The sequence below is a fragment of the Emys orbicularis genome, chromosome 22 (genome assembly GCF_028017835.1).
Source record: "Emys orbicularis isolate rEmyOrb1 chromosome 22, rEmyOrb1.hap1, whole genome shotgun sequence".
In the NCBI taxonomy this organism is placed as follows: Eukaryota; Metazoa; Chordata; order Testudines; family Emydidae; genus Emys; species Emys orbicularis.
This window is the reverse complement of record NC_088704.1, coordinates 10,829,916-10,890,863: the sequence shown is the minus strand read 5'-3', so window position 1 is coordinate 10,890,863 and position 60,948 is coordinate 10,829,916. Positions and strand designations below refer to the sequence as shown.

Genomic DNA, 60,948 nt, shown 5'->3' with positions numbered 1-60,948 from the left:
GGCATTTCCATGGGCTTCTTGAATTTGGCAATGGGACAAAATTGTGTCTGTGAGTCTTGCACGGCTCCGTAGGGTACCTCCCTCTGGACAACGGCCAGAGCTGTTGGTAGCCATTTTTTCCCAGGCTGAAAGAACCTGGAACTAACTGGGGGATCGAACTCTGCATACGGCTGGTTGGGAGTCATGCAGAAAGCTCTGAGGCATCTGAGGGCAACTACTGACCTTGCCTCAGCATTCTGGATTTGTTCCAGCTACCACTTGCGAAGTGGTAATCTCTCTTGTTGTACTTCAGGGACTTGTGATGTGATCTTTATTCTTTTCTGCAGTGTCTGGCAGGAGCCAAGATTGTAAATCTACTTTTCCAATGAGTCTCTGAATAGCCTCAGCTTTCCATAAAGTTTCCCACTGTAGCACTAAAAGAACTGGGAACACATTTGCCTGAGCATCTGGTCTCAATAACAAAGGCCCCATGTACCTGCATGAAACAAATTTGTGTCCCAATAACTTTTTCAGGGAAAACTCTTTAGTCTATGTGGTTTTTAGACTGAGAGGGATCCTTCTTGCAATACCATCCATCTATATGAGCATTGCATGTGAAAGCACGTGGAGGGTGTCCAGTGACATGTAATGCTTTTATTTTTATTTATTTCTGTTGTTAGGCTATGCTGCCTGAGAGCTTTCATGCCCTGGCTGCCTGAAAAGGGTCTGTACAGTGAGGAGGACAATCTTTCAGGTAAAGTAGTTCTCCCAGTTAGAAATGTGGAGTCCCTGACTATCACGGAAGATAGCCAGGGTCATCTTTGGGAGTCATGCCAGGTTGAATTTGGACTAGTTTACTGAGGCACCATACGGCCTTATGAAATGGAGACCAGGGAGATCAAGAAGCCCCCTACTTCCTGCTTGTTCTTCCACATCACACCACAGCCATCTGCTGCAGGAAGGAGGTGGAGGTGGCGTCGAGACACAGCAACCTGCAGCTGGGAACAGTAAACTGACCATTAGGACGTGGTGGCCCACAGTGGTCGTCGGAGGTAACAGGCTGATCTTTAGGGGAAGGTGACCCCCAGCAGTGGATGAGGGTGACAGCAAAGACTTTCCTGGTCTTTAGGTGTGGCGGGAGATCGTTTATCATGATGTCATCCCAGGAAACACGAAGGAGGATAAATAGTTATAGCTTGTCCAGGGCTGCAGCAAACCGCGTAAGCCTAGTTTCACAGTACTGACTAATCTGCTTGAAAGAGTACATCATCGGTTATGTCTGTTTTTTAAATTATATATATTATGTGATCCCCTAACTCTAATTCGGACAGCTGGCCTTCCACCCCGGAGGAGGGATTCCCTTTTTGTGTGTGAGAGCATATGCACACAGAGAAATCAGCACAGATCATGCTGCACTCAGTGGAGTAGGGGAAACCAGCGATGATTTTCTTTATTTAGCTCTCCTTTGGGAGTTTGTCCCTCTGATCCTGCTTCCATGCTGGGGGCTCATCGGGAGCTCAGACACTGCTCCAAAGATACTGCCAAGCGACTAGTGATCGCTTTGCCTCAGAAGAGGCTGGGCTTCCTGTCTTGTCTTCCCAACAGGGGCCCTCTCTTCGTCTCTCAGGGAAGGACTGTGAGGTTCAAGAAAGGCTGTGCCCCAGGCTCTATCCCCTTCTATTGTATGGGGTCCATATGGGCCAGATAGAGCTGTGTTTTCCCTGGAGGTCGCAGGCCGGGATATGAACAGGGATTGCGTTGGGAGGGGCTTGTTATAGAGGGGGAAGCAGGAGGAGAGAGCAGGCCCCAAAGGCCCCTTCCTGCACTGTCTGCTGTTGACGGCATCTGGGCCGTGTCCAGACAGGAGAGACAGATCTTTCCTTGTGCCTTTCTCGGCCTACCTCGCTCCCCGAAGCCTGCAGGGGTGCCAGTTAAAGGGGAAGCGGAGCTCGGGTTGCCACCTGTCCAGGTTTTCCTAGGATCATCCCTTTTTTGAAGTAGCTCTCCCGGATGAAACGGTTCAGATGTCCTGGGTTTTTGTACCTCAGAGGTGACAACCCTATGCGGCGCTGAGGGGACAATCCCCCTCAAAAGGCACAGGCAGTTCTGGGAGTTAGACGGACACATTATAGCGCTGAATTATGAGTCCGGAATTGGATAAAGTGGAGAGAGCTTCCCTGCAGCAGGGAGGACCCGGGGAACAGCTCGACGCTGGGGAGGCAGATAAAACTGCAGGGAACTTCAGGGGGGCAGGGCATTTCCTGCTGCCAGTGACTTACAGTGCTGGCTCTAACCTGAAATACTCAGATCTGTGGGTCTTAGCACAATGGAGAAAGTGGCTGTAAAGAGATCACTTTCGACACTGCTGTTTGCTTGGTGACGCTGGCAGCCGAAAGTGCAAGAGGTTACCCTCATCAGCAGCTTGCCAGACGCCAAAAGCTTACGACAGGCTCAGCCAAAGAGTGACAATATTTATCACCTTGAATCAGTTTATTAAAGCCAGTGCTGGCATGCAAGGAAACCAGAAAATACAAAGTGGCTGATCCGAGGCTGCCCTGTTATCCTTTTTTCAGGCAGAAAAGCAGCTTGATATCAATGAAAGAAAAATAACCTTGGGCCAAATTCCCACAGGTGTGTCCCCACTACAGACGAAGCACCCGCTTATGCTGAGTCTGAATTTGGCCTGTTGCTTTCTGAGATTTGGCAAGCGTAGCACTATCTGTTAGTATCCGAACGCGGGCGGGGGAGTAGTGGGAGCAGTCTGAAAGGCTTGTAAACCTAGATCTAATCACTCCCACCCACACGGATTAACACATGACAGAAAAGTATAAAAGATTTTCTTTGCAAATGCTGCAGTCACTCGCCCAGGTGGGCGCTACAGTCCCAGGAGGGCTATGTGTGGATAGTCTCCATCACCGCTTAACTGGAAGAAAGAAATGGGGGCGCAGGACTTCATTGCATTGAGGGGAGCTCTTGCTCTTCTCTGGATTCTTCTAAACCAAAGGATACGGCTGAAGAGGGCAATTTTTATTTTTGCTTCTAAGTGCACCAGGTTGCACTAAGTGGCATGGCTTTTCATTAAAAAATGTGAAGTGTAGAGGACCCCTGGCCTCACTTGCAAGGGAGTGCTCCCATCCCCCATCCACCCGCTCTGCAAATTATCCCGTGCAAATACCAGCCTCTGACAACACACAGCATTGCCATATGCCCCCACTTAAACCCCAGGCACTCTGCAGGCATTAAGTCAGGACAGAACAAGTCCAACAACATGTTAAGTTTTCCTAGCAATCTAGTTCTAAGAGGGGCAGCAGCAGCCTCCTGCACAGGGGGAAAAAAATGCACCGTGGGTACTTTTCTATTGGGTCACAAGTTGGACCAAGCAGAGAAAACCTGAAAAGCTTTGCTAATGTCACGGGAGACCTCGACGGCCTGTTCCTGCAGCCTCATCTCGACTCCTTCTCCGACAGGCTAATAAATATATACCTCTGTCTTAGATTTATTCCAGACCCTCTGTTTGACATCTGGCTACAAGATGGTGGCACTGAAATGTGCAATAATGATATAGGGATTAAAAAAAAAAGGGTGGAGAGAGCAGGGAAAACCAAAATTAAAATAAGTGGAAGGGCGGAAATTCTTTTGCAAAAGCCTGACGGCTTCTACAAAGCATGCCTGCATGAGCCGTGCCTCCAGCTTACCCGATGTCAACCTTATGTCTGAGGGGACAGAAGACCTTACCAAGCATTCCAGAGGCGTCTCTCAGGGAACCAACGTCTTCAGAATGTATCCAGCCAAACAAGAAACTGGTTCATAAAGGCGCAAAACATTCCTTCTCTTAGCACCAGAGGGAGGGATCTTGTCCAACTCGAATTCTAAAGCGAAGCACCAATGTTTTCCTTGTTATGTTCTGTTTGCTGCATACCTCTCCCCCACTGTGACTGCTATTTGACCTGCTGTCCGCTCAGAGACCCTGAGGGGAGGGGTGTGTGTGTGTGTGCGGGGAGGGGAAGGGTGAGTCTCGGGTGGTATTTGACTTGTTCATAGGCCTTAGACAGAAACAGACAGCACTGAGTGTGCAGGGAAGGAGCAGGTCCATCGACTGGCAGGGATGGGGGGATCGGCATAGTCTGTGGGAATGCCTCTTTTACCACCTCCTTGGAATGGGCATGTTACTAATGGAACCGCAAAACAAAGTTTTAATTTAAGGGTAGACACCCAGCAGGGAAGCCCCCGTCCACCAATTCTGTTTGTTCTTATAGCAGCAAGGCTGGCATGCCTGATCGTGGATAATGAGAAAATACACAGGATTAGATGGGGAGAGGAGGAGGAGGGCAGCAGTCCCCCTCACCCCAAATGGGTCTCAATACAGATGATACCTTTGTATTCCTGGCAGATCCCTGGAACGGCTCTCCCATGAACTAACTAGAGCTCTTGACAAATTCCCCTGCTTCTCAGAAAATAAATAAACTTCCAAGAGCCCACTAGGGGAGCAACCTCTCCACAGAGCCGCAGCTATCTAGGGAATCAATACAAACCCCCACGGTAGGAAGCCGTTTCAAAGCAGCTGCCATAATCAAGCTTGTAGATCCTGACCTCAGGAGGAAAGCAGAGTTACAGGTAAATCTCCAATAGCTAGGGAAGTTGGATACCATCATGGCAATAATGATCCCCAAGACCCTGAGCCTGCAAAGGGATCTACTCTGGTGGAATCCTGTTTACTTCTCTGGGACTCTATGTAGGCAAAAAAGTCTGCATGGATCGATTTCTTTGCAGAATCGGCCTCTCGAGCCCGATCAACACTCAATTTAAAGTTAAGTCGACCCAGTTACGTCACGCAGGGGTGTGAAAAATCCAGTGTCGCAGTGTAGTTCAGTCAACGTAACCCCCATTGTAGACAGTGCTAGATCGATGGAAGAATTCTAGCTCCTGCCTCTTGGGGAGGTGGATTATCTATCCCAACAGGAGAACCCTTCCTGTCAACATAGGCAGTGTCTACATTGAAGCGCTACAGTGGTGCAGCTGTGCCACTGTAGAATTCAAGTGTAGACAAGCCCTTAGGTCAGTGGGGGTTCCCGCAGCTCCCATTGGCCGGGAACAGTGAACCGCAGCCACTGGGAGCTGCGGTGGCTTGTGCCTGCAGACGGTCAACGTGAGCAAAATGTCTCGCGGTCTGCCATCAGATTACCCTGATGGGCCGCATGCGGCCGACGGACTGCCCACCACTGCCGAAGGTTGTGCAATTGGCAAAATCCATTCATTGATGAATCTACACAGATGTACACCAGCCAAGGAAGACCCTCAGATTTTAAGAGTATGACCAAATCTAGTTCTTTGCTCTCCATGCTACACAATAGAACAACGAGAGCATCCAAATGCAAGGATCCACTTCCAGCTTTTCCAACGAAACACTGATCTCCTCTAGAAACAGATGTTTTATTATGTGGATTCTTCCTCTTGTCTCTACATTTTTGCAAGTAACCTCTCAGTCTGTAAGCAAATAACACTTTGCTCCCACCATTTTGAGGACTGCAAAGCACTTGACAAACATTAAGGAACAGAGCCTCACAACAGTGAGATCAGGAAATATTGGTATCCCTGCTTTGCTGATCGAGAAGCTGAAGCACAGAGAGTGAAGTGGCTTGCCCCGGGGTCACACACAAAGGCCTGGTCCACACTAACCCCCCACTTCGAACTAAGATACGCAACTTAAGCTATGTTAATAACGTAGCTGAAGTCGAAGTACCTTAGTTCGAACTTACCGCGGGTCCAGACGCGGCAGGCAGGCTCCCCCGTCGACTCCGCATACTCCTCTCGTGGAGCAGGAGTACCGGCGTCGACGGCGAGCACTTCCGGGATCGATCCCAGAAAATCGATTGCTTACCGCCGGACCCGGAGGTAAGTATAGACGTATCCTAAATCTGAGGCAGAGTTGCAAACAGAAGGCAGGAATCCTAACTCACACTCCTGTGCTTTAGCCACAAGACTGTCCTTAAAGCACTTTTCTTGAGGCGCTCGTATATCACACCTGCGGCCAATCTTTGCTGTAGTTAAGATTAATTCCTCCCTCGGTTGTGTTCTCTTATGTTTAATACACGGTAATACGCCCAGAGCTGCACATTGGATCGGTCATGGGGATGTGTTGCTGCACTACACTGGTTGTTAAAGCAACTGTATTGTACAAAAAAACCCCCCCAAGAATAATAAAAAATGAATGTCTAGTTGGGAATTCTACCTCACGGCTTCCTCCCTTTTTCGGCTCATTTAGGGCTTGAGCCAGCTGTCACATAAGACATTGGAAAGATCCCCATTGATTTCAATGGGTGTTAGAGGCCCTTCCCACCTTCACGTTTCATGTCCATCCGTTACATCCCTTCTGCTTTTTGGAACATATTCCATTTACTTCTCCGTGCGGGTTGACCAATGGGATTTCTCGGCGTAAGGACTGCTTGGGTGAATAAGGGTGTGCTGAGGAAGGCCCTAAGGTTAGTTTGTTTCCAAGCCAACACTGGCTAAATGAGTGGAAATCTAGGGATTATTGCTAAAAGGAAATTATATTTCACCCTAAATGAACAAAAATAGTCCGAAAGACCATTACTTTCTGTACATGATTTCAGCGGCAAGTGGGACCTTCCATTATTCACTGTTCTTTCTGAGCCTCCCAGTTCAGCCATAAAGACTTGCTATGGCTAGCGTTGTCCTTCCACATACAGGCTTCTTGAGTGGCCCCTGAGCGGACCAGCTATTTGCTCCTTTCCAGAGATGCCAAAGGAATCAGAGGAACAATTGGCTTCAATGGTTGTAAAGTACAGCCACCCAATGCAGTGAGGGGGGGAAAAGTGGGATCCCAATAAACACCCTTAGCTAGTAACCCTGCAAAGCCATTTTTAAAATTCTCATTCAATAAGCTGATCTGAAATCAACACCAGTTGCTCTTCCTGTTAGCAGAGTGGGGAGGGATGTGCTGCGCCCTGATTGGAGCAGCCTAAGGGTACAATTAAATCTTAAAACTATGAGCAGATTTAACAATCAGACTCTAAAGAATTAAACATTGTACAAACATCTCAACATTTTTGTTGTTCCTCCCAAAAGTCCAGTCTAGCCATGCGGTCCTGTGCAAAGGTCATGTTGCTATGGATATGACCTGCAAGAAATTTGTTGCCTGAGAGCAGCACAAGTCACGCGAGCAAGGCAGGCTAAAAGCCAAGACCGTTGATTCACAATCTTGTCAGGATTTTGCTGCTTGTGTTGGCTTCACTTTAGAATGAGTCTAAGTACGGCCAGGTCTATGTTCGCCCTTTAAACGTGTTCATACAGGTGTAGCTTCCAGAAAACTTGTGGATTTCTTCAAGTGCTGACCGAGGGAGAATGCTGCAGAGGAAGCAAAGGGAAAGGAAATAAACACACTGTGCAAGCTTTTCATCTGTTCTAATGAGAAGACGTGCAAACACACACACACACACACACACAAACAAACACACAAAAGATGGGGTGACTACTGTGGCATGAGGCAGTAATTTTGCAGTCAGAAATACCAAGTGTCCAGTCTTGCAAGTTGCTATGTTTCCAACAACTTCGGTGGGGTCTGAAGTTGATCCGAACCTGGCATGACTGGCCCTAAGGGAGAAAGTGCTACAGAGTCTCCTCCTACTAAGAGAGAGCTTACTAAACAGGACCTGGTAGAACAATGTGACCTGTAAAAAGGCATCATTCCTAGCTTCTGTTTCCCAGAAGCTGGGAATGGGCAACAGAGGATGGATCACTTGATTACCTGTTCTGTTCATTCCCTCTGGTGCAACTGGCATTGGCCAGTGTCAGAAGACAAGATACTGGTCTAGATGGACCCTGGTCCTACCCAGTACGGCCATTCTTATGTTCTTATCTACGTCTCTTAAATTGCAAGATTCTGTTCAATGTTATAAATCTTGAGAATTTATATTGAGAATCAATCTATATATTTATCTTGAATATCCATCTATCTGTTTAGGTATTTACCTTTTTCATCACATGGTCCTGGTATGAATGAAGTGCTATTTTCCTGTTGTCTATTGCGCTGACAAGCTAAGTGAATAATTCATAACAAATAATATATTTGACAGGTGCCCCTTCTTTTTCTGGTTGTAATGTGTCCATGAACTGATCAAGATTTTCTCAGATTTATTTGGTATTCAAAGTTATTTAACATATGTTGAGAATTTGGTTCACTTTTGTTTCCTATCTGAAATCTGGGATGTGTCATTTAGTTGTGATTGGTGACATAAGTCACATGGCATTGTTTCAGTTCTGTGATTGGATGAGCTCGATTTTTAGATGGTTTCTGGTCTCAATGCTCACAGAAAATAAATTTAAAATGTGCTGTCCTCAATTATTTCAGTGAGCGAGACTAGGATTCCCTTTCTGCACACAGTTTCAAGTTCCCTTAAAAAAGTGATGACATAAAAATAATTTTGGTTTACATTTTTATGTTCTCATAGCTTTACAGAAAGAGAGGTCTCTAAATAGAAATGAGAAGGTGTATATTTTGTACGTTTTGTATAGTTCCTGGAGCCTGGAGAGGGGCTTACTAAATAAAAATCAAATCGATAAATGGGTTAAGAAGTAAAATAAGTAAGACATTTCCTGGAAATGGATTGTCAGTACAGATCTCAGGGATCTGTGAGTTTTGAGGGCTGAAACTGCTTCCTCATTGGGGGGGAGGGAGGGGCGCATACTCAGATGTAACAAGCTTAAGACAACTCTATAAACGGAACCTTGCAAAGTTTTCTCCCCATCCTTGATGCCCTCTGGCTTCTGTGGGAGGGGACAATCTGGTCCTAGGTAATTATTGTATCGTGCAACTGCCAAACTGAGATTTGGCTTAGCAGACAGAAAATGAGACTGCCTCCCATCCCTGCCCAAAGGGTGAAATGAGTGGGTATGGCAGCCACACACAAGTGAAATATTTACCTTTTCAAGATGACAAGTACGTGCATTGTCCACGGAAGGAGGAGGAAGGCTTGGTTCAGCTGAACAGCTTCTACTGTTCTCCTGGCCACTGTCTCTGGCTTCAGTGGGGGGAAAAGATTGGGGAACCTGAGTGAAGAAATTAAGAAGTAAACTCATTACCTAATTAGGGTGCAGTACAATCCCAGTCCTTGGGCTCTCTGAGCTGCTGCCGGCATTCAACTACCCCACAAAACTGTCAGGGAGGAGCAGAGAGAGGATGAGACCCTGACCCTCTCACTCGCTACCCAAACCAGCAAAGCTGGGCTGGCACCAAGGCTGAGGGGAGCATATGCTGCATCCTATAAGAGGGCATAACAGGGGCCACTCCCTCCTCTTCCTCTCTCCTGCCTTTTTCTTGGATTAAATTACTGGCAGTGAAAGACAAAAAACAGATGCGCCCCACGCCTCTTAATACCAGGAACATGGATTTCCAGCTGCCAACGGCGACGTCACATTGCACCATTCACCAAGGCGGAGGGTGCACAAACCGTGTTAGCGGTTCATATCAAGAGATACAGATCCACCACTGGCAAAGGGTTAATTTGGCTAGTCATTAGCCCCTTGAATATGGTTAACGTTCATAGGAACAGGCATGGGTCCAGTGCTCGCCTCACCGCTGTCAGTGGAACTTTTTGTCATTCATTTCAGTGGGGGAGGATTGAGCCCCTCAATAGGAATAAAGAAGGAACTAGGAACTTGTCGTGTGGATTCCCAATTTGTAGGACTATTCGCCCCTTTGATCAACCTCAGACATCAGTTTGGTTGCTCTGCTCTGATGTCCACAGCTGGCTCCCAGTTCAAAGTCACTTCTAATTTTCTCTCTAGAAACAACTGCCTGGAAGACACCCTCACAGAGGAAAGGCAAGTTGAAGTGTACACGTTGGGGGTGTACCAGCAAATCAGAAGAACCAGCCTGATGGTTTCAGGAGGCACAGAGTGACCCCTCTGATCACAGCCAGATCAGACATCAAATTCTCTTTAAAAAAGATCCAGGCGTTAACGAACATGTTTAGTTGATTAATTTCAGTGAGATGTTTTACCCAGTCTCTCTTGGACTGACCTTATTCTCATGCCCTGAAACATCTCTGTGCTGGTGTGGAACGGCAGGACTGTTGTAGCGTTCACTCCAGGACAGTCCAGCAAGCCCAAGGTCAGGCTCTCCATAAAGGCAAAGGAAGAGGCTTTGGAGGTGCAGTAGTCAATGGCACCAGGGATGGCTGACAAGGCCAAGACAGAGTTCAAGCAAACAATGTGCCCATTCTGCAGCTCCAGCATGCGTGGCAGGAAGGCCTTGGTGGTCTGTAAAGGAACAGAGAGAGAGAGAGAGAGAGAGAGAAAAAAACTTCATTAAGCAGAGACACAACAGAAATGGTAGCCACTAAGAAAACAAGCCTAGTGATGCAGGGCCCAATTGTGCTTTCAGTTGTGCAGGGGTATGCGGAGGAATTCCATTCAAACTTCATGATTCATGCCCAGTTTCATAGTGAAGGGAGCCTCACTGCTCTGTGAGGGGTTCCAAAAAGCCTCAGTTAACCTGATTTCATGTGAACCAAACCAAACCTGCGCTATCACAAGACTAAGCCGCGCGCAAAATAAAAGGCAATGAAGATCATGCCCTGGTCTGCTCAGATGCACATTATTTAGGATAAAGACTTCAACATGGAGAGGAACACCACAAATATATTATTTGTTAACTGATCTAATTAGAAACGGAATGAGTTTAATGCAAGCTCTCTTCCATGAACAATGCAGCCATGCATCTGGTCATGTTTCTCTCATGTTCCAGATGTGCATCAAACCGAGAAACTCTCCTTTGTGCCCCTGGGATTTCTCAAAGGAAATCAGAGTTTTTCTTGTAAGTCACAGGGTGGGTTTAAAAGAGCATCAGAGGCTTTATAATTACTGGAAGCCTTTAATATGATATTTTAGCAGAAGTAACTGAAATCAATTTGAGGGAATCTGTCAAACTCAATTTTTTCCTCAGACTTCTCTCCTCTGGCCTTTGCCTTTCACATTGTTTTTCCTGGCTCGTTTTCATGTCAGGCTGATCTTACCAAGCATTGTTTGGAAAAGTCTAGCAGCAGCCAAGTGTTTACTGGCTGTAATTTGTCACTCTCATTTCCAAGTCTGAATAAGCTGGATACAGGAGCTTATCTTACCCAGAACTGTCCCAGGGTATTTATGTGTTGTGATTTGAGTAGAGCATCGTCATCGCTGTCCATCAAGCTCTTACCATGAACGACAGCAGCATTGTTCACTAGGATGGTGATATCACCAACCTGCAAAAAGAAAAAGGGGGGCAGCTGATTGGTTACAGTGAACATCTCTTTTCACAAATACAGCGGTCACTTTGGTCCTTCTACTGAAGTGTGAATCCATGGCCTCTTCTGAGGCTACGTCTACACTACCCGCCTGAATCGGCGGGTAGAAATCGATCTCTCAGGGATCGAATTGTCGCGTCTCGTCGGGATACGACAATCGATCCCCGAATCGATGCTTGTACTCCACCAGCGGAGGTAGGAGTAAGCGCCGTTGATGGGGGCGCCGCGGCGGTCGATTTGCTGCCGTCCTCACAGCGGGGTAAGTCGGCTCCGATACGTCGAATTCAGCTACGCTATTCTTAAATTGACCCCTCCCCCCCCCCGTAGTGAGGACATAGCCTGAGTTCCTGCCATAAGGGGCTTTGTAATGGTTACTGCAATGTACCCCCAGGTAGCTTAAAGTAGCTGAAGCACAGATACTTAACATTTGCACAAATGAGTTCTCCATGGTTCTTCTTTCTAGGCAGTTTCCTAGCATGTTGTTTGGCTACTAATGAAATTCTACACAGTTTTAAAACAAAGACAAAGTGGTGTAAAACATTTATCCCTACAAAGAGATACTCAAAAGAAGAAAGGCAGCTGGACAGACGGCCAGGAGCATGAGAAGGACTAGCGACAGATATATAGTTAAAAGAAGCTCCCCGATAATCAACAGCCAACTGCCTTTGTTGGGCTATTATTAGGATTCTCTTATATATTATTATAACTTGCATTTTATAATTCAGTCTCAGTCCTATAATATCACCTAGATCAGGGGTTCTCAAACTGGGGGTCGTGACCCCTCCAGGGGTTGCGAGGTTATTACATGGGGGGGGTCGCAAGCTGTCAGCCTCCAATCCAAACCCCTCTTCGCCTCCAGCATTAATAATAGTGTTAAATGTAAAAAAAGGTTTTTTTAATTGATAAAGGGGGTCACACTCAAAGGCTTGCTGTGTGAAAGGGGTCACCAATGCTAAAGTTTGAGAACCACTGACCTAGATATTTCAAGCAAAGAGGCTGGCTCCGTGATGGGATATTTGCTCTTTCACAGCTATTTAGCTCTGCTCCTTCCATACTCAGCTTCTTGATACAGTGTCAGGATCCAGCATAAAACCTACCAGGACTGATTCTCTGCTGTCTTTACACTTTATACAAATATTTCCTCTGTACAAAATTGGTGTCAAATGGACACCCGGTGTGAGTGGGTAGAGAATTCTGATTTGGTAGCACTCCATAACTTCTTTGCCTAGATATAAATGTCAAAGGAAGGTCGCATGGCATTGGAGAATCAGGCCCTTTATTCCCTACCATAAAAGCAAGAAACAGACAGGGCCAGGGCTTTGAGACATAGCCAGAGGCAGAATGTATAGCTTCCCTTCTTCCTAGGTTGCCAGAGAATGTTTCCTACTTGCCACTGGTTAGGGGATTTTCTAAGCTCTGCCCATCACTGGATCCACCACACAGACCAACCTTTTCCCGGACAGCTTTGGCTTGCTGATAGACTTCCTCTCGATTTCCCACATCACAAATGAAGTAATGGCACTCTGTTCCCATCATTCTAATCTCCTCTGTGGTTTCCTTAAGGCACTTCTCGGTTCGACCCCACAGGATGATCTGCAGCAAGAAACATTTGCTCAAGTAAAATTGTTCCTGTTTTGAATCTACCGTAATTAAAATCTGTTTCTAACTTGAACAATTCGACATGGATCATTAATTGCATTTGCAGTGCCAGTTCTGTCACATTGTTTCATTTAGGGCCGCGCTGATTTTTAAACGAAAATATTTATGTAACACATGGGTCTAGGGAACTACAGTGGTGGTGGTGGCCAGAGTGAAGTGACTCCATTGTGATGGTGACTGATGCACAACGTCCAGGTGAAGGCTTTTTATTTGCAACCTGTGTAACAGCCGACACTGGAAATCTGAACTCTGGGCCGAATGATTGGCCAGTGGCATAAGGCGATCATTAAATAAGCCAGGCACATGGGCAATTAAAACAAACAAACCATCAAAACAAACACAGTTTCTCTGATCGAATCCTAATTTTGTCATGCAGACATGGGGTGGAACTCAGGAAAGTGGGTTAGGTTTAACCCTAAAAATATTGACCCTATATATACACACTGCATATTATTGCTTGTTACATTGACACTACACTTTGTTAGAGCTTCTGCTCCCTAGTAAGGTAAAATACAGTTTAGTCAACACATGGAAAGTAACAGTTTAGAATGCTGACATTATAAGCTATTATTCCAGGTCAGTGGTTTTCAAACTGGGGTATGTCAGCTCTCGTCAGGGGATACATGAGAAAAATTCTGAAATGGCGGACAATGCATTTTATTTAGTAAGACTTGGCAATCTAATCATAGGTATATTATGACTCTATCTCAGATGGGGGTACGCAGTAGACTACATTATTTGGAAAGAGGTATCCAGCCTAAAAAGTTTGAAAACCACTATTCTAGGTGAATTCCCAATTCAAGAGAATGAAGGAGGAGAAGCCAAAACTATACTAAAGAGGAGGAAATTAAGCAAGAAGCTCATTATAAAACAATGTTGTGGTTTTCAGTTAAACCCACAAGAGCAAGGACACTCACCATTTAGTGAGTTCAATAGGCTTTTTGTCTAAGTAAGGCCACAGATTCAAGCCCTAAGATTCCTAAACCAACTTTGTCTCAGACTTGCTGTCCTGGGGACATTGCAGCACCTATGACATATGCTCAGAATAATGGGTCAGCGTCTGCAATGGGGCTGTGGGAACTCTAAATACACATCAACAAGGACATTTTAAGTCAGAAACCGCAATTGTTACCTTGATTTGTTTTGCAATCAATACATGCAAGCTCTCATTCAGCATTTATTTAACAAGCTGAGAACAACACTCAGGATAGAAAGCTTCTTGTAACAAGAATTAGAACAATTCTTAATGGCCACCTGAACAAGAAATTCAGCTTGTCCAGCACAGAATTGGTTTATAATGAAGACGTAAGTGGAACCACCATGTTCTACATTTTAGTGGCCCACAGAAGTTAGAGATGGAAAGGTCCTCAAGGTTCATCTTCTTCCAGCTAGAATGTACTCTGCAGCACGTTTTCTTGTGACTCACACAGTCTAGTTTTAAAATGTCTTGAGTGAACAATGAAGCTTTCAGCACTTCCCATGGTGCATTAAGTCTACGGTCTAATAGATTTAACTGACAGGCAGATTCCCCCCCCGCCCCCCGAAACACACCATCAATTTCCCCTTTCTGTAAAGCCCTTAAGAAGTATTTCTACTTCCCCAAATACTAAGACTCTTGCCCATGAACCAATCCACCTCCTCTGCTCTCTAACAGTTACAAAAAAACTTTTCAGCCTCCATATCCAGGGCTGTCCCTAGGAGGGTGCAGGGCCCGGGACAAATCAGCCCCTCCAGCTTGGGGGCCCTGCTCTGCATCGGTGGCTGGGCTGGCGGGATGAATCCGGTCTGGTGCTAGGCTGCCTGCTGCTGCTGGCAGTTGCCGGCGCCCACCACGGGGCTACTGTTGGCCATAGCGCCATGGCGGAGGGGGCAGGGGACTCGCACCGAAACGTGGGTGGCCGAGCCGGGCGTGGGGTGGCTCGGGGCGGCAGCCGGGACCCCGGGCGCAATGGTCTGGCAGCCCGGACCCCAGGGGTGCTGCAGCATCCTGTGCACCCCTAGTTCCCGCACCTATGTCTTCTGGGACCAATGGCACCAGCCCCCGGGGCCCCCCAAAGTGCGGGGCCCGGAGCAGTCGCCCTGATTCACCCTACCCAAGGGACGCTCTGTCCATATCACCGCAAGCCATCAGAAACGTGTCATTTTACAAAAGTGAAATTACAGGACAACGTGTATCCCTACAGACTTTAATTGCACGGACCTCCCCATGAGCCAGTAGGCAAAGCAAGAAAAAGAAGAGAAAAATCTGTAGGTTGCTTACGCTCAGAAGTACAGTTCTCACCACACAGAAATCCCCACAGAAGATAACATTCTTAATTCAAATTATTATTCAGGATTAAGGGATCAACACAGCTAAAACAACATGGCATAACCAGGATTAAACCATAGAAGAGAGAAGAAATTCTCAGGGCCAAATGCTCCTCCTAAGCGGGTTATTCTGCATAGGCGATTGGAAAACTGGGCTCATAACAGGAAAGGCTTTTAGCTTTAATGATGGTGTCATTTCTGAGCAATTTGCTAATGCTGGTAGAAAAATCTTCTGAAATACAGACCTTACGTGACTGTGTGACTCAACACTGCACTCACTGTGATAATTAGTGTGAACTGATTGGTATACTGTTTTTTTTTTTTTAAAGGATTAAAGAAGTAGTACATTTCATCTTTAGAATTTTAGCGATCTTTGACTTTTGGGTAACCGAGTGCTGAAAGACAAAAAGGTCCAGAGACCGAATTACATAACTGCCTGTAACGCAACCCCCGGAGTCAACTGGATGACAGCACAAGACGACAGGGCATTCAGCATTCCCTGACCACAATAAAGCTCTTGAGGAAAGTTTCCTCGCTAGACAAGATGAGCCACTTCATTATCAGCACAGGGCTTGATTCTTATTTACGCTGCTCCGGCAGCACAAAGGACACTTGAAGTGCAGTCGAACATGGATAAAAATGGAGTGTACCTGGGTTCCAGCCAACTTCCTTAATGGGTTAAATTTAAAACGAATGCTGTTCTTTAAACCACTGGAGTCTTTCTGTAGCTCTATTTAGACACAAACCCAGAAACGCATGTACATCTAGAGATGTAAAGGAGCTTCTGAAGAGACCATTGTCTCTTCAGAGGTTTGTTGACTGTGCTCCATTTGGCTTCACAATCAAACAAAGAGCTGGTTCGAAGGCAGTTCAATCACAGAGTCTGCCTGTCTCTCTTTCACACCCATTTGTTCCAAAGGCGTAACCAGAAGATGCAAAAATGCAAATCTCTCTAGTTAACCCTATTTCGAAGCTGCTCTGAGAAGAAACATACGTACGGTCTTGCTGTGATATGCAATGATAAAGCTAAGTGGGCTGACACTCACATTTCACTGGGGTTGTCTCAGGACAACACTCGGGAGGAAAGAAAAGAAGCAGAACTTCAGTACTATGCACGGGGGATAGGATGCATCGAGCTTTTAGAGCAAGCGACATTGGGCCAGAGTCATTTTGCTGGAAACCTTGGCTCACAGAGGAGGTTGTGGGCAAGGAGAAATAGGTCTGCAACTTTAAAATTCTTCAAGAAAATATCCACTACGGCCAAAAGTCTGAACAAATAAATGGCAGAGTGTAGAATACTCTCCTAGCCAGCCCAGCAGCCCCCTGCTTAAAAGCCATCCTTTTAAAAGCTAGGCTTGACAAACCTGTGCTTGCAGGTCTCTATGCTTCACCCTATCCCAATAATCCCTACCGCCTTCACCAAGCTGGCAAAACTGAAGTTAGCCTGTGTTCAGTGTCATCTTGTATTCATAGCTTGACTGGGCGTCACTTCCAATGTCTGCGCTGTAGACTCGAAGAGAAAGTCAGAATGTGTGAAATTTCACAAGATTTTAAGTTACTGTTGAAGATGTATTTTTAAAAGGGTGGAGGAGGAGGAACAGTGTGACCACAGAGGGCGTGATGAAATATAAAAGGGATGATATAAAATCCTCTGGGCCTCTCTCACTTATGTATAAAGAGGGAAACAAAAGACAACACTGGCGGCTGCTTATGAAGGCATCAGGCAAACATCTATGGAATTATGCATTTACAGTCATGGGGAGGTTAGCCTGTTGTTTGCATGGGGACTGCCAGGTTCATGCCCATCGATGCAACTGGTGAAAAAATACGGTAAATCAACAAACAAGGTGGAGAGAGTGAGCCAGCCAGACAGGGGGAACCAGACAAGGCAAGAAAATGACGTATCCTCCCCAGCTGTCTGGGCTATCACACAACCGATAGATAACAGGAAACAGATTTCTCTCTCCGTTTCCATTCTGCTTGTCAGCATTGCCATCTGTATGAGTCAAATGGGGACAAACTTACCCATGATGATGTCAGGAAATACATGGTGAAGAACTGTACGAGCAGGGGACGAGCGTGCCATCGCATTGTGGGGCACGTGTGGGAGATGGTAACATTTTGTAAGCCAATAATGGCTAGTTTGGCACCTTAAATAGCTTGTGGCTAGTCTTGCAAGGTGACTCCATCAAAATGTGGGCTGTTCTGGAGGTATTGGGGGGGGGGGTGCGGTACCCCTGCCACAGCTCCATCTCCTCCTCCTTTCATTTTCCCAGTCCATGGCACTGCCCAGACTCAGAGTGTGTTATAGCCTTTGTGGAGGAGAAAAGTAATGGCTACAAGACCAACCTTCCTACTGCCATTTTTGCTGGTTTTAGTGATGGGCAAAACTCAAAAGGCTTCGCTTCTATGTCTAGCCAAAACGTCTTTGGTCTAGAAACCAGGCTGAATACTCTCACAAGACCAGGCTCACATGTGAGGCTTTCAGTCTCTGTCTGACGTTTGGCCAGAAGGCTGAGTTGGCACATCCCTATTTGTCCTGCGTCTCTGCCTCTTTAGAGCTCAAATCCTGACAGGGTTTTGAACAGGGGCTGAGAAGGGACAGAAACCTTTTCCCGAGCCAAAGCACCAGCAGACTTTCGACTGCTGTTGCAACCTGAGGCCTGCAGTACTATCCATTGCTCCTGAACTCCATCACCACGGTGGGTTGTGGCCAGTAGATGCCTGGCCAGTAGATGTCATTACTTCTTTCTCCTCCTCTCCTCTGGTGTAATAGTTTCAGTCCCATTATTGTCTTTTTCCTGGTGGCTTCTCCATTGTCCTTTCCCAAGGAGTGTTTGCACCACCCTGCTCATAGGAGCCGGACTCTTCTGAATTCAAGCCACCTTAACGCATTTGCAGCTTGACGTTTTCTGTTGACCGCCCTGGTGAGGTTGCATCATATCATATCACGACTAGCCACAGAGGGATTGAGAGTCACAGGTGGTCTTGGGTGCCCCAACTGCTTCCAAATAAGCCCTTTCCTGGGCTCTCACTGTTAAGTGTCAGAACCCCTGCCTGTGTTTTGCAGATGGTCTGTAGATGAGCAAACATGGTGCTCTCTGCACTACTCTGACACTCCTTCAGATGTGGCCCTCTAAGCAACTCATCGTACCTTATGCTTAAAGTCAGCCTTAAGAGAGTTCAGTCAGCTTTAGCTTATTGCAAAGAGCATGTACACCTCTACCTCGATATAACGCGACCCGATATAACACGAATTCAGATATAACGCGGTAAAGCAGTGCTCCGGGGGGGGGGGGGGCTGCGCACTCTGGTGGATCAAAGCAAGTTTGATATAACGCGGTTTCACCTATAACGCGTTAAGATTTTTTGGCTCCAGAGGACAGCGTTATATCGAGGTAGAGGTGTATGTAGCTTTTTAACACCCTAAACTTGAAAGGGGTCTGGCTCTGGAGTTCAGGGAACGGCCCATTTTAAAGATAGGAGGCATTTGCAAAATGCAGAGGGGGGATTTGGACTTTGAATGCTCCAAAGTTCTGAGGTTTTTGGAGCTGGGATTCCAGTTTGGGCGCCAGTATTAAAATTTAAGCCTTTTGTCCCAAACTGGTTACTACGTTGGCAGCTAAAAGCTAGAGAGAGGAAACCTCGCGGTGCCAGGAATTCCTGCCTTAGAAAGAGAGACGTAGTGGTGAAGGAGACAGAGAGACACTGTTCCTTATTACATGGCATGTCAGGATGTTGCATAGCCATCCATTCATGGGTTTGGAGGTGGAGAGGGGAGGGAAGGAAAATTTAATCTCTCTCATGAAGAAGTTATTGGACAGATGGTTTCCCAACCTGGAAAGAATCCAGCCACCGTGTCTTCTCTCCCCGCCCCCTCCCTATGGCACAAGACACGCTCTCCTTTCAAAAAGTTACTGACCAGAAAATTGTTGAGGGCAGCGGCCCAGTGAGGCGGTTAATCCCCGCTGTGGCAGGGCTGTTCACAGAGGCTTCCTGCCCTGTGGTTACCTCTGGGTGACCCCAGTGGTTGGCAGTCAGGGAGGCAGGTGGAATGTGAAAGCAATCGCTTTGACTACCAGCTGGTGGTGGTGGAAGGATTCTTCCTGCTAGCGGACACATGAAATATGGGGAGATTTATGATGGCACAGGAACTTTAAAAGTAGCTAATGGCAGCGGCCTCTCAGATCACTGCACATTTCCCCAGGATTGATGCTCAGGTTTGGTTTGCAAAACAAGCCCTATCACTTTATCTTCCCCTCCCTGGCAAATCACCGAGCTCCTTATCTGGCCTTAGGAGAATCATTCTAGCCAGAGCGGCAGGCTCAGCAGACAGCGTTGGACTCTTAGGAATCTTTAACTCTGAACTTTAGGGTGCTAACGAGACATGCCCCCGGGGTGCAAGAAGGCGCTAGCTGCCATTATTCTAAGGCAAGAATGTCCCATAGAGGCCTGTGCTGGCTATTTGCCAGGACCTTAACGCCCCCCAGGCTTAAATCCTAACCTTCCCCCATCAAACAAGTCAATGGGAGTTATGCTGTTGGCTTCCCTAGCATGAGGGATTTGTATAAACTGGTGCAGATTATCAGCTGCCACCGTCCTGAACACAGATAGGAGACCCATGTAGGCCCCAGCCCGACCTGCTCCAAGCAGGTTTTGATTGCATCTCTGTATCAAAGAGAAAGGCAGCTGGAGATTGGTGTAACACACTGCAGAACAATGTGAGCTATATTTGGTCCATCAGGAGTGGGGAGGACCCTTTGGCCAGTGATGTCATAAAGGTGTCCTATGGCTTATTCACAGCTTTCAGGTGGCCTCCAGGGAGATGTCACGTAGCCGAAAGCAGAGCAAGAATAGCATGAGATTTTACAGGAGTGAAGAAGAGAGCCTGAAAAAGGTGTATTTTAAAAAGAAGTAGAGAGACAGCACGGGAAAGATAAATTTCTGCAGGGGAGATCTATAACCCCAGACCTTTAGATATCGATGACAGGGTTTTTACAGTCATAGGACAGCATTGGCAAAGCTATTTAATCTACGGCCCAGATGCATTGCTGGCACAAATTGGGACAACACCAGAGAACGGTCACCCTTTTATTATGTCATCGGTGATGAATTTGGCCCTAATATTTAGGGAAGCTACCAGTTCACTAAATAAGGGCAGGAAAAGAGTCTATAGCTGAAATAGTTTTGAGAGAGAACGTCTCCCACTCCATGCTACTCACTCTATATTAGTCAGGGCGTGTTTTAATGGATCAGAGCAACTCAATTCTCTGCAATGGTTAACAGACGCAGAGTTCCATCCCGAAAGTGGGTAGCGGTTCAGGATGGATGAAGCAATCTTGTTCGTAGATCAGTTTGAAGACACTCTGGGAATAAAGGTGTTTATATAAAGATATCAGAGCCCTTCCCACCTTGATCTCATGACTGCTATCTTCACAAATCAAAAGAAATCACAGCATCTCCTAGCCACAGATTACTAGAGATATTCCGGGGGGGGGGGGGGGGGTAGGGTAACACATTTTGGCCCCTCTCAACCTCCTTCCTCTGTCAGAGAAACAAAAGTCGCTCTGTTTGAGCTGGCATTTCCAATTGCCCAGGCTGTTACTCATGTTTAAACAGAGAGCCTTTGTGTTCCCAGTACTGAAAGCTGCTGCGTGGTTTTAGGAAGGACAACGTGCAGATAATCCAGAGAAGTATTTCAGCCTTATCCCAGTATATCTGCAGAGCCCTGGCACTCACCCCTCAGAATTAGCCTCCCAAAGACACACATTTCAGTATGTCCTGGGAGAGTTTTTGGCATCCTGGACGCAGGGTGCAGTAGGCCCCCACAGCCTGAAAAAGATTAACGTATTTTGGTTTTGATGTTGTATGGAGTTTCTCCCCCACCCCTTCCACTCCCTTGCCCTCTGGGTAAATGCAGACAAGTTAGTTCAGGAGTACTTCACAGGAGAGGCATGCTAAAGACCTGATTACAGGCAGAGTGGGAGGTGTGGCTGTTCAGAGTGAAAAGTCAGCCTTTGCTTTAAAAAGAAAAAAGAACCTTTTGATGCCTGGAGTAGATCAAAATACTCAGCCCAGCCCCATGGTGAAATCTGTATCAACTGTAAGCATAAGTGCTGGAACTAGGGGTGCTGGGGGTGTGGTAGCACCCCTGGTTTGAAGTGGTTTCCATCATTTACAGGGTTTACCGTTTTGTTTAATGGCTCTCAGTTGCACCCCCACTATACACTTATGACTGTAAGCAAACAAAGGAGAGCAATGGCAAAATTCTGCCAGTTCCTATATTGGAAAGCAATCAAAAGTGCAGGGGGTGGGGAGGAAAGGGACAAATATGGGTATAGGGGGACTGAGAGGGGTAAGAGGGTAGCCCTGAGTTAGCCATTTCACACACAGGCTTTTCTAGACGAGGATTTAAAGGTCTGACGTTGGCTCACATTAGCTAGCTCGACCTAACATACTCGCTTCAGTCAAGCCAAGGGAAGTCGTATATTAGAACATGCTACGTCGGTCATGTTAAAGCCCGGGGGAGCCTAAGTGTTGTTGAATTTAAATACACCTCTACCCTGATATAACGTGACCCGATATAACACAAATTCGGATGGAATGCGGTAAAACAGCGCTCCGTGGGGGCAGGGCTGCGCGCTCCAGCGGATCAAAGCAAGTTCAATATAACGTGGTTTCACCTATAACGCAGTAAGATTTTTTGGCTCCCGAGGACAGCGTTATATCGGGGTAGAGGTGTAGCACAAAGAGGTTTGCTACGTCCTACTGGGAACACCTCCATGAAGGGCAATGAGGACACCCTGCCGTTAAAGGGCCTGACTCTGCTCTCACATAGACATATTTTGACACTGGGCTAACTCAACAGACATCAGTGGAGTTCTGGATTTACACTGGTCAGAGTGAGCAGCGTCAAGTCCAAAGTCTTGAGTGGAAGGCTAAATTGAGGAAGAAAAACAAACGTTAGAGACAGAGTTCTGGAAGAGAATATATAAGAAATGAAACACGGGTTTGGAGTTATAGAAGGGTGCAATGCTTACGGCTGGGTATTTCAAAGGAGACTAAGGTGTTAAACTCCTATTGAATTTCAACAGAATGTGGGTGCCCTAGCGTTTAGGTTCCTTTGATAATCACAGCCCCTAATGCTTTATGACATACAAGGGGTAAATTGAGCCATACCTGCAAAGCTAAAATACAGATTTATTGTTTGAGGGGTGTGGGGGCAAACAAACAGAATTAGCACAAATGTTTTACACAAAGCGCTGAGGCTAGTCCACCATGCACCAGTTCCCTGACTGCCACAGAGCAAGGCATTGTTGCCATGTCAGGTGGGAACATTTGCTGAGCTATGAAGAATAAAGGTCAATAAAGACTATGAAAGGCGTCCATGGGATTGCCATAAAATGAGAGGCCCCCTGTACCCGCAAGGCCAGGAGGTGCTTTCATTTACAACGGAGTAACTACTGAGGTGAGCAGAGATATGCTGGATTTATACTGGAGAAAAGGATCTGATCTCACTCTCATTGAGGTTAATGGTTGTTTTGCCGTTGACGTCAGTTGGAGCACAGCTGGGCCCTATGTGACATCAGAACCTAGCGTTCAGTTTTAGCTATTGAGCTCATGGACAATTGAGCAGGAGAGCAGTCCATGGTATCTTCACAAAACGCTGAGTTAATGTTGCTCCAGGACTCTAACTGTTACTCTGAGGTTCCTCCTCTCTGAAGTCCTTGCTTTTGCCCTTTCCCAGTTTCCTCTCCTTCCAGACAGGAAAGAACAAAATAAAACAAAAACCTTCTGTTCCCTGCACTCGCCATCTCCGAAGGCTCTGGCTGCAGCGAGGTGCACTCCTGCAGCACAGTTGCAATCCATCACCGAGCCCAGCCAAAGTCATCTTCTTTCCTTCCTCCATCACAAATGTTCCTTTCCTCCAGCTGGTGTATGAACATCAAACATATTTGAAGTTTCCATCCTCTCCGAAGAAGTCTTTCACATCTGGAGGCCAGGGGTCGGATCCTCAGCTGGAGTAAACTGGCATTTCTCCATTGACTTCAGGGGAGCGCTGGTGATTTACATCACCTACGGACCTGACCCCAAAAGTTTAAATATAAAGGTTCTTTTAGACCAGGGGTTCTCAAACTGGAGGTCGGGACCCCTCAGGGGGTCACATGGTTATTACATGGGGGGGTCACGAGCTGTCAGCCTCCACCCCAAAGCCCACATTGCCTCCAGCATTTATAATAGTGTTAAATATATAAGAGCGTGTTTTTAATGTATAAGGGGGGTCGCACTCAGAGGCTTGGTATGTGAAAGGGATCACAGTACAAAAGTCTGAGAACCCCTGTTTTAGACAGCAAACTGCATAGCAGGGACTGTCCTTAGTGTCTGGCCTTGTAAAGCAGCAAACACACTGTCAGCACTTAGCAAATAATGGGGTCCACATCCTATTGTAATAGGGCCCCTTGTGCTGCTCCATTGGTACAGAGCGGACACGGCCAGTTGGGGAATTCAACCAGGATGCAGGAAATCCCTGGTTGGTGTGGAGTTGGTCACTGGCTCTCCACCATCCCCCGTAACAGGCAACGTGGCCACGAAGAAAAGGCCAGAGCATTTTTGGGTTGCTAACCTGAACTTTGAGGCCGCTCTAGCTTATCAGGGGGCAGTGCCACCAAAATGGCCTAAAGCATCCTCAGGTCCTGTGCTCAGTGCAGCCTGGCCAAACCTGAGAATCAGCCCCAGTAGTTCTCAGTCACGTAAATGAAATAAACGAGGTTTGCTCAGTTTTGTTCTTCCAAGTGAATCTCTGGCTTTTCTATTGTAAATGTTGACTTCCCAAAACCCAAAGGATTGTGTTAAAAATCACTGGTGGGCGTTGTTATGTTATTCATTTAAATGCAAACCAGATTCCAGGTGTCAAATGTACCCCTCTTTTCCCCACAGGGAAGGAAAGGGGATTGGGAGAAGCAACTGAAAACCAGGAGTAATATGCAGACACCTGCTCCCAATAAAGCTGGACCAATGGAGGCCTTCCTCGCTATATGGGAAAGAACACTTTGATTTTCTGTCTGCATACAGGAATTTAAGATCATTTCCCTCCACTTTGTGAGAACAGAGGGCATTTGTTCACCTATCGGGGGTGTGAGGACAGGTGGCCCCATGCTGATTTCTCTTCAGTGGTTTTTCCAGTCGCTTTTGTCTGTAACATCAACTGCAGCTTGCATGGGGAGCAACACTTCTCAGCTCTGTTGTGTAGAACAGTGGAGGAAGAGGAAGGGTGGGTTGTTTGCAAGAAGAGGTCACGCAGGAGTCAGCCTTTACAATCCTATTAACGGTGGGACAGGGTCAACTGGAGTGCACCGTGCCAACAAAAGCAACAAGTGGCCACAAGCTGCCACACTGCAAAGGTTCATGGAGGCATTTATGGGCGGGGGGGGGGGGGGGGAGGAGAAATGACAGCTTTTTAACAGTCAGTTTCTGCCACACAATGTGCTAGAACTTGCCTCTGCTCTGGGAAATTAAAGCACCCAAAGCAACATCCAGTCAGAAAAGTCTCTGCCTGCAACTAGTCAAAAGCAAAGGGGAGGGGCACATTTGTCGGGATTTGTTTTAAAAATGTATTTATTCGTAGAACCGCTTTGAAAACGTCTAGTGACAGAAATACAATGCGCCATCTCGGAAAAATAATTGCTGTGTCCTGTCCAATTTTTTTTTTTTTTACTGTTAATATTTGCTTAACAAACCTGGCATGTCTAATATGCGCAATCAGAGATTTCACTCAATTTAATAAAATCGCTGGAAGTGACATGTCATGGGTCGTGTAAAGATGCTCACTCTGTACATTTGTAACACCCTGGTAAATAGACATGCCTGACGATTATATTACTGTCTAATGTTCCTTTCAACCAAAGCTCACTGTTGTAATGGTTATTGTATTGTCTCTGATATTTAAACCAGTTAAAACTTCCTACATAAATAGTTTAAAAAAATAATCAAACGGCTACACTGCAGCCCTCTCCATCCACTCTGCAAGACAGGCCACTAGCCAGAGGTGAAAGTAAGCCGGTACGGGCCGGTACGCTGTGCTGGACCTGAGCAGCTTCCCCAGGCTGGCGATTTAAAGGGCCCAGGACTCCCTGCAGCGGCCAGAGCCCCGGGCCCTTTAAATCGCTGCCGGAGCCCTGCCGCCGCTACCCTGGGGCTCCTGGCCCTTTAAATCTTGATTTAAAGGCCCCGCCTCTTCTGGGTGAGGCCACGCCTCTTCCGGTTGAGGTCCCGCCCCTGCCCAGGATTCTCGCGTATCGCTAAGTCCTTTAACTTACTTTCACCCCTGCCACTAGCCCACATAACCCACATTCATATAAAAATTTCTGCAGAGAGCTCAGGACATTGTGTGGAGATAAAACCCACAGGTGCAGAAAGCATTACTGTAGCAGACTGGGATCAGGGAAAAGCCAATGAACAAAAAGCTAAAAAGAGCGTCAAACGTTATTGGGTCTGATTTGATCCAACATCAATATACTGAGCAGTGCCCTTTTGCACACTTTCTTCTGAATTCAGCATTATGAATGATTATTATGACTGTGACTGCTCATACCTCCCAGGGTAATAGGATCCCACAGAACATAATGCATCACAGGTTAAAGCATGGGTGAAACAGGGTTATGCATTAACTGTAACAACAACAAAAAGTTACACTGACATTAAGGGTTAGACCATTTATTTTCATAAAGCAAGAAAAGGCAGAGTTCAGGCTGCCAATTGTTAGGGTGAAGGGAAATGTGAAATTCAAAGGTTAGTCATGATTGGTCACATAAGTCACCTGACTAGACGAGCGTAACTCTTAAAATCAGGTTTCCGGTGTGACTGCTAATGGAAAGGGAATGAGCATTTGAACATGCAAGCTATAAAACTGGTGCAGAGAAAACAAACAATGTCTGTGGAAAGAAGAAAAAAAGGGGGTGGCACAAACACAACTGGAGGGATTTGTTTAGGAATTTGCATGGACATTTGTGTAACATTTCCCCCTAGTATTCACCCAACTCTGTTACTGATTTTGGGCTTGATCCTACAGAGGATCTAAGTGCTCTCACCGTCTACTGAAGTTACACTTGAGGGATGAGTTGAGGACACTTAGCTGAGTTGAGGACCTCCCTGGATTGGACCCTTTAATTCAAACTGTGATGCTTTCCACCCAACCTTTAGGTTGACTGCAATATACAGACCAAAAAAGGATGTTCCGTTTCATTTAGAATTTTCTTAATTTTAAATTAAAACGTTATTGATATTTTAACAGTGTTCTATTTATTTTTGTGTGGACAATATGGAGAAATCGGGGAAGAGTTTTATAAGAAGAACTGTACACCAACCAGGTAATATAGTAAAAAAGGCAGATGAATTAATCCTCGGATACTAGGATGTGTCTAAACTTTGACAGCGATCTATGAATGCTGTTCTGTGAACTGGAGCTGAGATTTGCACAGCCTTGTTGCCAGGTACTGCCAAGATACAGCCTTCTGGCTTCATTGCAATCCAGGGGATTTTGCATTTTATTGCACTGTCACAATGGAAGACTCCAAAGAAGGGTGACAAAACGATAAATGGATTAGAGGCTCTGACCTATGAGGAGAGCCGAAAGGAATTTATACAGCTCAGAGGCAAGACAAGGCGGGATATGATAACCATCTTTAAACACATGAGAGGGAATGACAAGGGAAAAAAGGAGAAGATTTCAGGTCTCAAAGGAAAGTATAACTAGGAGCAATGGCCTGAAACAAAACAAACAGAAAAATTTAGGAGGAACAAATTTCTAACACTGCGATCAGTTATTCATTATTGTTTACTTGCATTCCACTAGGGTCCACAATGTGTAGGCACCGTCCACACGCACAGGAGGAGAGTCCTTTCTCAAAGAGACTATTTACCCATGAGGCTATTGAGGGAACACTGAGTAATTTTAAAGTAGACTTTTTTGGGGGGAGGGGGAGAAAGAGAATCAAAGAGTAAAGCCAAATTATGCCCTGATTTACACCTTATGCAACCACATGGGGTCAAACTCTCACTGACTCTAGATTTGCACTGGTGTCACTCCAGATATACTGGGAGATGCTCTGATTTCACACTAGTGTAGCTGGGACCAGAATTTAATCCATTGACTTTAGTGGGATGCATTGTAATAATTGTGATCTAGCAGGCCTATCGCAACTGTGAGCTCAATTACTGAAAAGTGGGTGTAAATTCATAATGTTATATCATCTATAGCAATAAATGGTGATAGAAAAACATACAATAGGGAGACAGAAAGACTGGATTAGTTCAAATAGAGTGGTCTACCAATACCACCCAAGGACCCTGATGAAATCATCACTGGCAAAGAACAAGAGATTGCAAGTGGAAATTAATGGACCAAAACGGATGTGTTGGAAAGTAGGCCTAATTGTTGGACAAACTAATGAGCCATGCCCTATTTTGCCCATCACACCTTTTTGGGGTCCTTAATACCCCCCCCCCAAATGGAGGGGATCAAACCACGGGGGTACAGGTGGACTAGAAGGAGTGAGTTTTACTATCATGGCTGCCACCCCCACCATCTATTGGGACCCCAGGATCCACCATGACACTGCTAGGCCCCCATAGCTCTGATCTTGAGAAATGTCCTGACTAGGCCAGAGAGAGGGAACGGATGACATCACCACTTCCATCACCTTTGGCTAAATCCTGAATAGCACCTGGAATGTGACACTGGGGTTCCAGCTTGCACTCCCTCCCTAACCTGGCCTCTTCCTTACCCACCTTGTTCATTCTCTTTCCTATTCCCTTTAGTTTAATAAGAGTCTGGCTTAGCTGGCCAAGATTACATCTTTTGCAACGTTGCCGTGAACCCACCAGCAGCGAGGCCGCTAACAGCAATGCCCTGACACTGGTACACGGTTTGCTAGTCACAAAGCGGTTGATAAGACCAGGTGCTTTGCCCTTGTTTCCCCACCAGTGAGGCTGCAGTAAAAGTCAACACCCAAGACAAAAGCTGCACTTCCCAACATTGCTGTTCTTTTCTCTCCCCTTTTATGAGTTTGTTTTGTTCGGTCTTCAAGAAAGCAGAATCAAACTTTAGCAACAGCTCCAGACCACACAACTAACTTCTCTTTTTCCCAAAACGGGCAGTTATTGTCATGGTAAAGATTGTCAAACAGGCGGGTTGCCTAGCAAAAATCTCTCGACAGCTAAAGTGAAAGGGAATAAGGGATATTGTTAAAATAAAAACCCGCTTTAATACTTTACATTTTAAATGCTTTAACTCTTTTTTCTGTATCTTTAACAAAGGATTATAAAGATTCTTAATGGTAGTTGTGGCCTTGGGACTAAGCAGGCTGATCTCTCAGTACCTGAAACCCCAAACCACGTTTAACTGTTTAGTTTTGTACAGTGACAAAATCATGTTGATGCCTTTGATTCTCTGGGGTCACTTATTCCATTGCAATTAACACAACAGGTGAAAGGGGTAGAAACCAGAGTATTACATAGGGCTGGACTGCTCTCTGCCATAGCAAAGCACACAGGAGAGGTTAAGAAGGAAGGAATAGTCCATAAGAATCCCGTGGTGGAGTTAAGTTGTGATCTGTTTGTTTGGAAGGGGCGGGGGTGATTTGCTCTCCTCTCCCCCTGCAGAATAGGCAGTGGAAGCGCATTCACAAACGCTGCAGATCCTTCAAGATAAACGCAGAATCCAGATCTCAGGGGAGCAGTAGGAGGTCGGTCATCTGTGCGGAGGCCCCAGGCTCAGCGCTGGGTCTGGAGACTGTGCCCCTGGTATGGTTACCCCCCCACAACACCCTGTCACAGAGCAGCTCCGTAGAAGCCACGCTGCCAGGATCTCCCACTGGCCATGATGGCCGTCAGGGTCCACCTTAAAAGTATGTGGGGGGTAGTTGCTTACTGTAGAAGTGTGGAAAGCCACACAGCCTTAGGTGACTAAAGAAAAAAAATAAGTTGGACCTAAAGCTAATTGTCTGCATCCCTTGGAGGAGGCCTACATTCATAGACATGGCCAGATTTTGCTCTCCGCTACACCTATTTAAATTAAGAGCAAATGAAGTTAGCGTGACTTCAGATTTACACTGGAGTGAAACAAGATCAGAACAATTAATTTCTCTTCACCAGTTTAAGCAGTTGAGGCATTTGCGGAAAGATTTTCAGAGGTGATATCTGCCCATGAATGAGGGTGTGCGCACGCACGAGGTGGGCATGTACTAAATTGCTGTTTGAAAGGCTGGCTCTTACTTATTAACATCAGACACAATCAATTCACTCACTGAACTTGGCATTTAAAAATTAGATTTTCAATAGGACTGAGCAACAGCTGTTCCCATTGACTTCAGTGGGAAATTCTGGATGCTCATCACCTTTGACAGTCAGACCATTAGGAGCCTAAATATGGATTTAGCAGCCTAAATTGGCCTAAATCTGTGAACTAAGAACACAAAATCTTATTTTAAACTTTGTTAACTGCATCTACTCTGATCTTAACCACTAGAAGATCTCTGTTACACCAGAATAAATCCAGAGTAAATCGGTCGTCTTCAGTGACGTTTACACTGCATAGCTGGCATGTGAATCTGACACCTGGGGTTTTAATGGCAATATGAAGTACTGCTCTTGAAATATTACATTCCGAATGCTAGGAATTTTCTGACTCTTGTTTTTCCTTTGAACTCCTAATCAGGAACAGAGACTTAAATTCCCTTTAGTGTTAAGACACTTCCTTACTATGCTTCTGGTTCTGCAAAAAATTGCTGGGGTTGAAGAAAAAAAAAAAAAGATGCTGATGGTGGTCAAAGCCCATCATCAGTACAGCACTTCCTCTGTGTGAGTGATAAACAAGTGTAATGATGTCATTAAGAGCTGGCTGACCTGCTGATGAACCCTGGGTTGTAAATGAGATGCAAGGTGCCAACTCGCCCCCCCCCCCCCCCCCCCCCCCACGCACACAGAGCCAAAGGTGTCAAACACCAATCTGCAACTGTTACATATAAACCCTGAAGAGCCCCTTTGATAGTCAGCCCCTTTGCTTCTAAGGAGGCAAACTTCCTCTCCCCATAAACCACACATTCAAGCAAACACAGGATAATCGCTGATGTGTTTGGATTAAAATAAAAGGGCAAGGAAAGAGGGTTGTGCAATTTTGCACAGACATCACATCCTGCAACCTAAAACAGAGCAACCTGATTCAGAGATTGCTGGGAGACCCAGTTTCACAAGGTTCTTGGAAATGCTCTTGCTTCAATGTGGCAGGAGCTTATACTCCTGTGGCCTAGGGAAATAAATATTTATACCAAGTGAGCTGCAGTGGAATATTTAATGTTTCTTTGCCTTGTCGTGGGGGGGGGGGGGGGGGAGGGAGAGGAGGGCTCCTTTCAACATTTCATTTGGAAGCACGAATTCTTCCTTTCAGGCAACAACCTGGAGTTTTGTTCCCTCTGTTAAATGATTTTTTGCAGGGAGCAGGGAAGTTAGTGAGTTTGTATTCAACACAGTTCCAAGTTGTTAAAACTGGATCTCAGCATTTCCCGGTCCCTCCCCAAAGTTTAAGAGAGCCAAATCTCACTCAGTGAATATTCTAATCACAGGGGTTGGTGTCTCTGTTTACTATTAGCAAGGAGGTTAAAAATCACAGATCCAAGAAAAACACTAATTTAATCTTCAAGCTGGAAAGGTCTAACGGTCTGTTTTTTGTTATTGAGCTTTAGTGACAAAACTGCCCATTCCCTATAAGAGGAGGGAAAAGTGAATAGTGCAGCCTCTTCATGCTCAATGTTGCCAAATCTCATGATTTTATCTTGTGTGGTAATGTTTCAGAAAAGCAGGCATGAGCAGACTCGGAGAACTGGTAGGTAAGGTCTCATCGGAAGAAAAATCTAGGGGAAAACGGAGTTCAGGAGAGCTGACAGTTTCTCCGGGAGTCAATATTAAAGGCACAACTGCAAACTATCCTGATGAGAAGGAAAGATAGGATGAATAGGTAAGAGGCCAATATGGCTCCATCAGGAGCTGTTTAAGGACCTGAAAACTACAAAAAATGGAAATATAGACAAATTGCTAAGGAAGAACACAGAAGACTAGTACAAGCATATAGGGACAAAAATTAGGAAGTCTAAGGGCTTGTCTTCATTAATGGGGGTAAGTCGATCTAAGTTACACTACTCCAGCTACGAGAATAACGTAGCTGGAGTCAACGTAGCTTAGGTCGACTTACTGCAGTGTCTTCACTATGCTGCATCAACGGGAGACGCTCTCCGGTTGACTTCCCTTACTCTTCTCGGAGAGCTGGAGTACTGGGGTTGACCGGAGAGTGCTCTGCCATCAGGCTTAGGTATTTAATGCCTATTTCACGTCAGTCTTGTTTAAAAAGGTTAATGTGACCAGATACTCAACACAATTAATATTAACGACAAGGGGGAAGCAACACAAGCCAAAACAGGAAAGAACAGTTTAAATGAATATTTAGCTAAGTTATGTGTATTTAAATCAGCAGGGCCTGATGAAATTGATTCTAGGGTACTTACGGAACTAGCTGAAGTAATCTCAGAACTGTTAGCAATTATCTTTGAGAACTCATGGGGGACAGGTGAGGTCCCAGAGGCGTGGAGAAGGGTAAACATAGTACCTATTTTAAAAAGAGGAACAGAGAGAACCCACGGATGTATGGACTAGTCAGCCTAACATTGATACCCGGAAAGATACTGGAACAAATGATTAAACAATCAGTTTGTAAGCACTTAGAGAGGATACTAGGTTAAAAGGAACAGTCAGCATGGATTTGTCAAGAACAAATCATGCCAAACCAACCTAATTTCCTTCTTTGACAGGAATTCTGCCCTAAGAAGCAATAGAAATGATTTATCTTGATTTTGCTAAGGCTTCTGACACAGTCCCACATGACATTCTCATAAGCAAGCTAGGGAAATGTGGCCTAGATGAAATTACTACAAGATGCGTGCACAACTTGTTGAAAGACTACTCAAAAGAGTCGTTATCAGTGGTTTGCTGTCAAACTGGGAAGGCCTTTATGGGATCAGTCCTGGGTCTGGTAATATTCAATATTTTCATGAAAGACTTGGATAATGGAGTGGAGGGTATGCTTATAAAATATGCAAATGACACCAAGCTGGGAGGGGTTGCAAGCACTTAGGAGGACAGGATTAGAATTCAAAATGACCTCAACAAATTAGAGCAACGCTCCGAAATCAACAGGATGAAATTCAAGAGAGACAAGTTCAAAGTAAGTCAGTTAAGGAAAAAATATCAAATGCACAACTATAAAATGGGGAATAACTGGCTAAATGGTAGTATTGCTGAAAAAGATCTGGGGGTTCTAGTGGACCACCAATTGAATATGAGTCAACAATGTGATGCAGTTGTGAAAAAGATTAATATCATTCTCGGTTGTATTAACAGGAGTGTTGTATGCAAGACATGGGAGGTCATTGTCCCCTTCTGTTTACAATAGTGAGGCCCCAGCTAGAGTACTGGGTCCAGTTCTGGGCTCCGCACTTTAGGAAAGACTGGAGAAATTAGAAAGAGGCCAGAGGAGAGCAACAAAAATGACAAAAGGTTTAGAAAACCTGGCCTCTGAGGAACAGTTAAACAAAACTGGGCATGTTCAGGCTTGAGAAAAGAAGACAGAGGGAATATGTGAAGGGCTGTTATAAAGAGGATGGTGATCAATTGTTCTCTAGGTCCACTGATGGTAGGACAAGAAGTCATGGGCTTAATTTACAGCATGGGAAATTTAGAAAAACTTTCTAATTGTGAGGATAGTTAAGCACTGAAATAGGCTTCCAAGGGAGATTGTGGAATCCTCATCATTGAAGATCTTTAAGAACACGTTGGACAAACACCTCTTAGAGATGGTCTAGGTTTGTTTGGTCCTGGCCAAGTGCAGGGGGCTGGACGTGATGACTTTTCCAGGTCCCTTCCTGCCCTGCCCTTCTATGATTTGGTGTTTTTCTTAAAGTCCCAGCTCCTGGAATCAAATGATGACCTGAGAATCTTGTCTTTCATTTAAAAGTATGTTTCCAGCCCTCATGGCTGCAAAGAAAACAATGAAATGTGACCCAAGTGTACCCCAAAGGTTCAGAACCCACAAGGTTACTAAAAAGAGCCCAACTGTATTAATTTATTTTAAATCTTGTGATGTTTTGAGGACCGATGCATGTTTTCTGAACAGCAGGGATTGGCAGTACTGTGTTTTACTGCTGAGGTAGGATACCCCAATACGTACTGAAATGCACTTTTGCTAGGATTTGAAAGTTGTTACCATCTGACGCTGGTATTCAGTGGACTGTGTAAAATAAGTTAATGGTTTCAGTCCAGTACCTAATGGGAAAAAGTGCATATAACAAAATTAGCTACTGACACAATGATGCTAATTGGCCCCCCATGTTGGCCAGGGAGATATCATGGACTGAATGGGCCATAGAGCCTTAGCTACCTCCTTCACATCCCCACACAGGTGGTCTCATCCAGGTCAAGGTTGAAACAGAAACAGTGTGGCATTAAGCTTGCCACAAGCCCTGCCTACGCTGTACCTGCTTTGCTAAAAAGGGGCCTTCCGTTGACAGGGCTGTCACAGTCCAGTTCCATTTCTGAGCAGTAAGTTTATACCTCCACAAAGCACAATGCAATATTAACACCCCCTCCACACACAACCCCTCCTTAAGTGTACAACGCCCACAGGTGACAGCGTGTGAACCGAATTCGGCTTTTCGCTATAGAGGCGCCACTCAGCTGACTTAGCAGCGTGTTGTGTGTGTAACTGAGAGCATTTCGGTTTTCAAATGTCTTTTTCTCGCCACACGTGCCGTTCTTAGGCATTTGCTCAGGCAAAGTTAAAAAGCATGAATCGCTCAGGTTAGCACAGGGTTGCAATACAGTCAATAAACTGTAATTAAGAAGGTAGCAACGTTAGGGTGGCTGCCTGCAGGACCCTTAGTTAATTAGGTGTAATTCACGGCTAACCTATGAGAAGGTGCAATTTAAATTCATTACAAATTCTGCTAAGGTAGCCATCTCTTCTCAAGACTATTAATTAGAATCAATTTAATCCTGCTGGGACAAAGGTCAAACCACATGGATTTGACTCTTCTCTGCTGGTGTCAGCGTTATCAGCCGATGGATCTGGCACTGCCTGGGTCTGACTTGTCCGAATCTTCAACGTGTTGACACGATGCTTTGAAGAGGAGAGGTCGAGCCAGACTAAGAACATCCCTCCAATAACTTCTGCTTTATATTCCAGCCAAGCACTAAAGTATAAAGCCCTGTGAGTACAAATCCACATTTGTTCTCCCAGGGGGTCAGCTCTGAAGCTGTCGCTGTTCTTTGGCTTTCAGGACTTACCCCCTATCAGTTTGGCATCCTCAGCCTAAACACTTCCTCCAAACCCAAAGCCAAAATGACTAGACTTGTACGTTTAATTCAGTCTAGAAATACAAGTGAAAGATTTACAATAAAGACAACTCGATACTAGTCACTAGATTGTAGAAAACTAAAACAGGATCAACCTTCTAAAGGGAAGCAACAGCCAGTTTCAAAGGGTTGACCTAAAAAGATGCAGACTTTTCATTGGAGTGTCAAAATTCGGAGAGAGAGAGAGCGCACTAGTAATAAACACTTGTCTATTTCTTGTTCTTCTTCCTTTAATCACTGCAATGGAAATGAGTCCTTCTGTGGCTTTCATCAGACATTGTGCCTCAGTTTCTTCATCCTATAACAATACTTTCCTGCCTCACAGGGATATTGTAAAAGGCTAAATTTTCTGGTCACGAACGTGTCAAATTGCCTTTGAATCCTGGTGTGCTGTCTTTAACTATGCTCTCTTTTTGGGTACCCTCTGAAGAAGTGTGTTCGGAGTCTATCCACAGACTTTACTAAGGCCTATGGTTACTACTGTTCATTATTATTAGTTGTATCGCGGGGTCCCCCAAATGCTCTGCTCAGGATTGGAGTCCCGCTGTGCTAGGTGCTGTACAAACATATAGGAAGAAAGATCAAGAGGAGCTGAGGGGTGCGAGGCCATTTTGAAAATCCAGGCCACTTATTTATGTCCCTAAATATCAATTCAAGAGCCTAACTTTAGGCTCCTGTTATTTAAAATGTTGACCCCATTCCCTGGCCCTGATGTACTGACAAGCTAGTTTTGGACAAATCACAACAAGTGAATGCAGCAATCAATGTGAGGGAAGAAGGGATGGAGAAGGTGGGGAACCAGGGGTGCGGGAACAATTTGTATTGTGGGGGTCCTGCTGAGAGCCATTGAATCAAACTATAAACCCTGTATATGATGGAAACTGCTTCAAGCCAGGGGGTGCTGTAGCCCCCACCCCGAGCACCCCTCATTTCAGCACCTACGCAGGGAACAGTAATATGTTTGTGATATATCACAGGCCAGCCATGTGCACAACTTGTTGGTTCTCAATCATTTCACAGGTCGTTTGGTTACCTGACTTAGCCGTGGTGAGCTGGCTGATTTTTTGTGAAGGTATCACAGCAGATGCACGTCCAAAGGAGGGATTTTAAGGAGACGGCAGAGGCTTTATGGATTAATTCAGGGAGGTAGTTCCATGTGTGAGGGGTATGTAGAAGAAAATACAAAAGTGATTGTGGAAGAAGCAGATGAGTGGATGGTCAGAGGCAGCATCACTGCAATTCCAGCAGGGGGTGACATGATTATACTTTGTTTAAGTAGGGGCATTGCCAGCAGATCGAGGGACGTGATCATTCCCCTCTATTCGACATTGGTGAGGCCTCATCTGGAGTACTGTGTCCAGTTTTGGGCCCCACACTACCAGAAGGATGTGGAAAAATTGGAAAGAGTCCAGTGGAGGGCAACAAAAATGATTAGGGGCCTGGAGCACATGATTTACGAGGAGAGGCTGAGAGAACTGGGATTATTTAGCCTGCAGAAGAGAAGAATGAGAAGGGATTTGATAGCTGCTTTCAACTACCTGAAAGGGGGTTCCAAAGAGGATGGATCTAGACTGTTCTCAGTGGTAGCAGATGACAGAACAAGGAGCAATGGTCTCAAGTTGCAGTGGGGGAGGTTTAGGTTGGATATTAGGAAAAACTATTTCACTAGGAGGGTGGTGAAGCACTGGAATGAGTTACCTAAGGAGGTGGTGGAATCTCCTTCCTTAGAGGTTTTTAAGGTCAGGCTTGACCGGGGTGAAAGTAACTTACAGGACTTACCGGTACTGCCGGAGTCCTGAGGGGGGCGTGGCCTCATCCGGAAGAGGCGGGGCCTCTCAAGATTTAAAGGCCCTGGGGCACCAGCTGTGGCTGGGAGCCCCAGTGCCTTTAAATCAACCCGGGGCTCCCAGCTGCAGAGGTGGCTGCGAGCCCCCGGGGCTCAGGGGCAAATTAAAGGGCCCGGGGCTCCAGCCGCCGCGGAGCTCCGGGCCCTTTAAATCCCCCCGAAGCCGGTGCGGTCTGGCACGGCGTACTGGCTCTTGCTGGTACGCCGTACCGGACTGTACCAGCTTACTTTCACCTCTGGGCTTGACAAAGCCCTGGCTGGGATGATTTAGTTGGGGATTGGTCCTGCTTTGAGCAGGGGGTTGGACTAGATGACCTCCTGAGGTCCCTTCGAACCCTGATATTCTCTGATTCGAGACAAGAGCAAAGAGATAGGGTGGAACAGAATTGCCAAGGGCCATGAAGGCGAGCACAAGAAACTTCACTTGGCTTTATTCAGAATTTCAAAAGGCTCTTTCCTCAACCCTGCCTTCCACAATTACGTTAGTGTTTCCAAGTCACCCCATCCCCCCTTCCTTCCCTGCAGCACTACAAAGGCCATTTGGGTTCAGCACAAAACAGTCCTTGTATCTTCCGTTCGCCAGCATCCACAGAGAAAAAGAACAAAAACAACAACCAAAAAGGATATTAAACTCTTTATCCCTTCTGGACTTTTCAGTTGCAATCCTTTGACCTGACGCCCTGAATGCATTTCTCTCCTAAAGCAAATTGCTGTGCCAGACTAATTAGGCACTAGCTCAACAACATGTTCAACTCTTTTTATAGTGCAGTAAAAGCCATGTATATATTTTAGTGCTTCAGAGGGAAACAGTTCTGCCAAGCTGAGTCAACTTTTTCCTAGCCTGCACCAGACTCAAGGTGTGAGTGCGATGTACACAGACTGATGCAAGGTTTCAAGTCTTTATAGAGGATGGCACCACACAGGTGAAAGAGGGATGGATGAAACCGTTTAAAAAAAAAGAAAAGAACCAACACTGAAATCAAACCCGGCTCCTCTCTTGTTTGAAAAAAGTGTGGCTATGCAGCCTCTTTTCCTCGCTGTGACCCTGATGAGACCCCTCATCTTTCCTATCGAAGGTCTCAGATAGCACGGTCAAGCTTCTCAAATCGTACAGGAACATCCAGTTTTACAGTGTTGAGCTGCAAATTTCTGAAACACATGATTTCCCCTCACTACCGCGCTGCTGCAGTGGGATAACCTTTGACAACTTGATGACACCGTGATATGATAAAGTTGCATGACACCACCCTGTTGCAATGCGATTTCCTCCACCATAACATTGCTATTTATCTCCTTACACCATCATGTTGGGTTGCAAATGCCAGGTCTGTCCGGAAGGACAAACTGAAAAAGGCAGCAACCATAATGCTGCTTCACAGATACCCAAAGGTCGGCTATTTGACATTTCCGGCTGTACTTGCCAGCTAGAGATTGTGTCTTTCAGCATTTTATTCAAGCTGCTGGCCATGGCCTCAGTCCAGGTCAGAAGAATAAATGCCATCCATTCCTGGGACTTGGATCAAGGGTTCTGGCCCATATTTAAATCCATGAATCAACAGGAAAGTTAGCTGCCAGCAGGAAGCAGTTAAATAACATTGCTGTGATTACATAATCCTTACAGAAAGGACGCCTTTCCAGAGTCTGTATAAAGGGGTAGATTCACTCTGAGGCCTGGTCCCCACTAAGCCCCCACTTCGGACTAAGGTACGCAAATTCAGCTACGTTAATAACGTAGCTGAATTCGAAGTACCTTAGTCTGAACTTACCGCGGGTCCAGACGCGGCAGGCAGGCTCCCCCGTCGATGCCGCGTACTCCTCTCGCTGAGCTGGAGTACCGGCGTCGATGGCGAGCACTTCCGGGATCGATCCGGGATCGATTTATCGCGTCTAAACCAGACGCGATAAATCGATCCCAGAACATCGATTGCCTGCCGCCGGACCCTCCGGTAAGTGTAGACGTACCCCGAGAAGCTGTAGGTCAACAAAGCCAGCAAGGAAGGTTAATCGTTTGATGAAATCATTGACAGGGGATATAGAGGGCAAATAATCACTCAAACCTCCATGCACAACACACAAGAGGAAATTCTGGATTCGATATTACAGTGTGCTCAGTATCTCTTGTAAGGTGCAGAGCACCCCCGACAAGCGCTCATGGAAAAATCCTGAACATTTTTGATGATTTTTTCATTTTTGTTGCTGTCAAAAACCGTATTTTTTTTATGAAAATACTTGTAGAAAATTCAAAATGCAGAAAGTTTTCACCAGCCCTCTCCTCCGCTCCTGCATAGGTTGTACAGTCATCATGGGAACAGGTATGCAAATTGCAAGCACAATGGACAGAAGGGGGATGGAAAGAGATAGAGAAAAAATAGATGTAATTGTCTATTTATTAAATGCTGTGTTGGCCGAAGATAATTGTGTTTATTCATCACTTTAGAATGGTACAAAAGAAATGTAAAACAACGTGTGTGTCTGGACAACTAGAAATCCGTCTCTAGAACCAATGCTGGCTACTCATCTCCTTTAACCCATAGGAATACAGATTATTGCCAGTTCTTCAGTGTTCCCAATCACCATTTCAAATCCAGTTTGGCTGCCACGCCTGCTATGAATGAGACTTCATTTATTGCCGCTGAAACCTGCCCGAATAACAGCTGGGGGAAGCAAAGTCCTCTCTTTAGCCATAGAATATGTACAGCCTATGAAGTTTTCCCCGCTACTACCTAGAGAACGTGCATTAACTGTGACGATCGACCCAGACAAGGGAAATCAGACACAATGTCCCAATCACACCTCGTTCTCACAGGTTAGGCTCTCAGCAAGAGTTCCAAATTGATGGGGTATTTTGTACGATGTGGACAAACGTCCACTAAGAATTGGACTGAGACCTACCAACTCATCTCACATAGGCCACTGAATAACTGATTTCTGGTCACTATTAACCTAGACTGGATTTAACAGCTACTCACAAGTTTAAAGGCTTTAACCCCCTATGACATTTCAGGGCATAATCCACACCGTGAGGGGTTGTGTCACCCCTGCTGTGCAACCTGGGGGGCCTCACAATGTCTTTGCTGCTGTAGCGCTTAACCTGGTCTCCTCACAAACAGCTGAACAGCATGCAGGTCACACCCCGAGTGTCTGTGTATAGCCACAGCCCTGGTCTAGCAACTCTGACCCCAGCAGCCTAGCCGCAAACACCAGTCACACTCTGGCTTCCAGCAGCCTTGGTTACGACTTACAGGGTGACCCCAACACATTCCCAGTCCTGGATTTCCCCCCAAAAACATATGTTCTGCACTGTCCAGCCCTCTCTAGGACAGCCCACATATATTATGTCCCTAAGGGGAACAATATACAATAGTTTGCTACCATAAATGGAGTTTCCCACACAATTCAGTTTAAAGACAACATTGGATTATTTTTATTAAAGAATAAAACAAGTTTATTTAACTACAAAGAGGGAGATTTTGAGTACAAGTATAAGGCATTAAAGTCAGAAATGGTTACAAGAGAAATAAAGATAAAACGCTTTCTAAACTTAAACTAGACTTGGTTCAAGGTGAAATTCTTACCACATTTTCCCAGACACAGGGCTGACCAAATTTCAGGTCAGGCTCTGTTCCCAAATTCCATAGTCTGTTTCTTTTGTCTTCTTAGGTGGAAAAGAGAGAGATGGATTGGGAGAGATCACTCGGTGTTTTTGCCCCTCTTTTTTATAGTTCAGTCACCCTTTGAAATTGCATTTTCCTGAGGGTTACACCTATATAAAGTTCATTCCCGCTGCGAGGATGGAGACAAAAAGTCTGATGATGAAAGACGTTCCTGCTGTTGTCTGCTAAGGCCTGGTCTACACTGTGTGTGTGTGTGTGTGTGTGTGTGTGTGTGTGTGTGTGTGTGTGTGTGTGTGTGTGTGTGTTGATGTAAGATATGCAACTTCAGCTACGGGAATACCGTAGCTGAAGTCGACGTATCTTATTCCGACTTACCTCCCGTCCTCACGGCACGGGATCGACGGCCGCGGCTCCCCCGTCGACTCCGCTACCGCTGCTCGCTCCGGTGGAGTTCCGGAGGCGACGGGGAGTGCGTTCAGGGATCGATATATTGCGTCTTAACGAGACGCAATATATCAATCCCCGATAAATCGATCGCTACCCGCCGATATGGCGGGTAGTCTGGACGTACCGTAAGATGCAGATCTGTTTGTTTCTGCCCCCCTTCCTTGCCAAAGAATGGCCACTTGATAGGTGATTTCCCATCAGCTTCGATGACACCTGGCAAGAGGCATCAGCTTGTCCTTTGTCTTTGAGAAACAGGTTTACCCACTCCCCACACACACTTTCAGTTGTGATTTCAGCTTATGTTCATAACTTTACATAGGATGTTGCTACACGCCTTTCATCAGGATATTTTTGACCGGTGAGTTATTAGTTTTTAAATGACACCTTGCAAGGCATATTTTGTACAAAAGATTATTACAATAGTGTGTAGGGTGTGAATACAGGGGTGCATTCCGTCACACACAACCCATTAGAAAAACCCTGAAACCATCCAGTTCCGGTGCTGTAGTATCTAAACGCAAGTCTGCACTGCAACTGGAGGTGTGACTGCAGCATGTGCTGACATACTGGAGCTAGCTTTAACTTAGGGCTTGGCTACACTTGCAGCGCTGTGAGGTAAACCTGTCTTCATACAGCTGAGTAGGGAAAGCGCTGCAGTCTGTCCACACTGACAGCTGCCAGCGCAGTGGCGTGGCCACACTTGCAACATTTGCAGCTGTGTTGGGAGCGGTGCATTATGGGCAGCTATCCCAGCATTCATGTGGCTGCAACGTGCTTTTCAAAACGGGGTGGGGTGGGGTGGAGTGTGACAGGGAGTCTGGGGGGAGAGAGAGTGCTTTTTGGAGCGTGTCAGCACTCTATTTTGCAAGCTCCGAACTCCCGGCCCCCTGCTCATTCATTCACTCACTCAAAGCAAACAGCAAACTGTTTGCTTTTTCTCTGTGGTACGAGCTTTGAAACCGGCACTTCCGCATTCCTGCAGCCGGTCACAACAATGGAGAGGATTGGCCACTTGACAAGGTGATCAGTACAGCGCTGCAGGTTGATTCCTGGTACACACTCACAGGGGAGAGTCGTAGCCACTCCGCTGTATCTCTTATGCTTCTCGGGGAGGTGGAGTACCTGCAGCGGTGTTCCCAGGGAGATACAGCGCTGCACGTGCCTTGCCAGTGTAGCCGGTCAGTGAGTTACAGTGCTGGGGGCGGCTTTACAGCGCTGTAACTCGCAAGTGTAGCCAAGGCCTTAGCTAGCACAAGTGCTAATAGCAGTGAAGCCATGGGCAGCACTGCCGTCAGCGCAGGCTAGCCACCCAACTACGTCTCTGGTGGGGCTTGTACAGCCCCCGCTGAATCCACGACTTCACTGCTACTGGTATTCGTACTAGCTAAATTAAAGCTAGGGTGGGTATATCACGCCTCCATTACAGTGTATGCAAGCTCTAAGCGTTCACAGAGCAGGAGTTTCATGAGATACAAAGTGATATTTGCACAACAGAGACAAATGTCCTCAGTGGACCCAGATATCTACACCATGTTAAATAAGTTCCTTCTGTGCAAAAAGTCCCCTCAAACAAGAACATCTGCTTCCCTTTTTGCAACAGGTCAAATCGTAGTTTCAGTATGTCTGGCTTCGGTATTGTTAGGTAACTAAACCACTTATGGAAATCTCAGATGATGACCTATGGGTAGATGGTCTCTGACCAGATGTCATTTTGGTGTCTCTACACAGTACCAAGGAGCTTCAATACATACATACATATTCATACGTTTTGATCCAAAATCCAAACACTATAACGTGTTAGTTTTATACTGAGAGTTCAAAACATTGTACATAAAGCCAACGGAATGCTTATTTGCACAATACTTTTTGCCTACCACAGCTGACCCTGGAAAAAGTAGATTGGGAGTGTATCAGTTTCTTTTGTAAACCGTGTTCTTAAAGGATTTATGATTTCATTGTGTCAGATCACATGACCTAAAACAAACAAATACAATGGTGAATTATGGTGCAAGTAAGATCAACTCCTCTGTTCTGAAGGTCCTTGGATAGAAAACTCTCTCTTATCCTTATACTGGAATTCACCTGCTCTTGAGGAGGTTAAGTCTGGCACTTTCATTGTTTTGAAGTCAGCGTAGACTATAAGCCATGTACATTTATAATCAAACTACATGTCAGAGTCTGGTTTGTTATTTGTATTGTGATTGTATTCAATGGCCCCAATGATGACCGGGATCAAATTGCACTGGCTTTACAAACACATAGGTAGGCATGAACCCTGCCCTGAAGATCTTAAAATCTAATTTGAAACAAAAGGCAATAAAATGAGTTTACTTTGGGTATGCTAGGTCAGCCCTGCCAATACAGGATCAGACCCATTCGGGATGAAAGTCAAAATCTACCATATCACAAATTTCACTCCTTTGTCATCTTGTGGGTACTAGAAATGTCTTCCTCTGAAGAATGTTTCTGCCCTAGAGGTGTGTCTTGTTTGGACTTATGTGGCAGATTTAAATTCCTATAAGTTAAGTATCCGATGGCAGGTGCTTTCCGCAGAAGAGAGTTTTCAAACACAAAATAGTAGGGCATTCAGAGTCTTCAGCAGTGCTTTCCGAAATGGATTATTGAGTCTCTCTCTAAAAAGGGCACATCAGAGCAGTGGATAAGTCTTTCTTTGATTTTCAGACTCCGTAGAATGTCAGCACTTCAAGGCCTCAGTATCATTTGTAAGTCCATCTGTTGCCATAATGCAGCTGATCTTTTAATATATAGAACTGGGCAAAACCACCTAAAAAATGTATGCAACTATCTACACACTTAAACAAAAGGGAAAACAACATCTAAACATGATTAACAAAGGCCAAAGTCAAACATTCACGGGCCCATAAATTCAATCCACAATTACTGTGGAAGGATCACGAGAAGTACTCAACGTCTGCAACTTGGGGCGATACCCGAGTCCTTCCTCCGTCCTTATTCTCACTGACTTCCGTGGAACCTTGTTTGAATAAGGACTGAGTAAGATCTTAGCTGAAAGAGATTAAGGAGCTCAAGATTTGGAGCATTGATTTAGATGGGAGTTGCGTGTACTCATCACCAAACAGGATTTGACCCAATGGGAGTTTGTCTACATTAGGAAGGACTTTAGGATTTGACCCTGGAAATTTTGCTTGAATAAAGCCACATGGGATTTTGTTCTTTGGTTTTAGGCTGGAGGGAGGAAAAACCCCCAACAAGCCTTTAGGTGGAGGAAATATGAGCCAACCCAAAAGCCATGTTCAGTTTTCAAAGCAAAACTTCTCAAGTAATACTTGCAGGGAATTTTGTTCACCATCCCAAAATAATTACTGTGTTATTATCAGGGTGGCATTTTACAGCTGCCCACCATGTCGTCATCCTGGTTAATAGTATTTTGCAGACTTAGTGACATAACTGTCTAGATTCAAGTGCTGACAGAGTGAGGTCATGGCCATAAAACAACACATATTCAGCCTGACAGGGGAATTCTCTCTGTCGTTTTTATTGGCAATAGGAGATTCTTGCCATCTAGCACTGGCTCCTTTCTGTCCAGTCTGCCTGCCTTATTTTCATACCACAAGCAAGTAATTCCCTTTAATCATCTTGTCTCTGCTAGTGCAGGGAAGTGGCCATCCAGAAGGTGTAACAGGCCAAGGAAGAGACATTCCAATGCACACATGAGGCCTTATCTTATAAAAGTGGAGAGTGCTCATAACACTCTTTGAAGGTTCAAAAAAGAACTAGTTAAGTTTATGGAGGATAGGTCCATCAATGGCTATTAGCCAGGTTGGCAGGGATGGTGTCCCTAGCCTCTGTTTGCCAGAAGCTGGGAATGGGCAACAGGGGATGGATCATTTGATGATTACCTGTTCTGTTTATTCCCTCGGGGGCACCTGGCATTGGCCAGTGTCGGAAGACAGGATACTGGGCTAGATGGACCTTTGGTCTGACCCAGTATGGCCATTCTTAAGTTAATGGGGTCGAGGGAGTTCAACATCTTTGGGGAGGTGTGCAGCACCTTGTGGCATCAGGCTTGCATTAACACAAGCTCGACGCCACCCTGAGTTACTATCTGATAGTTTGGGGATGTCTCTAGCGCCAAGAACAACATTGACAGCTTAAAAGCCACCACCGGTCCATTCTACATCAGCTACTGTTGCCAACTGGGCACACCTAGTACAGATAAGAACAAACTTACAAAGGTTTCCAAAGAAACTACGAATACTACTAAAAACGGATTCACTCAGAAAAAACAGATGGGACGACCAAAAAAAGGCAACAAGAGAACATTGCGATAATTAAGGTCACCTCTATGAATGCTTTGGGGGAATTCCCATGGATAATTTCTGAGCCCAAATTTCATGCACGTCAATGCAGTACCCAATGAAAATCAATTTTGTCCAGCTTCCAGTAACGGATAGCCCAAAATGCACTGCAAAATTCAGATTGATATGTTTGGAACCCAAAATTCAATAGACAGGTTGGAGCAAAGGGGTTCTCTCTATGCAGTAATTATACAGGCTTTTTTGTTGGCTTTATTACATTCTGGCAATGACAAACATTACAGGATGTGTCCAATCAGAACAACTCTTTTGTTTAGTCCTGACTCAGTCTAAATAAACAAACTATCAACAAAGAAAACAAAAATGAGAAGCGGAGAGGTGAGACATCAAGGAAACTGCCTGAAAAGGATCATTCGACAATGGAACAGATGGCTTGATGTGGTAACCAAGACTCCATCATTGGGGATTATTTTAAAAAAAAAAAAGGGTTTGACAGATTTTTGACCACACTAGTATAATAAAAAACCCTGCAGGATGCGGCAAGTTAGACTAGAGGATCCAAGCAGTACCCTCTGAATGTAACCATCAATGAATGAATCATACTCAGGGCAGGTCTTCACCACCCGCCGGATCGGCGGGTAGAGATCCATCTATCAGGGGTCGATTTATCGCGTCTCGTCTAGATGCAGCTAAATCGATCCCTGAACTCGCTCCCTGTCGACTCCGGAACGCCAGCTCGCGAGAGGCGGAAGCGGAGTCGACGGGGGAGTGGCAGCGGTCGACTCGCCGCTGTCCTCACGGCCAGGTAAATCGACCTAAGATACGCCGACTTCAGCTACGCTATTTGCGTAGCTGAAGTTGCGTATCTTAGGTCGACACCCTCCCCCCACCCCCCAGTGTAGACCAGGGCTCAAGTCATTCAGGCCCTTATACATTGACTGATTTCACACCATCTGCTTTCTTGGCCAGGACTCTCGATGACTAGGGTCCAGAATTTACAATGTTAAGTCAATAAAACGTCTCTTACAAAACAGAGTTAGGAAAAGGAGCGTGGGTCAATCGCAACTGTATTTTCATAGTACGGCCACAACATCATACACCCAACACTGAAATCAATTATAAAGGTTTTTTTTGTTTTTAAATAATGCAGATCTATGCTGTTCCTCTTGGCTAAAGGCCCATGATGACAAGCTGTGCGTCCGACTACACAACCTATGTGTGAGATTATGGCACAAGACCGCAAGCCCCATTGTGAGCTAATGCTCAAATTAACATAAACCTGGAGTAAAAAGTTGTAACAGTTACAGGCAACATCAAAACAAGCCTTTGGGATTTTCTAATCACTCAATCAACCAATAATCAGCCAAAAGTAAAGAAAAAAACAGTCCTCCTCTCCTTTTTCAGGACTTGAACGGTAGTAATATAAACCCCAAATATGATTGAACTGACATTCGCAATCAGCAGTTTTGAAACTGTACACATCACTGGGGGAATAGTGTTTATTTTGAATCAGAGCATTTGAATCCTTCCGGAGGAAATTCACAAGAGTATGTTCAAATGCAATGGGTTGCTGTTCACCTGAGATAAGACATGAACACATCCAGTTTCTTCTGTAAATAACTCTCTTTATATACACTAGCTTTGTACACTTCTGCCAGAAGTGCTCCTAAACATCTTTCAATCCTAAATCCCTTTACACCTGTCCAGCTATTTATTGAAATGTAGGTCTTGAAAACCTTTTCTCCAGAGAAGTCGAAAGGACTCAGGATACAAGTAATGGGATATAGAGCGTTTCATCTCTATGATATATCGCTGGCACAAATTCATCCTGGGTCTAGTAATCTCTTACTGTCTGATGGTTGCTGGTGGTCTCAGTTCAAAACCCTAGTTAACAAGTATTCACGTAACTAAAACCAACGCTGCAACTGGCCCTTAACTTGTCCCACTGTTGGCAATTTCAACAAAAAGGCCAATGAATGAATGAAGATAGAAAACAAAGTACCCCTAGAAGAGGAAATTTTCTCTCCTTGAGGTGGTACATCCAGATCAGATTTGACGTACATTGGCAGGACAGTGTGGGGAAAGGAACTTGCACACTGCCACTGACCATGATGCTTCTGTCCTGTCAATAGAGGACTTCAGTCTCCGGGGCTGTCAATCCAGCTCTTTTTGCAAGCACAACATTCACTGAGACCCAGGCACACACACATCCTCCTTATTTGCTGACATCTTTGCAATCTTAACTGAAAATACATCATATTTTAGAGTTAAAGAATCTTCAGAATCTGAAATATTTTAAAACTGATTCTCAGTGAGATACAGCACTTGCGATATTCTCTTGCTGTCTCGCATAGAATCTGTTTAGCTATATCTTGCATATGCTTTAAAAATAAAAACAAAAAAACCAGGCCATGATAAGAGGGATAGGATCTCAGGTGAAAGCCATCCCCTATTTAATTATCAGGTATGACTTCATACACTAGCAATAACAACTAACCCCTCTGTAGGAAGATTCTAATCTCAAATACATGGTTGTATATCGCCGCCTACCTCCAAAACTCCACCACTATGCCTGCGTGCGCAGGCGCAGTGATCGATCTTTCAAGGCGTACTGTGCATCCACAATTAGAACCTGATTTTTAATGTCAGTTTCCTCTCCCCATCACCCAGCAATGTTTGTGACCTCAGAATTTCATACCAGGGATGACAGCCTGAGTTTGTAAAACTTGCTATCAGACAAGCAGGATCAACAGTGGAAAATCAACTATAACAGATAATCCCAGAGTACGCACAATTATCTGAAGTAATTAACTCTAATGTGAGAGGAACCGCAGGACAATAGAATATTTAACTCCTGTGTGTCTCTTGGCAACATACTAGAATATGCAATTTTAATTATTTTGTTTAAAAACTTTTTTGCAATTCTTTCCAGTTGTTTACAACCAAAACGCAAAATCAAGGAGACTGATAAATTAAGAGATGGGTTGCATCCTTTACGAAGACACTGCATCACATGGAGGAAGTCAGCTTTTGAAGTAAAAGGGAGACCAGTTAAATCTCAGGGCCAGACAGTGGAAGTTATGAAAACGTTCCCTAAACAAATACTGAGGGAGGAATACAGTTGGGTTTATGAGTCAAGTTCCACTCTGAGAATTCCTGCTTTATATACAGACCACCATCTGTTACACAAAGGGGCCAAACTGTGCTCAGTGAAACTCCATCAGAGTTAATGGGATAATGGAGCAGGGGAGAGATAGCTCAGTGGTTTGAGCATTGGCCTGCTAAACCCAGGGTTGTGAGTTCAATCCTTAAGGGGGCCATTTAGGGACCTGGGGCAAAAATCTGTCTGGGGATTGGCCCTGCTTTGAGCAGGGGGTTGGACTAGATGACCTCCTGAGGTCCCTGCCAACCCTGATATTCTATGAAATGGTGACATTTGCCCAAGGTTCTCAGTGAAGACAGTTCCTGAGCCAGATGATAGCCAGAAAAGAAGACATGGAGAGCAAAGCCAGAACATATTCTCTCTGGCCATGTACCACCACATAAATGATAACATGGGCATATTTTCATAGAAAGTACTAAACTCTCAAATACTTTATCACCTTCTAGTCAGGTTTACCCCTCTCTGAGACATTTTATGATTCTCTATATGACTTAATATACAAATGAACTGTATTGTGAAACAAATGACAATTGTTTTGTTTTCAGCTCTACACCCTCAGTGAAAACAGCTCCCTTTCCCTCTACCCATGTCAATTAATGTACTGGGGCTTATTACCATTGTTCTGTCTCCAACAGGGTTGCAGCTAAATAGCTAATAAAACTAGTTACAGAAATGGTGATACTTTCATAGCGCAGCCAGGCTTAGCCACCAGTCTGACCAAATAAATAAGTCAGGAATCATGGTATTTTAATAGATGATGAAAGTACACTGTCAGCAGATTGTCTAGGTCCAAAGTTCAATGACTTGTATGTTCAGCCTCCAAGGAATTGTAAATCTCAATGCAGGGTTTAAACTCAAACACATACAAAACCCAAAGCTGTACACAAGGCATACCTCAAGCCACACACCCCTCACAGCTAGATGCAGGTAAATCTCAATGCCACACACAAGTCTAATCTGTAGACAGGTGAATCTTGGCAAACGCACACATACACCCTGCAAGTTGCATACAGGATTTACTTTGAATAGATATTTACTCCATCTCCATGCACTATGTGATTGTCTCCTAGGAGCTGACTGTGGGGGATTCCCGCCAGCCCCTTCATAGCAGCTAAAGTGTAAATCTATCTAAGCCATGTTGTGGTGATTGCTTTCCGGAGTCCCACCTTTGGACTCACCAGGGCCAGTGAAAAACTGAAGTTCCTATGCGATTGCTCTGGGTAACTCAGTGACTCGTCCCCAGCTCTTTTCAAGGGGAGAAACGCATTCAGCCTCACATCCCAGCATAGGTGCTGGAACTGGGGTGCTGCCGCACCCCCTGGCTTGAAGTGGATTCCATCATATACAGGGTTTACAGTTTGGTTCAGTGGCTCTCAGCACCCCCACTACACAAACTGTTCCAGAGCCCCTACATGGCAACTTAGATTCTTACCCTCTTCCTCCCCCCACATCCAATGATTCTGGGGAGCAAACAGCACAGGGGGGGGGGGGTGTTTAAAGACTGACTTTCAGTGGAAAGCCACCAGGGTGAACTGAACCTGGCCGCTTAGGGCTGCCCCTCCCCCTCTCCCCAAAAGCCGAGCTCAGCCCCCTTTCCAGGCGCTTAGGAATCGGACCAGGATCCTGTCTAAACGGCTGTAAGAGGAGAGGATCAGCCGCATTAATTCCCTGCCTCTCAGGCAGCGCCGGGTGCCCCCGTGCCCAGCCCTGAACCGAGCCCCACGCCCAACCCTTCCGAGTGCGCTCCGCGCCCCAGCGGAGACACAACCGTGTAAACAGAAAACGCAACTCCAGTTCCTCCCCGGCGCAAAACCCGGACCCGGGTCCAGACAGACCCCTCTGCAGCAGGGGCAGATGCACGAGGGGGGCCAGGCTCTGAGGACACAGACGCCAAGGTAGCAGGGCTGGGATGACGGGGGGGTTGCAAAGCAGCCGCCCTCTTCCCCCCTTCTCCCTGCTGATCAGCCCCACGCCAACCCGGGGCAGGGTGGGTGGGTTTGGGGGTCTGTTTCTCCCAGTCACCCCGCAGGGAGACCTGGTAGCAGCAGCAGGTGGCGGCCGAGGGCGGGGGGCTGTCCCCCCCCCCACTCATCTCCCCCCCAGCTCAGTCCTCACCTTTCTGGCTCCTCGCTTAGCAAACTCCCTGGCCAGGTGGCGACCGATGCCTCTGCCCCCGCCGGTGATCAGCACGTTCTCCCCGGACAAGTCCCGGAGCCTGGCCGGCAGCAGAATGCACACGGCAGCTTTGAGCACCAAATAGACCATCTGCACGGGGAAAAGCAGCAAAGCGCCCAGCCATTTCCAAACCATCCTCTTGATCCAGGCGGGGCAGGAAGACCCCAAACCCCCCAAACTGTTTCAGCCCTTCACAAAACCAAAGCAAGAGCGTGTGAAGGGCAACACGCCCTCTTCCTTCCCCCACCAATAGGGGGAACAGTCTTCAAGCCCCTTCCAAAACCTGGGGAGAGAAAACCTTGGCCGGGAAAGATCCTTCTCCCCCCCTCCCACCAGAAAAAAACACCGTGGGGGGTAGGAGTAAAATGGTGCAGAAGATAGTTGCTTCCCCTCTCTCGCTGCTCAGCTCCCTTTGGGATTGTCACATGCAGGTAAAATGTTTTTCTACTGGAGGAGGACAGAGAGTTTGTTTAAGTTAAAAAGAGAGAGGGGGGGAGATGGGGGGGGTGGAAGAAAAAATAAACCCCACCAACCCCTACAGTTTAAAAGTGCAAAATTAAAATCCAGTTTCCAAATGGCAGGGTTTTATTTAAAAAAAAAATAATAAAAAAAACGAAGCAACCTAGGTCTCCAAATTTCAGCCTGCAGTGCCTTCCAGACAGCCCATTTCTATTCTTAGACTCAGGAAATTGCTTAAGGCTTGCCAGGACTTTCTTTTTAAGAAAGGGTCTATTCAGTGTAAGGTGGTTGTCGGTTTCTTAAATATATATATATATATAAGTATCTACAGGCACTTCTCTTCTGAGCCTGGTGCAAAAGGCAGAGCTGATTAATTCTCTCCCCCCCCCTTCTCCTGTTTCTTTCACTTGGAGTATCTGTGATCACAGACAGGGTTAGGCTGCGCACGGTTTCAGCTCTGGTTCTTATTCATTTCTCCCCATTGCTCTCTCTGCCTATCACAGCTGCAGCGCCGGGGAGGTTTTATACCCCATTGAGCCTGATTGACAGTTAAAGTGTTGGGGAGATTTTACTACTGTTTCTGAGTGGCTGGCTTTGCTCTCCCCTCCCCCCAGAGCTATCTCTGAGCCACTGCACATAAACTCACACACACACTGAAACAGACACTCTCGGGGTTGCAAGCCTGCAAGCCAAGACTTGCTGCATGCCACGTTGGGCTTGTGGTTGTAATTGAAGAGCATTGTAACAGAGAGCCAGCTAACCTCCTCCTCCACGTTAATAAATTTCAGATAACTGCAGTGATCTTACTTGAGCCCAACAAAAGCAAGAGAAATTGGGGTTAAGGGTCAATTCAAGGGACTCATCTGTTCCTAAGAGTTTCAGCTTAATGTGGGGTAGAAAGGCAGAGGATCCCCTGGCAAGGCTAGGAAGCTGGTAATGGGATAGACGCTTTCACCCCTTGGTTCCTGGTCTGGATCCAGGCAGCACAGGCTGGTTAAGGACTGAAATCTGTTACCATTTGATGGTTGCTGTATGGAATTAATTTGGAAGATTTAATCCAGTTCCTAGTGGACCAAGTTCACGACACAGGAGTCAATGAGAACTGGTTTCAGAGTAGCAGCTGTGTTAGTCTGTATCAGCAAAAAGAACGAGGAGTACTTGTGGCACCTAAGAGACTAACAAATTTATTTGGGTATAAGCTTTTGTGGGCTAAAACAGAGCCAGGGAGACTGCTTCCCTCAAAGGGAGTCACTTTTGGTCACTTCATTTGCCTAAAGGGGAGTGGAGCTCCTTTGAAACTCTGCCCGTTCATTTTCCCTTCACTTGTCCCAGGCTTTAGCCCAGATACAGGGCAAGGTTACAACACATTTAGGTCACATCAATACGATAAAGCCATGTTGTAACTGGGTGAAGGGGCAAATGTGTTGTAATCAGGTCTCTTGACTTGGTTGTTTTGCATTGGTCAAGCAAGTGTTTGGTTGTTTTATATTCAGTTCCATGGTGTAAGCGCTCTTGAGGGGGGTCTGTTTGCACATTCGCTAAGTATACACAGCTAATAATTGTGGTTACAGTTAGGAATGCTCATCTCATTCATAAACAACGAGGAGTCCGGCGGCACCTTAAAGACTAACAGATTTATTTGGGCATAAGCTTTCGTGGGTAAAAAAACTCTTAGTGGGTTTTTTTATGCCCAGATAAATCTGTTAATGTTTAAGGTGCCACCGGACTCCTCGTTGTTTTTGTGGATACAGACTAACACGGCTACTCCTCTGATACTTGCCATCTCATTCATGTGGAGCTAAAAACAAAGGATGCCGTTCTCCGCCCTGCTATTTTTATCAATGGTGTCTTTGATTCAACAACCTTGGAAAAAGCTGCTTTTTAAAATGACATTGTTATGATTGCATATTTTGTGTAAACCAGTGATGAAAAAGGTAAAAGTAAAGGCTTTACCAAATTAAGTCCACAAACGAATTTTCATATGGAGTTCATCTTTCTTTATCTGTTATACTGGGAAGCCATCTAGTGGTCAAAAAGAAAATGGAAATGACTGATCTGGAGCAGTGAATTTTGAACTGTTAGGGGACACGTTTCAGATTGTTCCCTTAATAAATGTCAAACACTGTCGATTTGAATTACTTTTAAAGTGGGCTGGTCTGAAAAAAAATCTGTACTTAAGTACTTAGGTTAGATTTTTCAAAAGCACTGAAATGATCTGAGCCTAAAAATCACTGGGGTTTATTTAGCCTCCTGAGTCATCTTGGGCAGGTCTACACAGCATATTGGAGTAAGCCGCCCAGCCAGGGTCGATGCCGTCTAGGGAGGAGTTGGGCTTCAAAGCCCAAGCTCCAGCTCCAGCTATAACTTCAAAGCAGGGGCTATACAGCTATTTTTAGAGACTAGCGCTAGCCTTGCTAGGCCCGGGTCTGTCAATCTGGACTGGGAAGCTTGTTCCCGTCGGCTGTGTAGACATACCCTCTTGCGCTTTTGACAATGTTCCCTTCACATAAAAGTGGACTTATGCCAATGGGAACTTGGTGCTCACATAAGATCACCCGTATTTAAGTGCTTAAATGTGGATTTAATATCTAATTTGAGGCACCCACATTTGAAAATGTTGGCTATGTGACTTGCTCAAGATCATAAAGCCTGGACTGTGAGGGCCAGAACCCAGCGGTCCTGAATCTCAGCCCCATCTTGGTCCATTAAACCACAAGGGCCCTCAGAAAGAATGTAGAATTTAAAAAGAAACCTTCATCACAATCCTAATCCTTAAATGCCAGATTACCTCACATGAAGCAGGCCATTTGACTGCCATCATACGGCACAATACCCTCAGGAGAGGTTATTTGGGAGAGATGAAAATCTAAACTTTCTAACTGCGGGAAAGGACACTCTAGATTTTAAAAATGAGATGGCTGCCCTAACCTAAGAGCGTATGAAACGAGTCGCAGTTCAGAGAGCTTCTTTTGCCACTTGGCAGCATTTAGCACCTCCGTGTTATTACAGCGATATTTTTAGAAAGTGAGCGGTTGGAGGCCACCTGGTATTGCAATTTTCGTTTCCATCCGACAATTCTGGAGGGGAAAAAGAAATCACACAGAGGGCCTAGTGTCTGGTTTGAACAAGGAGGACTCAGTCTCTGGGCTGGTAACAAAAGTAGCCACCTCCTGGTGCGGAAGTAAGGGGCATTGGTAAAAACGAAGGGAGAATAAATGACAGTTTATTCAAGGGAGGAGGAGTTTTTATGTAATTTATTATATTTATATATAATTCGCTCTGTATATTGATCTAGATACAGAGGTGTGTGTTTAAAAAAGTTTTAAAAAAAAAGATGAAAACATCTGCTGACATTACTCATGCATTTGAGTCAAAGGGCTAAATTCAGTTGTGCTTGACAGTACATGCCCTGGATGTCAATGGAACTACTCTAGTGGATACCTCACATATGTGTCTACGGTTTGAGTATGGTAGGGAATACTGGAAGAATAGTCAAGTATTATTTTATTATTTGCTTTTTTACTCTGTTAAAATTAAGCCCAACATTTAGATTTGGAGTAAAATCAACCAACCAACCAAACAAAAACTCCCAAAAGCCAGCAAATGGTTTTAGATATTTAAACAGAAGTGTTTTCATAATTTCTTTTTCAAGGTCAATGAAAATATGGATTATGTTTAGTATGGGTTTAAGCTTCCCCTGCAGCATTTGCAACACAAACGACTTTGTGCAAGTGCAGAAAGTGAGGCAGGCAGATTGATAATAAAAATGAAGTGACTAGTCTGTTTTCTCCAGAATGAATGTCGTGCAAAAAGTAAAACAATAAAGAAGTGAGGCGAGGCTATTAGATTGTAAAATTCTTTCCGCTTTAAAAATCTAGGGTGTTATAGAAAATTTTAAATATATTCTTATCCTGACAGCATCTTTTAAAATACCATTCTACACCGAAAGATGATGAAAAGTGGTATTCTGGAATTTCATGTTATTGTCAGTGAATGCACATCACATTTTCTTATTTTACGAGAGACTTTTTTTTTTTAATCCCCTTGCAGAAATCAAACTGGGTTCAAACGGTCAAGCTGAGCTGTTTCTTTCTGGACCATCATCATCAGCAATAAACATTCTGCAGGCTAAATTATCCCCCCTCAGTTATACCAGTTCATCCAAATTGCTTTCAGCAAGTTTACACAGGTGTAAATGATTGGAACACAGTACACAATTCTGTGGTCGACACTTAGGGCTTGTCTTTACATCTGAGTTAACATGAGTTAGGGGCAAAACACTAGTTATAACTGGAGTCCTGTCCACACACAAAAACCCTTAAGTGGGGTAATGCTTTCAACTCACTGTCAGGGGGCATAGGCAACTCAAATTAGCGCAGCTGATCAGCTGCTAATATAACTCTGCAGCATTATTTTGCAGCGTGACTGCTCTCACTCAAGTTAGTCTGACTCTAGAGGACTTAATAGGAGTGTAGATAACTTAAGTTAACTGCAGTCAACTTGTGGAACTCCTTGCCTGAGGAGGTTGTGAAGGCTAGGACTATAACAGGGTTGTAAAGAGAGCTGGATAAATTCATGGAGGTTAAGTACATTAATGGCTATTAGCCAGGATGGGTAAGGAATGGTGTCCCTAGCCTCTGTTTGTCAGAGGATGGAGATGGATGGCAGGAGAGAGATCACTTGATCATTGCCTGTTAGGTCCACTCCCTCTGGGGCACCTGGCATTGGTCACTGTTGGTAGACAGGATACTGGGCTGGATGGACCTTTGGTCTGACCCAGTACGGCCATTCTTATGTTATGTTCAGTGAAAACATTAACAGAATCCAGCTCCTTCGCAGTTGTGTAGGCTTTTAGAAATAAAAAGCAGTTAAAACTTGTTTGTCACTAGAGCAGATGTGCCTCTGAATACAAGCCACTTGAGTAACAAGGTGCCATTTTTCATAGTACAACTGCACTTTAAACAGGCTCAGGAAGTATGTTCAACATGCGCAGCTAAGTCCTGATCCCGTAGTGACATAGATGTGGGTGGAACCTGCACCTGTATATAGCCCTTTTGTTTTCAATGGGCCCCAAGACAGGCATGGTGGTCTGCCTTTGCACACATAGGGTATGTCTACACTACGGGATTAATCCGAATTTAGAAAATTCGAATTTGGGAAACAGATTGTATAAATTCGATTGTATGCGGCCACACTAAGCACATTAATTCGGCGGTGTGCGTCCATGTACCGGGGCTAGCGTTGATTTCTGGAGCGTTGCACTGTGGGTAGCTATCCCATAGCTATCCCATAGTTCCCGCAGTCTCCCCTGCCCATTGGAATTCTGGGTTGAGATCCCAGTGCCTGATGGGACAAAAAACATTGTCGCAGGTGGTTCTGGGTACAGCCTCACCCCTCCCTCCCTCCCTCCCTCCCTGCATGAAAGCAACGGACGGCAGACAACCGTTTCGTGCCTTTTTTCCTGGGTGAACACTGCAGACTCCATACCACGGCAAGCATGGAGCCCGCTCAGCTCCAGACAGCAGTCATGAACATTGTAAACACCTCGCGCGTTCTCGTGGAGTTTATGCTGAGCCAGGACCAGAAAAACGAGGCGAGGAGGCGGCGGCAGCGGGAGCGCAGTGACCAGCGTGATGAGGACATGGACATGGACATGGACACGGACACAGAATTCTCTCAAACCGCGGGCCCCGGTGCTTTGGAGATCATGTTGTTAATGGGGCAGGTTCTATCCATGGAACGCCGATTCTGGGCAAGGGAAACAAGCACAGACTGGTGGGACCGCATAGTGTTGCAGGTGTGGGATGATTCCCAGTGGCTGCGGAACTTTCGCATGCGTAAGGGCACTTTCATGGAACTTTGTGACTTGCTTTCCCCTACCCTGAAGCGCCAGAATAGCAGGATGAGAGCAGCCCTCACAGTTGAGAAGCGAGTGGCGATAGCCCTGTGGAAGCTTGCAACGCCAGACAGCTACCGGTCAGTCAGGAATCAATTTGGAGTGGGCAAATCTACTGTGGGGGCTGCTGTGATGCAAGTAGCCAAAGCAATCATTGAGGTGCTGCTACGAAAGGTAGTGACTCTGGGAAATGTGCAGGTCATAGTGGATGGCTTTGCTGCAATGGGATTCCCTAACTGTGGTGGGGCGATAGATGGAACCCATATCCCTATCTTGGCACCGGAGCACCAGGGTAGCCAGTACATAAACCGCAAGGGGTACTTTTCAATGGTGCTGCAAGCACTTGTGGATCACAAGGGACGTTTCACCAACATCAACGCGGGCTGGCCGGGAAGGGTTCATGATGCTCACGTCTTCAGGAACACTATTCTGTTTAAAGGGCTGCAGCAAGGGACTTACTTCCCGGACCAGAAAATAACCGTTGGGGATGTTGAAATGCCAATAGTTATTCTTGGGGACCCAGCCTACCCCTTAATGCCATGGCTCATGAAGCCATACACAGGCAGCCTGGACAGGAGTCAGGAGCTGTTTAACTACAGGCTGAGCAAGTGCAGAATGGTGGTAGAATGTGCATTTGGCCGTTTAAAAGGTCGCTGGCGATCGCTACTGACTCGCTCTGACCTCAGCCAAAGAAATCTCCCCATTGTTATTTCTGCTTGCTGTGTGCTCCACAATCTCTGTGAAAGTAAGGGGGAGACCTTTATGGCAGGGTGGGAGGCTGAGGCAAATCGCCTGGCTGCTGATTACGCGCAGCCAGACACCAGGGCGATTAGAAGAGCACACCAGGAAGCAGTGTGCATCAGAGAAGCTTTGAAAACCAGTTTCATGACTGGCCAAGCTACAGTGTGAAATTTCTGTTTGTTTCTCCTTCATGAAAACCCGCCCCCTTTATTGACTCATTCTCTGTAAGGAACCCACCCTCCCCCTTCCCCCAGCTTGCTTTCAAACCAAATAAAGTCACTATCGTTTAAAAATCATTTATTCTTTATTCATAGATTATAAAAAGAGGGAGGGAACCCGGGTGGGGTTTGGGAGGAGGGAAGGAAAAGGCCATTAAAAAATGGTTAAAAAAATGACAGCCTTTTGCTTGGGCTGTCCACTGGGGTGGAATGGGAAGGTGTACGGAGCCTCCCCCCCCACGTTCTTACACGTCTGGGTGAGGAGGCTGTGGAACATGGTGAGGGGGGAAGGGGGTTATACAGGGGCTGTAGCGGCACTCTGTTATCCTGCTGCCATTCCTGAAGCTCCACCAGACGCCGGAGCATGTCTGTTTGCTCATGCAGCAGCCCCAGCGTTGCATCCCGACTCCTCTGATCTTCCTGCCGCCACCTCTCATCTCGAGCGTCTCTCCTGTCCTCACGTTGGTCCCTCCTGTCCTCACGTTGGTCCCTCCTGTCCTCACGTTCACTGGCTTCTTTCCTATACTTTGAAACCGTGTCCTTCCACTCATTCAGATGAGCTCTGTCACTGCGGGTGGATTCCATGATTTCTGCAAACATGTCGTCTCGCGTCTTCTTCTTCCGACGCCTTATCTGTGATAGCCTTCGGGATGGAGGAGGGAGGCTTGAAGAATTTGCAGCTGCTGGAGGGAGGGAAAAAAGGAGAGAATTTTTTAAAAAGATACATTTTGCAGAACAATGCTTATACTCTTTCACGGTGACCAACACTATTCACATTACATAGCACATGTGATTTCTGTGCAAGGTCGCATTTTGCCTCTTACTATTGAGTGCCTGTGGCTTTGCTGCTAGAGATCACAGACGCAGGTCCGGGCAACAGAATTCGGCTTGCATGCAGCCATGGTAAGCCATTGTCTTTCGGCTTCTGCGCCCTCCTTTTCCACATACCAAGCAAAGCCCTTTGAGTGCTGCGGTTTTCCTGTTAACCTTCAGCAGCAGAAAACAAACTAACCCCCCCCCCCATCCAATTCTCTGGATGATCACTTTATCCCTCCCCCCACCGCGTGGCTGGTATCAGGGAAGATCCCTGCAGGAACCAAACTAACACCCCCCACCCCGCCATGAATTCTCTGGGATGATCGCTTTATCCCTCCCCCCACCGCGTGGCAGGAACCAAACTAACACCCCCCACCCCGCCATGAATTCTCTGGGGTGATCGCTTTATCCCTCCCCCCACCGCGTGGCTGGTATCAGGGAAGATCCCTGCTAGCCAAACGCGAAAAGCTCTGGGCCAATCCCCCCCCCGCGCTCGCCTAACTGCAGGGAAGGATTTCTTTTCAGCCACAGGCAAACAGCCCAGTAGGAACAGCCACCTCTGTCCCCTTAATTAAATTCCCGTATTTCAACCAGGTTACCATGAGCGATATCACTCTCCTGAGGATTACACAGCAAGATAAAGAACGGATGTTGCTTGAATGCCAGCAAACACCGGGACCATACGCTGCCAGGCTTTGTCTTGCAATGATACCAGATTACTTGCTGCAAGCATGGCGCGGTCAAGTGTCCTACCATGGAGGACGGAATAAGGCTGCACTGCCCAGAAACCTTGTGGCAAGGCTTTTGGAGTACCTCCAGGAGAGCTTCCTGGAGATGTCCCTGGAGGATTTCCGCTCCATCCCCAGACACGTTAACAGACTTTTCCAGTAGCTGTACTGGCTGCGAATGCATCCCAAGTCCTCAGGGCAAAATAATCATTAAAAAACCTTGCTTTTAAAACAAGTTTTATATTTTAAAAGGTAAACTCACCTGAGGTCCCTTCCATGAGGTCGTGGTCTTGGATACTGGCTTGGGAGGGTTGGGAGGGTACTTCAGTCAGGCTGAGAAAAAGATCCTGGCTGTTGGGGAGAACGGAGTGCTGGGTGCTCTCCGCAAGCTCGTCCTCCTCCTCCTCTTCCCCCTCCGCAGAATCCTCAGGTGTAGCTGATGAGATTATCCCCGCCTTGGAATCCATGGTCACAGGTGGGGTAGTCGTGGCGGCCCCCCCTAGAATTGCATGCAGCTCGGCGTAGAAGCGGCATGTCCGCGGCTCTGACCCGGAGCGACCGTTTGCCTCCTTTGTTTTTTGATAGACTTGTCTGAGCTCCTTGACTTTCACGTGGCACTGATCCGAGTCCCTATTGTGGCCTCTCCCCATCATGCCCTTGGAGATTTTTTCAAAAGTTTTCGCATTTCGTCTCTTTGAACGAAGTTCTGCTAGCACTGAATCCTCTCCCCATATAGCAATCAGATCCAGTACCTCCCGTACGGTCCATGCTGGTGCTCTTTTTCGATTATCGGCCTGCATGGTTACCTGTGCTGATGAGCTATCTGTGGTCACCTGTGCTCTCCACGCTGGGCAAACAGGAAATGAAATTCAAATGTTCGCGGGGCTTTTCCTGTCTACCTGGCCAGTGCATCCGAGGTCAGATTGCTGTCCAGAGCGGTCACAATGGTGCACTGTGGGATAGCTCCCGGAGGCCAATACCATCGAATTGCGGCCACACTACCCCTAATTCGAACTGACAAAATCGATTTTGGCGCTACTCCGCTCGTCGGGGTGGAGTACAGAAATCGATTTTAAGCGCCCTTTATTTCGAACTAAATGGCTCCGTTGTGTGGACGGGTGCAGGGTTAATTCGAATTAACGCTGCTAAATCCGAATTAAAGTCGTAGTGTAGACCAGGCCATAGTCGCAAAATGTCACAAACTTTCTCAGAGAAAAGGAGGGGAAACGGAGAAGCATGATCAGAAGAGGGCGAGCTTTTCTGCCTTTTCAGTTTGCTACTTTTGAGAGCTTTGCTTTAGAAGCATTCTTTAAAAACAACTATACATTGTCAAATAATATGCTGTCAGCAGAGCTGAAAAAACCCTTTGGACACAGACCAGAGCTGTTACAAAATGGAAAATTTTTATGACAAGTAGCACTAGCTTTTTACATCATGCAGGATGCCCTACTATGGGCACTCCAGGTCACTGATTAAAATTAAACCTCCTTAGAAAAAAGAAAGCTCTTGCCAAGTTGGGCTGTTTTCTGTTCCATGAAGTACTGCTGTCACAACTGGATAAATCAAGAACTGATTAAAATGACCTTTCTGTGTTTCTTAATTTTGTTTCCCCTTGAGTTCACATTTTCCCTTTGAAACATGTGTCAGTGGCACTATGATCTCACAGTGTCCTTCTGTGTAACTATCAAGGGCCTGATTCCATTTTCACGTAACTCAATGGCAAAACTCCTATTGACTTCAGTTAGGAACAAGATTGGGCCTTTAATTCTCTAGCTCTAGCACAGGGATGGCCAACTTGAGCCTGAAAAGGAGACAGAATTTACCAGTGTACATTGCCAAAGAGCCAC

At 45.8% G+C, this 60,948-nt stretch overlaps 1 protein-coding gene across 1 annotated transcript; it reads right to left on the bottom strand.

Annotated features, from left to right (window-relative positions):
- Positions 1-7,259: 7,259 nt before the first annotated feature.
- Positions 7,260-50,378, bottom strand: DHRS3 (dehydrogenase/reductase 3). The gene is made up of 6 exons (XM_065421398.1): positions 50,184-50,378; positions 12,729-12,872; positions 11,118-11,237; positions 10,019-10,257; positions 8,920-9,045; positions 7,260-7,344 (listed from the first exon to the last, which is right to left on the bottom strand). Exons 1-6 carry the CDS (start codon positions 50,376-50,378, stop codon positions 7,260-7,262), a joined length of 909 nt encoding a protein of 302 aa, XP_065277470.1.
- Between the last annotated feature and the right edge of the window lie 10,570 nt (positions 50,379-60,948).

Bases quoted from the DNA above. Each gene is read 5' to 3' on its own strand.
- DHRS3 (XM_065421398.1), bottom strand. From the start codon at position 50,378: ATGGTTTGGAAATGGCTGGGCGCTTTGCTGCTTTTCCCCGTGCAGATG. The intron at 12,873-50,183 runs GTGAGGACTGAG...TTCTTGCTGCAG, and splicing joins CTAAGCGAGGAGCCAGAAAG to ATCATCCTGTGGGGTCGAAC. The intron at 7,345-8,919 runs GTAAATATTTCA...CTTCCTCTGCAG, and splicing joins GTACTTGTCATCTTGAAAAG to CATTCTCCCTCGGTCAGCAC.